Below are 72,089 nucleotides of genomic sequence, written 5' to 3' on the forward strand. Positions count from 1 at the left end.
GCTGTGACCAGCCCAACACTGCCAAGGAATATTAGCATGTTTGTTTTATGTTGTGTTGGTTAAAAGATGTTGAATTTCAAGGGAAACACTTAGGGTCTATCTATGTGACAGTAGTTGAGGTTTTTGGCTGAAGCACTATGTTTGACCTCAAGGAAAATATGCGCTATTTCAATACAGATTCATTAATAAGTTCTCATTTTAAGGCTGGATAACAGCCCATCACTATGTCCCACAGCACACTTTGGTCCAACGGGCGTGCCAGCAATTTATACAGACAAAGGACGACTATTATGTTTGAACTGAGGAAAACTGCTAAACACAAAACATGCTAACACCAGTTCCAGCTTCATAAACACAATTCTGATCAATAAAATGGCATTACTTCATCGCACAACACTTTCACACATGTGCTGTTAATCCAAAGTCCTGATACTGCGCTTAAATTCATTTGCATGATATGAAAGCGTTTCTTTCTGCCATTATAACCCCTGCGACCACAACTACTGTGCTACTGTGCAGTCTTACCTGCATATCTGCTACCACTCTTTAGCTTCCACCACACTAGCCACCAAACATCTCTCTCTCCATTTATTACCTTAATTTAATGAGGGCTTTCCCTTCAAAACATTTCCATATGGAGCTGATTTATAGCTCGCCAAGCTGAGATCAGAGAACCGGGCACTATAGGGCACTCTAGGACACCCCATTGCCCCTTCCTGAATTCAAGTGCTAGGCTGATTTTGGCTGCGTGATTGCTAAATGTGGTGTAACTCACAGCTGGGCCCAACATGGTGAGAGGTGTGAACACTCGGCTCTTAATGAGGCAAGAGGACAAGTGGTTTAGATCACTGGTCAGAGGTTGTGGGAGTGGGGCCAGAGAGGCTAGCTCTAATACAGGGGAAGTGGATTAATGGAAAAAAGGAGATTAGGACTATGTGCCGTAACTCTTGAGAGAGACACATTGTAGGTGTGGAACAGGACGTTTAATGGTGATGTGGGCCAAAACTGCAAACCAATTTATTTTTCATTTCCAGCAGCTGGAAAGCGAGCAAAGCTATACTCTTAAAAATACATGTTCTAGAAAGATCTTTTAAGCACTAGGCCATAAGAGAACCCTTTTTATATTCCTATGAAAACACTGAAGAACTTCTTAGTTTAACATCTATATACTGATGCTTGAAAGAACATGTTAATCTTAATGAATAGCCAGCTTTCATAGTTTTGACAATCAAATAAATTCTATAAAACCCTAGTTTGTGAGGAACCACCAGCTCAGACAGGAAAGGCGTGAAAGGTGCGATCGATTTGAGAAGCTGCCACCAACTGAGAAACTGCTTTTGAGATAAATGGGAATGCTTCTCCTTGGTAACATCGTATATAGCCATCTCGAAATCTTATATTTATATATATATATATATTTTTTTTTTGTAAGCTTTCTTACACCATTCTAAACTGTCTCTGCAGAACTTGACCAGATCTAAAGCCATGGTCAAGCTGTCCTAAATATGTTTCTCATCAGTTCCCTAAAGGTTAAGTGTGTGATCAGGTTCATTTCTGCTTATTTATGGTCTCATTTCTAGAGGATGGGGCATGTGAGAACTCTGAAGCTTTTATGGTAGAGGTCTTGATGATCAGCAGGGTTGCCAAGAAAAACGTGTTTGGACAGTTGTGCCCCCCAAAACCAAAACTGAGCCACTGGAATCAATTTTACACTTGGGGAACGTTTGGGGCGCCTCCATCATGTTTACACTGGGACTGTGGTGACTATAGTCAAAGCATGATACTTGGAAGAGTTATCAATGTCTGCTAGAGATTCTGGGCCCATTACATTCATGTTTAGTGGGGTGGGGGCAATTTCAATCGGGCCCCCCAAAGGACATTTTGTAGGCCTCTCTCAACCACTGGGCCCTATGCACTCTGTCCCCCTTTCCCCCCAGGCTGCGACGCCCCTGATCACAATCTAAACTAACAGCAAAATGAGGTTGCAACTTGTGCTGTTTTTGTAATCAGCAATGGTTTGACACAGTAAAAATCTAAAGAGAAAACAGGGATGAGACGGGACTACGTCAAAGAGGCCATGATTTTCTGATTTGTGGGTGCCTGTTACCCTTTTCACCCAGAATGCTTAGCATCTCGCCCTGGATCGTCTCAATAACTCCCTTCCTCTGACTGCTCCCAGCAGCACCATCAATCTGTCCCATTCCTGGATAAGAGACTGTCCTGTCTCCTGCCTTACCTCATCTCTATTTCACCCGATTCGTGCTGGGGAGTCAAATTTCCAATGTGAAAGTCAAAACAACAACCTTGAAACTGCAAAACAGCAGCAAAACCGGATGCCTTATCGCAGTTTCTTGCAGAAAAAGATGCATCAGCCACGTGGGTTTCATGAACGATAGTTATTGAGAATTATGATGTGAGAAGAGTAAAAGCTTCAAATTTAATGTTTTACTCAACTAACAATTTCGGCACTGGGTTGGGTAACCACTTGTCCAATGTAAAGTCCTGAAACAACACTAGTTGAGAACCAGGATACTGGCAAATAATGATAACCATTGCAGGAATACATAATTAGTGGAACTGCTAACTACTATTGACTCACTCACCAGCTAATTTTATTAGAAATGTAACTATGGTATTAAGACCTTAATATGATATACAAAGAAACAATTTTGGTTGTGCCAATCAGCTGAAAGACTTTCTTTGGTTGTAACTCCATTTCCCTGAGTATAGGGCTGGTTGCCAAACAAAGTTGTGTTTAACCAGTTACCTGACCTGACTCGGCTGCAGTTTTACAGAGACATCAGGACAGCACTGTTTTTGAGAGGAGCAAGGTTACAGCAATATTCACGCTGGGTGGGCTATGAAATACTGTGAATGAAAGCAAAGGCACGAGAGAGCGAAAATGAGACTGGGGTACTGAAGGCCATGAAATACGTGCCTCAGTTGAAAGTGCTCTTTATTTACTTTTAACAGGCCTGTAAACTTACTTTCAATGCCCCAATCAGGACACTATAAGCCTCGGCTACTCAAGCCTGTGATTCCAGCAGTTGACAGAAAAGTCTGGTCAGGGTTTAGTCTGTTCTTGTAATATCTCTCATATGCAGAGATATTAGTAAGGGCTATCAGGGGCTTTTTGAGTTGTTTTTCTTGGTGACCTTTTGTCCTGCAAAACTAATTTGAAACAGAAGCTTCTTCAGACAGTTTCATCTCTTTTTTTTCTACGGCCGGCTGTCTCTCTATCCACCCCCAGGGAGCTGCAATTCATGCCCAGGGAACAGGCAGAGAAAATGGGGCCGAAACAGGCCTGGGAGGCTGGAACTGATTGTCCACGGGTTGAGAGGGTCTCTCTGGTGGTGAGTGTGAGTGAGAGAGAGAGAAAGGATGGATGAGACCATTACAGAGAGACAGTGAGAGAGAGTAAATGGAGATTATTATGAAGACATCAGTCCGGGTCTCCGGTTTCACATCTGCCTAGGATTCCTGTCTTACATCCTGTTGAAGGGAATCTTTCGACGCCATAGTGTTCTGACATCTCGCCTTACACTTCCTAACACTTAAACCCCTGACAAAAGTACCATGATAATACCTTGCTTTTATTTGTGTGCACAATGTTTGAATGCCATGATTTATGAATATAGTTATCATACAGTACTATGGTATATATCAAAGTTCTATGGTGCTATCACAATACTTGTTAAAGGGGTCAAATGATGCGATTTCAGTTTTTCCTTTCTCTTTGGAGTGTTACAAGCTCTTGGTGCATAAAGAAGATCTGTAAAATTGCAAAGACTGAAGTCTCAAATACAAAGAGATATTCTTTATCAAAGTTATGACTTGTCTTTTTTCAGAATGATGAGCTTTGTAAAAATCGATGTGTTTCAGAAAGGTGGACCATAAAGGAGAAACAATAATGTACAGTATGTGGAAAATTATGTGTTTTTTGAACCTTAAACCACATTAACACATTGTATTAAACCAAATACACAAAATAATGTTCTTTTTAGCAACATCATAGGACCCCTTTAAACACATCTGTGACAACGATCATGTGGTTCCTTTTTTATAAATGCTCAGATGTCGTTGCTTCCAATGCTGCTGTCCTTTAGTGAAAAGAGAAAAACGAAGAGAAAATTTTTGAAAGATATGTTATATAATATATATATATATATATATATATATATATATATATATATATATATATATATATATATATATATATATATATATGCTATTTTCTCTCACAATGTGTTGTAATAGCTTTGAATTTGTGCTTGTTTATGCATGTAATCATATCTATATTCTCAGTCACTGCAACACTTGCATGTTTGTATATGTTATTGCTTCTCTATCCCATCGGCCGTACCACATCCCTGTCCAACCAAAACTCTGAGCAACAGGCCTGCATCATAACTCTCAGTAAACACGCATGACATTCACTCAGCAGCTGGGAATACTGCTACCAATGGCACGGACCGAGGCAAGAACCATATTTAATTGGCAAAGAAAACATTTGGTCTTATTCCCTGGCAAGCTGGCTGTGTAATACATGAGTAGATGTCTATTTGTTATGAATATATTTCCGTGCAGAGATGCAGAACACAGATTTATGAGAAATGTCAAAGTAAATTTTAAGATGCATATTACATTTACTTAGAATCTCTATGAATGCATGGCATCAAGGAGGTACCATGGTGTTCTTTGAAGAGCCTTTTATTATTATTATTATTATTATTATTTATAATTAATACAAAGAAAGACAAACACAAACACAAAAACACGGTCTTCTATTTTATGTTTAGAATGACATACGGGTAAATAAATGATCTTCATTTTAGGCGAACTATCCCTCGGCTATAGTTTCCACTTCCAAAGTGTCTTATCAATGGATATTAAAGGTATACAAGCTCTGCTAATATACAGTGTATATTTTTTATGGACAAGCACACAGTGCTGGGTAGTAATGTAATCTGGATTATGTTATCAGATTGCAAAAATTAAGTACTTGTAATTAGACTGTTACATTTAAAAATACTCGTAATCAGTTACATTTTTATTGATTACATGATTACATATTATTCAGACAATTGCAATTAATTATTCATAATTTATTGATTCTCCTTAATTCTTCTTTTTCGTCTTAAAATATCTTACCACTTATAATTATTCAGAAAGTTTTCCATTTTCGTACAAAGACCAGTCACTAGTCAGGTGGCTATAACTACACAGAAAATTAAGAAGACAAAGCATTTGACAACTGGATTTAAAAAAAACGTATTTAAATTTAAAGAAGTGTTTTCTCAACATTTCAATACTGAATCAACTACTGAACACATACCATTTTATTTGAATTATCACTTAGTGGGTTATTTAAATCAATGTAATAGATGAGTTATAGGTCAAAAGTAACCTAAAAGTAGTCCTCTGTAATATCATGGATTATATTACTAACAACCAATTTATTATAATAATTTTATTTTTTTTGTCATGTAACTAGTAACAGACTACAAATTTGTAAGTAATTTACCCTGAAAGGATAAACGCTATCTCACAGCCAATTCATATGTATTTTATGAGGTGGCTCACTAATATGATTTTTTATTTACAAGAAATTTAGGGGCGGGGTTATGTGTGGTCTTTCATAGGAATTCCTATGAAATTGCCCAGCCCAAAGGTTGTACGAATTAACTACATTTATAAAAAAAAAATTATAAATTGGCATGAGATTGGGTTGCACAGGTGCATGATGAAAACACTCACACACAGCTCAGCACAGCAGATGAACGTTCCTGGACTGAAATCTCTTGCCCAAGTCTTGCATGGAGCTACAACAAGGTTGAGGCCCAATGGGAAGGCCATTGTTTGTTTAACTACTGTTATATGGAATACCTAGTGACAGGAAGTTCTTAAAACAGCAGCAGTTACTATTTAAATAGTGTCCCTTTGGAGTAAATACACTAAAACCACCTCCTCCCCCTCAACCGCACACAGACCCCACGGGATACCCCAGCACTGAGGAATGCACCCATTCACAAGCTGGTAGCCATCTTGAAGGCTTGCCTCTCACTTCCTGTTACCATGACAACACCCAGCCACCTCCGTCGGGTGTGAATGAGAGCCGATAACACTCTCTCTGAGTGTGTAAGCAGTAATCCCACTCAGCCAGCTCATTTTCTAAATCAGCTCAGGTCATTCAGAGTCACAACCATGACGGAATTTAGCCATGTCTGCCTCCTTTATTAGTTTGCAGTTCATCGGCTGCCTGGCGGCTAGTAACCAATGTCATCTAATTACGTGGCCCTCTCTGTGCTCCCTTCGAATGCACCCTCAGGTTAGGTTCATACAGAGATCATGAGCAGGTATGTGTATTGGGAGTGTTATGGAGTATCATCAGCTGACGGATGTGGTGAAAAGAAGGCAGGACTTCATTCCGAGGGATTAGCGGTTCAATTAGAAGCGGGATTGTTCGAAACCGAGCATTAGCATATGTGTGTGTGAGCGTTTGCCTATGTAATGTGTGCTCTAACCAGCCAATTACTTGTCTTTTGCAAAGGGATTTCAGAGGTTTTAAGAAGAGTTTATTAGCATCAGCACTGGTGTGAATGAGAGTTTGAATGAGATTCTGTGTTTGTGTGTGTGTGATCTAAGTCTAATTTGAAGTAAAAATGCAATAGGGTCAGGCAATTGAATGCATTTATATACTGTTCTAAGTTTGGGGGTTGGTATGACTTTTAAAGAAATGTGTTTTTGAAATAAGTCTCACCAAGGCTGCACTTATTTGATCCAAAATACATAAAAAACTGAGATATTCCTATTATTTAAGTTTTCTGTTTTAACATATTTTGAAATGTTATTTATTCATGTGCTGGCAAAGCCAAATTTTCAGCTGCATGTCACATGGTCCCGAAATAATTCTAAAAGCTGATTTACTACTCAAGAAAAATTTATTATTATTATTATTATTTAAATACTAAAACATGCGGGCTAATATATATATATTTTTAAACAGTGATTTCCCCCCTTTTTTCTTTGATGAATAGAAAGTTCAGAAGAACAGCATCTACCTGAAATAGAATTGATCTGTAATAAGGAATGTGTGTGAATTTGTGACAAACTTTAAAAACCATTTCTTTAAAAAACAATAATAAATTTTTGACTTCTCCAGGAAAGCTGGAGAATGTAAATGTATGAAAAGAGGCTATACTGTTAAACTCATCTTTTTGTTCAAGCACTATTATTTGCAAAATGTTTGTCAGCTGATTTACTGAAGTTTCTTAATTCAGTGGATTAGGATGAATTTATTGTTACAAATGTAACTTTCATTGGTGGTGTATGCAACATGTAAACAATATTTTAATGTGGATAGTTTATAGTTAAGTCACATCCAGTTTGACTTTGGGCATACAGGTAAGTATACAAGGGCAATACGCTGGCTCTTAGCTTGAGGCGTACAGATGGGCTTACAGGGGCAACTGGAGCTTTGCTCTGGGCATGCAGGTGGGTATACAATGACAATACTGCATGGATACAACTCACAGACCCTCGAAGAGGTGGACGTCAGGCTTTAGCCCTTTTCAGCTCGGGAGTCTAGAGAAGGTGTATATGTCACGGCAACTGTGGTCTTCTTCACCGGGGCAGACTTCCCAGACCAACACTCAACACGGTCACCTCCAACCGTGGAAACTCTCCCACGACGACTCAGAGCCTCAAGCTCAGACCTGTAGGACTGGTAACAGACAGACAGGGTTCCTTCACAAATTTACTTAGCTTCAGTGAATATATGGAGAAAGACACACCACCTCTCGAATTTGACCAAGAGTGGATAGAAGTACAGATTGAAGTTGCTGCACGTTGGGCCTTCCACTGCCTCAGCTGGTGCCACCACGCTGGGTGACTTCAGGTAGGTTTGTGCCACCGGGTATGTACCTCAAGAATGACTCGAACGCTTCCCTCTCCTCTCTTCCAGACAACGGACCAGAGATCTAGACAGGGGCGAACCTCTGTAAGCACTCCACAAACAGGTACTCATACACAAGGGCTACACAGCTGGATGTTCATATAGCAGCCAACACTTCTCTCAGTCGTTGTCCCCCACAATATGCACACTGTTCCTTACTTGCTATTGTTGACAACGTCACCACTCAGCGGAGTAGGGGTCCAAAGCCACGAGCGGGCATGTATATAAAAGACGGTCGTCTCACAACACCGGTGCACGTTCTTCTTCACAGGGTTTTCTCTCCCAGCCTAGAGGGTGATTACTGACGACATGACACAGCACGACACTGCAGACTTCAAGTGTACACACAGCAAAGAAAAGGACTCACCCACTGCACTCCACACACTCACATTGAATTAGGGTCAAAACCACATAGGACCGGGGATTAGTTCCTGGACGTTGGGGGCACCGATGCAGCAGACGGCCAGAGGAAACGTCACAGCCACGACAAGGCACCAGACTCCTTTTTCGCTGGTTCCGGCTCACCCACCAATCCTATTACGGTTGGGCCGCTCACACTGGTCACAACTCAAAAGAGGTATATGGATATTCCACACTTGCAAAATAACTGTTGACTCGATGAATATTTCAGTGTACTCACACTTTCATCAACACTGGATCTTTCCACTTCTCTTCCAGATAACCGACATCCGACACAACTGGCAGCACGATCTCCTACCAGCAATCCTAGCAGATCTTCAATGTGTGTTAACTTCACATCACACAATGCATCTGAACACAATGCTCCAATAAAGATATTCGTATACTCAGCCCTGTGTGTGTATCTCTCTTTGCCCAAGCTCCACAGTACACCATACGCTCTCTCTCCAACTCTCTCCTCCACTCCGTTGCACCCACAATAACTACTGGGAATCACCAACCACTTCCTGTGTTTCTGATGCCCTATTTATGTGTCTCCTCTTCACCAAATTGCCCAATCAGTGATCGCCACGCTCAACAAGACACCTGTTCCCAATAACACGCCGATTTGGGTTTGCCGGCGTTCCCGGAAGCGGCGGTGTTTGCGATATATGGTCCGGGCTGAACTAATCTTCCTCATTTTTGGTTTCGCCCCGTCACAGTCACTCCGTCACATCAGGATAGACAAGAAAAGGTAAGTGCTAGTATTAGTTGTTCAAGTGCTGATGAAAAAGATGAGTCTTTAGATGTTTTTTTGAAAATGAGTAAAGACTCAGCTGTTCGAATTGAGATTGGGAGGACATTCCACCAGCTGGGCACAGTCCAGGAAAAGGTCCGTGAGAGTGATTTTGAACATCTTTGGGATGGCACCACAAGGCGTCATTCACTTGCAAAATGCAAGCTTCTGGAGGGAGCATAAGATTGAACTATAGAGTTTAGGTATATTGGTGCCGTGCCAGTGGTCGTCTTGTAGGCAAGGAAGGGTCTAATCTTCCTAATGTTGTATAAGGCAAATCTACAGGACTGGGTCGTTGTAGCAATGTGGTCTGTGAAGCTTAGCTGATGATCCATCACAACTCCTATGTTTCTGGCTGTCCTGGAAGGAGTTATGGTTGATGAACCCAGCTGTATAGAGAAGTTGTGATGAAACAATGGGTTAGCTGGAACCACCAGCAGTTCTGTCTTAGTAAGGTTGAGCTGAAGGTGATGGTCATTCATCCAGCTAGAAATTTCACTCAGAAAGGCTGCAATGCGAGCAGCTACCGTCGGGTCATCTGGTTGGAATGAGAAGTAGAGTTGAGTGTCATCAGCATAGCAGTGATAGGAAAAGCCATGCTTCTGAATGACAGATCCTAATGACGTCATGTAGATAGAGAAGAGAAGTGGTCCATGTACTGAGCCTTGAGGAACCCCAGTAGCAAGTTGTTGTGACTTTGAAACTTCACCCCTCCAAGACACCCTGAAGGATCTATCTGAGAGGTAGGACTTAAACCACAGGAGTGTGGTTTCAGAGATGCCCATCTTTCTGAGGGTGGACAGTAGTGGGCTTACCCGAGCCTACATAAAGGCTGAGGGAAATGTACCAGAGTGAAGAGAGGTGTTGATAATGTGAGTAAGTGAAGGTATGACTGAAGAAGAAATCGCTTGAAGGAGGTGAGTGGGGATAGGATCAAGTGGACAAGTAGTAGGATGATTGGACAGGATAAGTTTGGAAACATCCGTCTCTGAGAGTGGAGAGAAGGAGGAGAGAGAGTGTGCATTAGTTGTTATGAAGGTATCTTCAGTCTGTGGTGTGGAGAATTGGTCACTGATGGTTCTTGTCTTATTTGTGAAGAAAACTGCAATTAAATGAGGATTATGTGTTAATCTTCATTTTGACACATACAAGTGTGTATTTATAGAAAAAAACTCAACGTTCAATACTCCCACACTCTGTGAGCACCATCTGCATGTGCATATCTCATAAAAAGTGCACACATATAATGAAATAAGTTCTCTTTCGCTGCTGATTGCATTTCAATGACTTAAAATCACATGCTCACTTTTTGTATTTTTGTCCACTTAGCACAGAAAAGTCACAAGAGCATGTAACCGCTATATAGATTATGGTCCAAAATCTCTAATAATTGACACATTATACGGTATACCACCCACCCCTACATATTTGTAATTAAAGGTGCCTGAACACTGATCCAGTTTGATTTGGTCCAGGTTTAGAACAGTAGAATAGTAGAATAAAAAAAGAAACTGCATATTTCCCAGTATGCAAAACCTTTTGAATCTCAGATAAGAAGAAATGCAGTTTTCATGAAACTTCATAAAAGCCCATATCAGACCAATAGAATTATCCCAAATGTTGTCTCAACTAGTCAAACACAATTGTTAGAGCAAATAATTTAATATTACTGAAATATAAAGGCTTTGTAAGTTCCCAGCATGCATTGCAGGATGAATTAATTATGCAGTTACTGTTATGTGATTATTGTTTTTCTGTTTGTTGGCTTCAAAAAAAAAAACAACAGCAAAAAAACATGCTTGTTAGGTGTTTTACATCGCCACAGTTCATGAGGTTTGTGTGTCAATTATTGAGGCCTAGATTGTGTTCAAACACTCTACAAACTGGATTTCTTGGTTTTGTAGGATGATTATTCATGATTATTCATGAACAAACACATTTATGACTAATACATTTTAATAAATGTATTTTTGGCTAAACAAAGGGTCTGTCCTGAGAAGAAAAAAAAAAATCTATTGTTGAGAAACTCAAAAGCCGTACTGCATCAACTTGCCTTCTGAACTATTTATTTTTTGCAGTGTGTGTATGTGTATATATACTCCTTCCTGTCCCCCACAGCACACATGCATACTTCCATGTGTGTATCTCTGCATGTTCTCTCACACATGTATCCGTGTGAGTGAGAGTGTTGGGATGTTCTCAGCCGCCCGGTGCTATAAATCAGCAGAGGCCAACACTGCAGGACTGAAGGAGACTTTACTGCACCCTGTGACTGATGACTCTCTTTACCTGTTTCCTTCCCTTCTTTTTCCCTTGTTTCACATTCACTCACTCTATCATGGATGAGCCCTGTTGTGTCATCACTTTCCAGCTTATCTTTAACGATACTCCATCTACAATATCCATATAATGTTCTCCAGAGAGGAAAAGACAGCAAAAAATGTGCCTCATGGTTGCATGTATATGTTACACAGTTGCATTCTGGGAACTTCCTGACCAGGCAAGAATATGTCTGTCGTTAAAGTTCACATATGCATTACATGTGTCCTTCACACAGAAGGCAATACAAGAATGCATTGCAACAAGCTCGTACCTGTATATAAATAAATAAATCCAACACACTTTCATGGCAATTCGTAACTATTTTGCGTTTTGGCAAATTCATATGAACTTGTACAATCTCATATATACATTTTCCACTAACGTTTAAGTTTGGGGTAGTCTTGCCTAGCTGAAGGCCTGGAATTCATTGGAGCTTTCATTGGCCAAGGCCCTCCTATGAGGCCCACCTATGAGGCCGTTTGACCAATATGTCAAACAACCAATCACAGTTCATTTCGTTCATTGTCACGTTTCAAGGCGTGGAAATGTGCCCACAATAAAAGACCGGTCTGTAAAACTCCTGTACATATTTTAAAGATTCTATGCCGCAAACTTTAAATTTTTCACATAAGCCGCTTTCACACTTCGATTACGGAAAATACACGAGAGCTTATAATACATTTATTATAAGCTAATTTAAACCTGGCTGTCTGGATAAAATATAGGTCTGTGTAGTTATAATATATAATATAAAATATTTAATTTTTACCCTATATTTATGTGTATTACATATTGCATTGTTGAAGATGTTCCGTTAGCTTAGCAACATGCTAACACCACACTCGATTTAAATAAGTTATGACTGTAGTCTCCTGTTCAGAGAACTATTTGTAAACCCGAATTAGTTTCTATAAAATGTAGGTCTTCGTACCCAAACAATGTATTATTTCACCCACAATGTTTATGTATATTGTCATTAGAGGATGTGCTATTAGCTTAGTAACATGCTAATGAAAATTAATTTAAATAATGACTTTAGTCTCTTGTTAAGAGAATTATTTGTGCAGAGCAAAAGTTGCTGCTCTTGAGTGTTTAGATTCACTGAGCTTATTTCAGTGCATTCTGGGATTGCCTTGTCCCTGAAGGGTACTTGTGATATTTTGGTCAAAACGAGGTATCTTACAAAGTAGCGTAACTTAGAACAGCTTTTGAATCAGAAGTGCACCCATGATGCCTTAATGATTTCTAGATTTTTTAAACAGAATTATCGTCATTTTTACAAAGGAGAGTTGTTTTGCTCTGAACATAAAGATAGGATGAGGGGAGTAAATAACTCGAGCACTCTGCAAACTCTCCAAGGAAACAGTGATTGTGAGTGTGTGTATGTGTATGAATGACTTATGTTTGAGGCCGAAAGAATGTATGTGAGTATGTGTGTGAGAAAGAACAGAGTGCAGAGAGATGACTGAATAAGTGAGATGTAACATACTGATGAAATTCCCAGAGAGGCCAGAATGGATAATACAATTTGGGCACAGTGATGCACAAACCAGATGGGTGGGGGGTGTTGGGGTCATGGTGTTCAAATCTCTCTCACTCTCTCTCTCACACACACACCTGTCTGTGAGTTAAGAGATATATAGCCTTTCCGAGGGATATTGGTTACTTGTGTTGTACAACTGTAAAATAAAGGGAGTTTCTTTACATACTGCAAAATGGATTTAATGATCAAGAACTGAGCTTCATAATTGAGCATTATATTATATTATATTATATTATATGGCAAATATTAAACCGGGTTTAGACCCAACATTTGTAATTAATTGGAGCAATTAAAATACCAATAAAATAGTAAACATAGTTTGTATTTATTATTTTGTACTTTTTATTAACTATAATTATATTAACTATGTAGTATTTCAGTTTTTTAAAATATATATTTAGCATTTTGTAAATTGTACATTTTAAAGGGGTCATATGATGCGATTTCAATTTTTCCTTTCTCTTTAGAGTGTTACAAGCTCTTCGTGCATAAAGAAGATCTGTAAAGTTGCAAAGACTAAAGTCTCAAATCCAAAGAGATATTCTTTTTCAGGGTTAAGACCCTAAAACTGCTCATTCAAACACGCCCCCACATGTCTACATCACTATGTGGAAATTGTGTAATGGCGCCCAAATATTTACACAAAGAAAGAAGGCGTGGTTTCAGTGGCCACATGCAGTTCGTGTTGAAACAGTCATGTCAGGGAGATGCTGTGTGTTTCTAGACGGAAGCAAAAGCTCTTTATTTGGCCTTCCAAAAGTAGATGCATTTAGGAATCTTTAAGATTACTTAAAACAGACCAGCAACACATTTTATTGACAACCGTTTCGTGAACCTAGGAGAGGAAGTACTTCTGACTATGCTGCGACAGTCTGTGCTTCTGAATTATACTGGAAGTATGTTTTGTTATTAGTTTGAGTATTTGCTGTTGAATGTCCAAATGCTGAGTTTTGCCCGCCGTGTGTGTGTTTGTGTGTATGTGTGTGTGTGTGTGTGTGAGAGAGAGAGAGAGATAGAGAGAGAGAGACACATCGCAGTGGTGTTAGTTGTTTTAACAGAGGCTTGTGTACTGCAAACACATAGGAGCTTCATCACTGTGTTTCCATCACTGGGCTTGAATTGATGGTAAAACTAAGGACATTACTAACAGATGAAGCTCGCGATTATGGAAAGGGACATTACATTTCTGATGAGTGTTTGTGGTGTTCAGCCAATCACAATGCACTAGGTCAATAGGCCAATCAGAGCAGACTGTTCTTGACTCAAGGAGGGACTTTGTAGAAAACGACGTGTTTGAGAGAGGCAGGGCATAGAGGACCTACAATAGTGTACAGTATTTTAAAAAGAATGTGTTTTTTGAATATTAAAGCATGTCAACATTTTCCGGTAGACCAAATTATTATCTTAAAAAATGTAAAATGGACTTTAATACACTTTCTGGTTTGATGTTTCTATTTGTATTTTTTTTTTTTTCAAAAGTAACAACTTTCTTTGCCTCTTCAATGACTTTCTTTCTATTGTTGGATTTCATTGTATCTTCTCTCACACCCTAGTGATCAAATGTAATGATCCAATCAATTTCCCATGATAAAATAACAAATACCCTGTTTCACAACACAAAACACATAACATTGGTTAGCAACTTTACTGCTGCTGCAACACTGCACTTTCTTTCTCTTGGGATTTATAAAGTTTATTTTAATCTACAATGTATATTCAAAGTAACTGTCTTTATATAACTGTAAGAAATTCATAAAAATTGAATTACAAACCCATACAGTAGGATGAGTTCTTCCAAGCAGGATTTAATATGCTAACCTTTGACATAAGAACGCACATTCCTGTGCAAGGCTGAGGATTCTCCCAGGTTTGATTTAGCTGTGTACTCTGACCTCTGACCCCTGACTCTAACCCAAAGCCCTGATGGCACTCCTGCTATCTCTAATGACCTTTTGATAGTGGGAGAGGAGGAGGGACAGCGGAGCATCACGGCCCCCACTGGAAAAGTCAACACCACCCTGTGTTGCTTTGCAGCTCGTAAACACTCTGTTGACAGTGATCAGATCCTGATTATCTCGGGACACACACACACACACAAACACAAAGCAAACAATAAACAGGACTATGGGTTGAGAACCTTACAGAAAGGGCATGTGGGGGATTTCTGATACAGTGGCTAATTTTAAGGTGCTTAAGATTTAGAGTTGGAATGCAAAGGATCTTTTTTAAGATTTTATTTCTGGGGCCACAAAAGAAATGTCTAGGTTATATTTCACTCTTAAATTGTTATATTTTATTGTATATACTTAAAACCAAACATTAAAATAAGCCAAAACAACAACAACAACAATAATAAAGTGATTTCTACATTTTTTATGTGATTTCTAGACTTCAATTTCCTGTTACAATTAAAATATTAATGCAGTAAACATTTTTTTTACGAGTTTAAAAAATTAAATAATTACAATTAAATCACATAAAATCAACATACAAAGATTTATATCAAAACATCATGCACTATATATTTAATTTAATCATGTCTAATTTTCATAATGACTTCATGATTTAAAATAAGACAAACCAATCATTAAAATAATATAGACCGAAACAGATTTAGATATAGATATGTGCAATATTTTTATGTAATATACAAATGATTTTAATAATGAAATAATCAAAATTAGCATAAAGTACCATACATGCTACCATGATGTATAAATATTTCACATTTGAAATAATACAATCATGTTGCAACATGGCAATGAAAATTGGAAGAAAAATAGGCTTAAATGTTATTAAAAGGAAGTCCATGTAGGCCACAATTTCATTTTAAGCTAAATAAAATTCCTTTATTTGTATTCTGATGTTCTTATTTGCATAGACTTTAAAAAGTCAAGTGGAATCATGAAATAAATGCTTTTCAGAAGCACACATGCATGGCCATCAGAATGGTTTCTCATTCTGAACTGACATGTTGGTATGAGAAACAGAGACTGCAGGGCCAGGGAGGAATCTATGTAGCCGCTTCACTTCCCAGCATGGCTCCGGCCGCTCTAACTCTCTCAGTGCTGTGTCTGACCCCCTCCCAACTCTTTTGTATGAAGACCCCTGCTCCCCGTGGGCTGCCCGCTTTCTGGCCTTTCACATGAGACTGTGTCAAATTATTCCCCTCGAACCCCCCCCCTCCACGCCTCTGAACCGGCCACGCAGTAGCTCTCTCCTTCTCATGTGCACACACACACACACACACACTCCCACCAGTGCAAAGCAAAAAGGTAAAACAGAGGTAATGAACTAGAGCGAGAAAGATCTCTGGGCTGAACAGAGAGATGTTACATACATGACCTGTGTGCGGAGAGGTCTACACCTCCTCTCCTGGAGTCTGGTTCATGTGAACACCGTTGATTTCATTCCAGGACCTGTTGAATTCATGCAGCCCAATACAGAGGCCTTTATATCCAGCGCCGGGCACACAGACAGCCTGCTGCTCTTAGCTTGGACTGAGCTTTTCTCCATGACAAAATCCCATTCAAGAAGGCGAAAGCTCTGTGCTGAGGTGCAGAGAGATGAGAGGAATGGGACTGTTGGGGCAAAGGCCAGTAATATGGTCTGGGGAAAAGTTCAAAAATGGGTGTAGGACCACATTGTGTGATATTTGAGATATTTTAAACCAAGTTTTTGGTGTAAGTGTTGCTTTGGGATCCCTGTGGCGTTCTATAGCTTTTAGCATTATTGCTTACTGTACCAAGACCTGTGTAAAATGGAACATTTTAGCGATTTATGGAGATAAAATGGGTATTATGCCCATTTTGTTTCCATTTATAATGATCAATCATAGAACATGACCATCAAATGTAGAACTACCCATTACATTTGTGGAATAATTAACCTTTTGAATGGTTTTAAAAGAAGTTTCTTATGCTCACTAAACATTTTTAATGTCTTTACTATCACTTTTGATCAATTTAATGCTGAATAAAAGTATTAACTTCTTTCTTTCTTTCTGTCCCCAAACTTCTGTACAGTCATGGATCATGGTTTCCACAAAAATATGAAGCAGAATAACTGTTTTCAATATTGACAATAATAAGAAATGCTTTTAGAGCACCATATCATCATGATTACTGAAGGATCATGAAACTGAAAACTAGAGTATTGATGCTAGAAATATGGCTTTACATAAATTACATTTTAAAATATACTTCAATAAAAGTTATTTTTAAAAATGTAATAAATGTTTCTCAATATTACTGTCTTTACTGTATTATCAATAAAATAAATACAGTCTTGCTAAGCATAAAAGACTTCTACTTTAAAAAAAGAAAAGAAAATACTATGTATATTTTTACATTTGAATTATTCTAAACTTTTTACTTTTCTCCACATTTCTTCTTGAGTTTATTTAACATAGTTTTTTTCCTGAATGCAGCATTCTGCATACAAAGTTCTTTTTAAATTTCAAAAAGTTTAAAAAGTGCAATAACATTTATGTTAATGGAAAAAATAAATCTCTAGTATAATAATAATAATAAAAAACTTTTGAAATGATACTTCCTATGTGAGGATTGATCTGGCCGTCCCTACAGATAACACTCAACACTCACAGCATGGGACGAGTTACATGCCAAGTATAATACATGTTCAATAACTAACCATAGATATGAGCATTAACAACAGTGATGCAACTGCCATTAAAGGTTTTAAAAAATACGCTTATTTCACAATATTTCAGTATTGATAACAGCTGTAAATCTGTTTCACATAAAAATCAAAAGGGAGAAAAGCGGGGCAGTGAGGGCATGTTGGCATGTCCAGATCCGCTCAAGCAGAATAGAAAGCAGCAGTTGTCAGATAAGAGGGCCTCTACGCTCCAACAGCTCTCTCTCTCTGGTGTCAGGAATCTATAGGCTCTTCGGCTTGGCTGAGACCAAAAACAGCATGATTCTCTGCAGACTTTGGAGAAGTTGAATCACACCTTCCACCGGAATGGGCTGTCAGAAACACCTGCTGTCCACCGGTCCGGGTGGGCCGTCCCGTCACTGGTCTTGTCCAATGATCACATGTGCAAAGATGATTATGTTATTTACACATGCCTATACACAGAACAGATGACTGCTTCACACACAAACTCAAGAACCCAGTACACACACACACACACACACATTAACCAGCCAGCCATTCCTCCCACACCTGAACCTCTCCTCACACACTCCCCATCACACAAAGTGCTGAGGAAATAGTCCCAGCCAAAAAACACAAGCAACATCCAACCAACAGTCCAGAGCCCAAAAATGACCCACAGAATGCAGCTACTCAAACAAGGCACAAACAATCTCGTTTTAACAGGCGCTACAAAAGCAAATGCAAAAGTTTTTTCTAACTGTCCTTGTCTGTGAATGACTGAGGAATGTGCTCTCCACAAATATATCACATTCTTCCTGAAAACTCCTGCATTGCTGAGGATCACGGAGGCATGCAAACAAGGACACCACCTGCCACTGCACCAACATCTGTCTCAGTGATGCTTGGTTAAAGTGGACTTTTCACAGGTTTAGAGCAATGAGAAAAAAAAAAAAAAAAAAATTAGATTTTTTAAAAATTTTGATGTGTGACGAGATAAACAGGCCTATTTGCGAGCAGTGTTTCATGTTTTAATTTGGATACTTGTGCAAATGTTTCTTGCTGTTCATGTCTGTAAGGTCTATTCTAATCTAAAATTTAAATTTGTTTTAAACTTCCATACAAGGCCAAACACACTTTTCTAGTTAAAAGTTATACTTATTGCAGTTTATTATTTATCACAATTATGTGAAAAACTGTATCACAATTTAAATTCCAAAATTCTCAGTTCAATTAAAAATTGCAGATGGGTAGGCTGAAAAGTAAATAAGTAATAATAAAAAATAGATAGATAGATAGATAGATAGATAGATAGATAGATAGATAGATAGATAGATAGATTTTAAAAATGCATAGGTAGGCTAAATAAAATAAAATAAAATTACATTAAATTAAAAATTTTAATTAAATAAAAAAAATTAAAATATTATATATTATATTATATTTCCATATTATATTTATATTAAATATATATTATTAAATATTGTATTAACATTAATAAATGTTAATAAATGCTCTTAAAATAACTCGTTGATAGTTCATGTTAACTCAAGTAGTTAAATAATATAAATAAATGAAACACTACTTCCATTAAATCTTTAAATTATACTTTTTTTGTATATTATATTAAAATAAAATAACCAAATATTACTGAACTAAATGTAAAAAATTTTTTTTTTATTATTATTATTTTTTATTCCAGTTAGAAACTAATTCAGGCTGTGGATGATTGGGGTTGTAGGGGTGCAGGCTGGTATGTTGGTAATATTCATTAAGCACACACACACACACACACACACACACACACACACACACACACACAGCGGCAGAAGGGCAACCCCCTGCACACTGAAGCTCTGCCCTGCTGCTGCTGTAGGGCTGGAACATTCCTGCTCTGACGAGCTGCTGAGCAATATGATCCCCTCTCTCTCTCCGTGTGTGTAGAAAAGACACTAGTAGTAGAGAGAGTGAACGTGTGCAGGGAAAAGAGAGGACTGAAGGTAAACAGTTAGACGAGTAGGGTTCACTTACTACGAACTTCCCCGGGATCTGAAGGTTTGAGTACGTACTTTCACTCCGCGGCGTGCACGCGCCTGTACGTCTGGGACAGAAAGCGAGTGAAACGGCGTATCTTTTCTATTTTTCCCCCCTGTTGTTTTGCTCTTTGCGCCCGCGTCTAATGGAGGGCCCCGTGCGGATCTGCCATCAAGAGAATGTGTTTCACTGCTAGTGTGTCCTCCTGGAAAAGGTAAGAAGCTTCACCCACCGCCGCGGACGAGCCTCTTCCGCTGAAAAGTGTTAACAGTGTGAAAAGTTCATGTGTATTCCTTTTTTCCTTCTTTCCTTGACGAGAGGCAGCTGTCTGCACTGCAGACATCATACATGAGGAGAAATTTTAAATTGCCAAGTGTTAAAATGTACTTTTGTTTTGTTCGGGAATGCGCGACTTCTGACTAAAGCGTGCAGAAGGTTTTACTAGAAGCTCGACTGGAAACTGTCTAGATGTCAAAACCTAATGTATAGATGTAATGTGCCAAGTGAAAAAGGTTTGTTTGTGCAAACATATACAGTTCTTTCCCCCAAATGTAAAGAGTCTAGAAATAAAGTTTAAATCATAGAAATCAAATTTCAAGACTTAAAACAAACTATTTGATTGTAAAAGGGCGTATATACAAAAGTGTGAGGAGTGTAGAAACAAATTTTAAAGACTGGAAACAAAATATCCAAGTAGAAGTAAATGCAGAATTGTAAAGGATGTAGAAACAACCTATGTAAACAAAACAACAAATAATTATTTTGAATGAGGGTTAAAAGTTTTAAACATGATGTGATTATGATGTGATTATGAAACAAAGTGCAAATACAAGTTTACAAAATCTAAGCGTAAAAGATTTTGTGTCGGAATGCACGAACACTCCTTTTCCCTGAGTGTGAAGTGTGTTGAAACAAACTATCTAGAGTCAGACTGTTCAAACTGTTCCAGTGTAAAAGTGGCAAGCATAAAAAACATTCCCATGAATGAAACCATTTCAGTTTTCCTTGAGTTTAAGGTGACTTGAGTTTTTTTCTTAGTTTTTTTTTCTGACAGTGATTTTAATCATAACTGTAACTGTATAAACACAACACGATGTTCCTGTTGACCTTGGGGCGCTTATAGAGTTATCTCAGTAAATATGAAAACATTAAACAATTGGACGAGTTTTTTCTCTGTGACGCGTGTTGTGTTAGGATTGTTAGTCTGGTCGTGAGCTCTGGAGTCTCTCATAGGAAAGTTTTGGCTGTTAAATATATGTTTTTGTATGTAAATGCATGCAACAATGGTCATTTCTTTACTAATGTTGCAGTTTGATGATAGCTATTGATGAAAACAAACCCCACAGTATGTATTAGTCAGACCCCAAACTCTTTGAAATGAGATACCTGTGAGACAGAATCCATTGGGTTTTTTTTTTTGTTCTGGAAAATAAAAAAGCACTAGATTGAAGATCAATGAAATAAAAACTTTTCACAGAATAGATAATCCACAGATTGGGTTATTTAAGAGTTGCATATTAAAGAACATAACATATGTACGGTAGTTGATCTGATGACCAGTTCAGTTTCAGTGTTTACAGATAAAATGTTTAAAAGCGTTTGGAAACATTTTTATTTGTTGTGGATTAAAATATAGGTTCGACTTGTGAAGATGCAACAGGCTGTGCCAGAATTAGTCATATTTTAAGGGAAAGTATATGTGTGAACCGATTCAAATATGGTTTTGAAAGCCCTTTGAGAAGATTCTCATCATTTGATTCAAATTAAAGGAAACATGTCTTTGTATAAAAACCTCTTAGCTGAAAGGTAAAACTCTCTGTAGAGTTTAAACCAACCCAAATTCATATTAAATATCTCATTATAGTCACGGTGTACTTCAGAATAGATTATACGTTTTGTATTTGAAAGGTTGATCTTGCATCTATATAAATGCATATGCCTTTGTATGTGATAAAAAATTTTTTTTTATTTGCATATTGATGTTTATGATTCCGGCAGTAGATAGAGATTTGCTTCTATGTATTGTTTCTCCTGTGGGCGTAAGGACTCTTTTGAGGTTCTGCTTCTAAAGAGGCGTAAATGGATGCCTACATGTGGCATGTGAGTGTCTTTTGTGTGATCAGAGAGGTTAGGAAAACATGACTGCTGGGTAACAAAGCCCTCATGCACTCTGCTCGGGAGAGAAAGAGACCGAGAGATCTCCAGATACCAGCACAATAAAAGTTTTAAGAAGTGCTTTCCAGGAAAAGCAAGTGGAATGAATGAATGAATGTAAGACTGACTTCTTTTCATTTTCATTTTTGCTACATTCACAGCTTTTTACAACCCCGTGCATTTAGCTGAAAATTGCTATGCAGTTACGCTGCGGTATTTTATGGGACGTGTGAAAGGCGTAGACAGAGGATAAGAGACTGTAGGACAGCGGAGTGAACTTTTATCATCAAGCCTTTAGTTTTGTCCGGGCAGGAATGTCGAGCTCGGTCGCGTATAATCCGACTGGTTCTCTTTCACCTGTTGGCTTTCCCTGTCTCTCATTCTTCAGACGATCTTGTCAGAATAAAATATGGGGAGAAAGACAACTGTGCTGATGGATTGAACATACGCGTGTCATCTCATCATAATCACTACACAACAAAATCTCACTTTGCACAGTTGGAGCTGTCGAAATCGTTTCCTGTCCCTCTGGTTAGAGATAAAACAATGTTTAGATTTCATAACCACAAATCTAAACTGCAAATATATGGTGTGTATGTATACAGATTGCTTTGGGTTTTCTAATATATCGCAGTGGTGAAGGTTTCAGTTTTGTTGTTCTGGCTGTATTTTTGGTTTGTTACTGTGCAGTTCAGGATGTTTCTCACAGCTTTTCCAAAGAGTAGTGTTGTAGAGTGACAAAAAAATGCTGCAAGAATGTTTTGATTTTATTTTGAATTGCACACATAGCTTTAAAATCGAGTGATAATTAACAATAATTAAACCTCATATATATAGCAGCAGAAATTGATTTATTCTGGGGAATCAGTTTGTTCAGATGGTAATGGAATTGTACCTTTTCAATTTGAATTCCTGCATTTTAAACCTTTTTTTAAATATCTTTGGTCCATTAGTGTAAATGTGTCTGTTAATTTAAATGCTGTTACTCTAAATACAAATCTATTGTAGTTTTGTTACCAGAAAAATACAGCTGTGAAAAAAATCAGTGTAATTACCTACTTTTCTTTAGTAACTTCTACCATAGCTAGTGTTACAGTGTTTAACCACTTTAAATTTAGTAGTTTGAACTTTCGGAAGCTACATTTTGTGTAGCTTGTAGGAAATTTATACGATTATACTTTATACTTTAATGTTGATGTTTCCCCATCCCTATATATAAAGCTTAAAAAGAGAAGGATGAAAAAGAAAGTCCTTCCTCCACTAGCTTTGATCATTTACTTTATTAAGCTTCCACATCTTGGATGGGATCTCCATTTTCTGTCTGCTACTAGTAATGATGCCCGTATGCTTCCACTGTTTCAAACAGACTTTTCTTACATAGGGGCTGCACTTAGAATCTGCTGGAGTTGACGTTCCAGAAAACATCACCCTGAATATTTTTTATTGAGGCTTTGGGCCACAGGTGGGCACCGTCAGAGAACCCACGCTCAGTTTTGATAAGTGTTGGAGGGGGACAAGCCAGCATTTCCCGTTCATTCCTATCCTTCAGTCAAATGATTGCAATGGTTTCTGAGATCACTCTTTTTTGCGCAACTTAGCATTTATCTTTCTAGATAAGTTGGACCAAGAAGTACTTTTCTTCAATTGCTTCCCCATTTTGTTTCTTTGCACGTTTGTGATCAAGCCCTCTTGGTTTCCTAATTAAATGACTTGATGACATTTTGTGTTTGTAAAGTCATGACCCATCGGTGTCCCTTCGCTAATTACGAGCATTTATAAATCATTAGCAGGGCATCGGTTATCCAGTACAGACTGTTGCTAAACGCTGCAGTTCTATTTACAGCGCTAGAATAATGTTTGGCCGTTTAGAGGGTTCTGGGTAATGATAAACACATGGGGCTGTTGAAAAGGTATGCTAAGTGGCCAATTTGAATGTAAGCATGTGTAATGGTTCGGACCCAGTGATGGCCTTTCCAGTCATTCTGGTGGTCTGTCGTAGTTTGTCGCACTTGGTGGGTTTGAAACACTGCTTTAGATCAATACACGGGCGAGCAAAAGCCCTGTATTAGTAGTTAGGACTGTGCTAATTGAGAGGGATCAGTCTGGGGCAAAAAAGACGGGCAAAGTTTCATAAAAGTGGATTGAGCAATTCAGACAAAGTTTTATGTTTTTTTTTTAATTCCATCTGTTTATATTTGGGCTGCGGGCAGGATAGAATGTAAATGCACATTAAAAGTGGGTGATGAATGTGTTTGAGTAGCTTTGAGCGGCAGTCCAGGCGTTTTAGCGTGGGAGACTTAAACGAAAGAGAGAAAGTTGGTGTATTTAGGGAGTCATCCTCTGCCCTGCCTCTGTTGCCCAACAGATGTTAGGCAGCTTTCTTTTTACCCCCGCCCTAGGCAGGGAGGGATGAAAGTGATTTTGTAGGGCTGTGTGGTTTGAAGGTTTATTTAGCTCGGGGCTATGATCTTTGCTCTCTGCACCATTCCAAGATTAACCAATGGCCGTAAATAGCGAGATGAAGAAATTAAGTTTCATATAGGGCTGGAAAATATTTTCTAAATAAATGTATATATTTTAAATATATTTTAATATTTGCAGCCAAAATACATTGTGAAATATATGGTGGATATTCAATAAATTGCCTTACTTTCATTCCATGCAGACCGGACAGATATGGTCATGCGGTGTGGCAAGCATACCGTCACACTGCATACATAATCGGTCCCATTCTGATTAGAGCGACCACCGAACAAATTTGAGGTTATTTTTAATTGGGACCATGATGTCTGATTTCGACCAGTATAAAGGATTTCATGGAGGTGGAAGATTTGATGATGGTACATTACATATACCATAACTACTGTGATACTGAGTTGGTCCACCACCCGGAATAATTGCCTTTAATCCCTGAAGCCCAGGTCTCATTAGTTTGGGTTAGCTGACAGCCGTCATCCTTCTGGAGGGCCGTAGGAATCGGAGATGGATCACTGCTGGCAGCCAAAGCTTTGCTGTGATTTAGGGCCCTGGTATTGGTGATGGATACCGTCCAGCATTTATGTACATCGCGTGAATGGTATATCGCACAGGTTTTGTTTCTAGCTCAACAGATTGTAGCAAATTTGGCTGTAAAAAGATGATCCTATCACAATGGAATTCACTAGACGCCAAGGTCGTCTCCCACTGATCTGAGGCAACAATAAGAATTAATATTTAATGATTCATTGCCCATCATACTTTTAATATCCTTAGAGTTAAACAGAAAATGTAGACACATCCTTAAAATCTACTCCCTGGTTTTTGTGCAAAATTAATTGGCATACTGCACAGAAAAGCTATGCTTTTGGATCACCTAAGAGCCCGATATCAAAATATTTTCATCTCCAGCTTTGTCATTATCCTTTTGTGGGACTGCAAGGACAGAACTAAAAGAATTACAGATTTTATCAGGAGCATGGAAAGTTAACGCTGGGTGCCATCAATTCCATTAGTCTAGCTTTTAGTGCATTAAAGATGTATTTTGACTCCTGTATGTAAATTAAAAAAGCACAATAGTACATGAAGTTTACTTTTGTGATGGGTGTTGTCATATAAAAGGAATAATTTACCCAAAAAATTTAAATTCTGTAATCATATACTCACCCTCAAGTTGCTGGTCCCCACTGAATTCCATTGTATTTAACTAAATAAAACTATGGACATTAATGGGGACCAGCATCCGTTTAGTTATCAACATCCTTCAAAATTCTGCTTTCGTGTTTAGAAGAAAAAAATCATACAGGTTTATAACAACTTTATGGACTTATGCACACTTAGCTGTTGTTGGTCAAATAAACCCAATAGACTGTAATGTCTGGGGTGAACTTCTGAACTGTATTACACATTACTGATTGTTCCCGCATTTATAAAAAGACTGGGGAGCCCTGACCCTGTGCAGAATTTAGGAAGGGTTTTCTCCATCCTCAGCACCTTCCTGTTTTCAAGATTCATTTCTCTGAGACTTCCTGAACTGCCCCTTCTTCACCAGATCCAGCCTTGAGAGCAGCCAGAACGCTTCCTTCTATCCTTTTTCTTTCTTTTTTTTTTACTTTAGCACAAGCCCAGCTATACCACAGCGTTCTATTTCAAACACTGCTGCCCATAAGCGACATCTGACATGGTTTTTCTCTGTAGCCCAGTGCCCAAGCCAGGCAACAGATCAGCAGGACTATATTAAGGAAAAAGCAACCACGGCTGGCTCTCCCCATGCTCCTGACAAACAGACTGTTTGTTTGGAAGGGCTGCATAACTGGTGGATCAGAGCCTGAGGCACTGTGGGTACTACTGTGAGGCCTGTGGTAATAAGTGCCATTTTGAGCCTCGCAACGCGGGAAGAGGCAGCCCCTCTGGGGAACAAAGTTAAAAGGTCATTTATAGAGTCTTTTTCAACTGCTTGAGGAAACAGGAATTAATTACAGGGGTAAGCCCAAAGAAAGCCATGCATTGTTACACCTCTGACCCATTCCTTTAGAACAACCCAGATTAGATTGAGATACAGGATGGGAGATGCATAATATTTATGATTCTCGGACAAACAGGCTTCCTGGTCCGTGTCTGTAAAACCTCATCCATTGGTGCTCTGAATGAGGCCTTTTATAAGCTTCCCAAATGGTGGGAAAGTATACTGCAAATGTAGTGAGTTCAAGCTGTATTATCATTATTATTATGTTGACATTTTGTAAAGGTAATGTTGGTTTTCGCACCGTCTGATGCCACTGCCTGAAATCTGCTCACCATCAGGATAAGAGAACAGCTGAAGCCTGAATATGATCGATAGTTCAAGTATCTGACAGCCAGCGATAGCAATTCAAGACAAGCACGTTTGTTGAACTCACACCACACAATTTGTTTTGTTATTTTGGAAGCACTGGAAAACATGACCTCTTGGCTTGCAGAGGGCTACAAGACAAGACAGATAAACATTTAGACAACCTAAATAGATTCAGTCAGAGGCAATGTTTGGAGTGGATATTTATTTCAGAGCCCTCAAGCTTGTACATACAAGGCAGAGAGTTGGCCTTATGTTTTGGGGGGTTTTCAACACACTCAGAAAGTATAATTCAGCCTTCACAGCCTCTTACATCTTGTTTGTTTTTGTTCTATGAGGTTAATTTGTCATTTTTGAAAAGGCACAGCATTATACCCTTAAACTAGTCAAATTCAATTCACAATGAATGTTGATAATTTTTATCTTTACATTTCTTTTCTTGGTTGAGTTTGTAGTCATATCTAGTTAGTCTTTGGCCAGCATGAATGTTAGAGTGATGTCCCTGGTCTTCAATATTTGCTAGTGAGGAAGGATTTCAACTCCTGCTGTCATCTTGTTTTTGTTTGGTACATGCTTTGAATCACAACTTCAAATATATGTCCCTGCCCTGTGAGTGCTTTTGGTCGGAGGCCAAAGACCTATCGGTGGGGCATTGAGCAGGACCTGTTGTGTAGCTGTATGTCCAGCTTAGCTGCCATGGTGATGGAGAGGTGATGGAATCCAGGAGAGCGAGGGAGGACTGAATCTGAGCTGAAGCAGAGATAGGAAAACCACTAGCTGCCTCCAACTTTTCTGCAGCGGTCATCCTTTCAAAAACTGGACTCTTGTCTTTAAATTTGCAAGAGCATCTAGACGGAAAGCGGCACAGTCAAGATTAAAACCAGCATTTCTTACATGAGCACCACAGCTTGATGAGTCTGGAACATGTTCATATAACTAGGCCACGGCTCTGACATGTTACTGTTTTGTCAAGTCAAAGCTTTTGGAATTTGAGTGCTTGGCATCTACCGGAGAAGTCATCCAATGCTCTGCTGACTCTAACAACCTCACATACACACTCATTCTCATCCTCCCGTTTGGCTGATGAATCAGACACTCTTGGCATAGCCTACCTATCAACTTTGTCTCTCAGCACACCCTCTGGGCAGACAGACCGCTGTCTCTCCTATCTGTAACATTCCTCCTCTCCATTAGAAGTACCCTTCCTGTGTGCAAACGTCCCCTCGAGGGTTCTGATTAGCTGTGAACTCAGCTGGAAGAATATTCTGTGGCTCCTACAATACCGTGGGTGTTGTTAGTTATGCATGTTGCTTTTATGCAGTTTTGGCTTCGGCCTTGTGCGGCGGGATACCCTGAGATCCATTTCCAGTGTCCGAGACAACCCTATTGAGTTTCAGTTCTCTGCCTAATCCCTGTTGTTGAAAACCTTGGGAAACGGCCCTCTTACCTCTGCACCCCTCCTATGTCACCACGTCCCCTTCCACGCCACCTCCTCCTATTCCCAGGCAAACAACAAACTCCAATTAAGAGGGTTCTTCTGTACTGTACAGGGGCTAAGGGTCTCCCTCCCACCCCGTCTCACCGGGCGATCTGTGTGTGGAGTGTTTGTGACTAAGGCCAAATTGCCTGGGGCAGGAATTAGCACTGTCTCCCTGGTCTGAGGCCTGGCACTCATGGTAAGGAGGCGGAGGTAGACCGGGTTGTTTCTGCTGAGAATCCCCCCAGGAGGAGAGAGGTGGTAAAGAGATGTGTGTGTTCTTGGTAAACAGTGCTTTGTAAGAGGTGACTGTCTGATCCCTGGGGCCTCTGTTCTCATTCCTGTCTTCTCTCCTCCCCTCCCATCTTTCCTTTCACTGTTAACCACTCCATGGTTGTCCAGGCTGTGCCCCGTTTCCCAACAAGCATCTCAAATCAGTGCTGCCTGCGCTGTGTAGACTCTGATACAATTTCCTGTCAACAGAGACTGGGGGAGGCTGGTCCGGGGAAGTAGCATCAAACTCCTAATGTAATGCCTCTTCACACACATACATACTCTCACCCACTCTTTCACTAAAGAGAGCATTTGAAGGTTATCCTCTGTTTGCCCTTTCTTTTGAGCCTTCTGGATGCTGATGAGTGCTGCCTAATTGTAGTTTGATTTCCATCTCTGCTCATAGATTAAAAAAAGAGCAAATGCTCCCTTTTTAATGCTTACTAACTTACAAATGTCTCTGACTCTCTCTCTCTCTCTCTCTCTCTCCTGTTTGTCTTCCCCTCTCTCTCTTTTTAATAATGTCTGCTCCCTTTAATCACTGTTCAGTTCAGAGGCCCAGTATTTCCATTCATTAGTCCCATCTGCATGGCCCGGAGCTGCCCTCATTCCTGCCACTTGGACCAGTAGTAGCCTGTTATAGCCGAACTTGGGTCTTCCATACTAGGCCTTGGTTCCCACCCCCTTTTGAAGTCTCTTAGACTTTCTCCCTTTCCTGACCTGTTTTGCTTGCCAGGTCTCTCTGATTGCACCAAGTCAAGACATTGTACTGTCAGTTGACTGGGAGGATTACAAGCAAGGTTCACACAGTACAAGTTTGTCTGTCGGGCATTATCTTGGGAAATGAGCTGAAGTTTGGCAAGTATTCACCTCCCGATGAATCCCTTTTTTTCCTTACTGTCACTCCCTTCCTCTCACTCTCCTATCTCCTGTTCTTCCTGCATCAGTTTTTTTGTTTTATCTCACTTACTTACGCCACCTCTCTTATTTTGTCATATTTTTCTTTTTCTTTTCTTTTTGTAACCTCCTGTATTTTTTTTTTGTTCTCCTTCATCTCTTTCTCTTTATGTGGAATGTGTGGAGAGCGGCTCCTCTGTCAGGGTTTGTGGGGGGCGAGTGTGGACAGGTTCAGAATACAGCAGGAAGATCAACCTTACCACATAGGGTCAGATCAGACTATCAGAAAAGATATTCACTCACTCTTCTTCTCCTCTTACAAACCGTTAACCCACTGTCTTCTGTAGTATGTTTTTCAGTCTCCTCCTTCTGGTGCCCCTCATGTTTCTGCTTCTTAGTGTGTCCTTATTTTATGCATTGCCTAATAACCATAGCCATATGACTCATTTGTTTGTTTAATAAGATCCATTTTGTGGATATTTTACTGCTAAGTTTATTTGTTTCTTATCCATTTAAGTTCAGGCCTCTACTTTTGTACCAGTTGTGACCTGTTCTTCTAGAGCTCTGTGGGGTCTTTTGTTCATGTTTACTCAATTTGACAGGTATCTGGGCAGGGGGCAGATGAAACTTCAAGCACTACTTGCAGAGAAAGACTCATTCTTGTTCACACTTTTTTTTATATGACTGCAGGTGCCACTTCCCGCCCCCTTTGCACACACACCTAGGGGCTTGCCAGACTGTTTATTTTCCTTGCTGTCATCCTGTGTTCTTTTCTGCTTACACTGCATCCATCTTTCTGCAAGATTGTCCCAGCATTCCAGCAGAATGTTATTGCAAAAGCTATGTGTCATATAAAGATATGAGGGTATCAGAGACACTTTTATTTTCAGTGTGGATACTCTGTTCTGCACATTAATTAATGCCTGGAAGAGTCTTGCAGAATTATTTTGCAGAATATAGAATTTTTTGAGGATGGATGTTCTTAGACTTCCTGAGGAGTCTTGTCTTCCTTCCCCGCACTTTGGCAGGATCTCAGGTATGACCCTGGTCTTGCTCCCTCATTCCAGAGAGAAAACAGAAAGGAAAAACAGTTTTTACTCTTGACAACTGATAAGGTTAGATTTATGATCATCAACTGCCTGTGGGTTTGTTGGACTGCTGTTTGATCAGGCTCTTTGGAAGCCTCTCAGAAAAACACTCAGTGTGTGTGTGTATCTTCTCTTCTGGCTTGAGAAAATCCTTAATCAAGCTTGTAAATGTAATAACAGAATAGAGAGAGGCTTGCAGGTGAAGTCTTCTGAAACTTTTGGACACTCTGGAGTAGCATGCTAGCCAAAGATCCATCCCTGTAAACAAAATACCTCTGATGACCAGAGTATGTTTTGTTTTGGGATGCTGCAGTGCAACTAGCTCCCCCACCAGGCTTTACAACTAGCTTAAGCTAATACTTTGGTCTAGAGTTTGCTGGAGAACAGCATGCTCTTTCCCACAGGAATAGGCCAGAAGCCTACCAGCCACAACCAACATGGAAATTCAGGCTAGTCTAAGCTAGGCTTGCCACGATAGACGGTGCTGACAGTGATACCGTTGTTAAGCCGCAACACCGGTTTACATCACTTGCCCACCGTGGCACCAACCCCCACCGTAATTTAGAATTTTTATAGTAATAAAAATCATTCTAGTTGAGTAAAAGAACAGACACTACAATTAAAAACTGAACGCGGCTGCTCAGTGCAGTGTGCCGAACGACAGTCGCATCACAGATCAGATTTAATTTATCACGTGAGGACAGCTGACTGACAAAAAGAGTGAGTTGAGACAGATAAGATGGCGGATTATTTCGTTTTGAAATGAAATACAAAAGCACCTGTTTGGCAGTATTTTGGATTTTGAAAAGCCTGTTGACTTTTGCCATTTATCTAAGGTGATTTTGGAAGTTTTTTTAAACATTTTTTTAAACATTTGTTTCTTATTTAATTGGTTTATTTGACATCAATGTTTATGCCATGTCTCCAAGCTTTCTTACTCGTTTTGCTAATAAACATTCTATGTTTCTTTTATTTATTTGTTTATATACTATACATGTTTACTTAGCTTATTTGTATACCTAAACTTTATGTATGTTATTTGTTATTTTATATTAGGCATAGCCTTCCCTATAGCATGGTGTATTTTTATTTGTTTTGTTAATAAAAGTTATATGTTTTATATACAAGTGAGTTTGATGTTGTATTTTGTTGTTGCATTCAAGCAATTGACGCCGAACTGCCGCTAATTCAGAAGTGAAAGTAAAATGCACACTGTGTTTTTAAGCGAATTAAAGCGAGGAAAAGAGGGAAAATTCTAACGAACTATATGAAAAGTAAAAGCGAGGAAAAGAGTGAACGCCCCGCCCCCACGGTGATATCGGTATTACCGGTGTTGTAACGCGTTGATTAACTGGTGGGAAAATTTCCTCACCATGGGAAAATTTCCTCACCATCACAACCCTAGTCTAGGCTGATCTTTTTATAAGGAAAACTTTGGACATCAGCTGTGCAACATGACCAATACCCTTAATTTTAATTAAAGTGTGTAATCGAGCTAAACATGAAGCTAACAATAAAATTTCATGTCCGTTAATGTTTTTGTTAATTGATTTCCTAGGAAATTCAGCCAAATGTATCTCTTGATTGTAGATTGATCATGATTCTTGTTGGTCAAAGCTGTTTCATACTTTTAAGCAGGTTCTTCTACCAAGGATTGGATAGCCGATAGTTCCATAGCTTTATTAGCAAGCATTCTTGTTTGAGTCATTAGTAGTACAGTGATGTTACATAAATAGAGGTGCTGTCAAATTAATGTTTGTAATTCTCACTGTTTGTTAAACCCTTTGCTTCCTTCTGCACTGTTTTCTCTTTGTCCTTAATCTTCTCTTTTGATGTGGCCTATATGATGGAGATCTTCAGTAGGTATAGGGGACTTCCCTTCCCTTCTACTATCAGACATGTCTCAGCACTCCGCTACCCGCTCTGTTCCTCTCTCTCTATACTTATATCTCTGTTATTGAAGGCTCTAGACTGCTCCAATTCCCTGCTGTCTCTCTTGCCTGCATGTAGTAGTAGCTGCCTGTCTCTCTCTCTCTCTCTCTGATGGAGGACAGCAGATATCCTACAAAGTGTCTGTCTGCCCTGAGCCTAGTACATACAGGCGGATGTCAAAAGAAAGGCAAAGAGATAAAACACAGGAATGATGCTTGTGTTTCCTCGTCATGCCAGATCTGTTGCAGAGATAGGAAGAGGCGCAGCGTCACTCCTCACACCAGATATTCAGGGTTATACCCACCCCTCCAAGGGTACAAACATCGCCATCTATGTACACATGGGGCGATGTTGCCAATCTTTGCCAGTTTTTCATTCAAGGCTGTTGTTATTGTTGTAATTATATATTATTATTCTGGGAGTGAGAAGATTGTTTCCACTGATGGCATGGGGCACTGCAGAGGGCTTGTTGGGACTCGTGGACAAGACACGTTACCCTTAGAATCCATGGACTGATGAACCATGCACACACACTTGTTTATAGCCAGATCTGCTGAGTTTGACTAATCTTGGTAAAGTTTCTATGAAAAGTGTGCAGGTCAAGGTTATTTTCGTAAATGAAAACAAAAAAATAAGACAAACAATCAGTTAGAAATTTTTTTTTAACTGAAATAAAATGTAAAATCCATAATAAATAAAAAACTAAAATTAAATTAAACTAGCAACAGTTATTGAAAAACGAACTGAAATAAAATAATAATTATCAAAAATAAAGTATTCGCTTTCGTAATTAATAAGCTCTCATCCTGTGGCTGAAAATCTGACGTAGTTTAGTTTAAAACCAAACAGGCTGTATAATCTGTCTATGGCGCTTTATGCATGTGAGGTTAGCTGAGGCTGACAGCAACACCAGTTAACTGATGAATACGACAGACATGAATGATGGCAGGGGGTAGGAAACGACAGAGCCCTGTTTGGAACTATTTCTCATTTTATTCCGAAACAGGAAAAAGCAAATGCATTGTCACGCTGAATAAAACATTCAACACATACACAGAAACTCAAAAAGATTTATTCTTTAATATGTATGTTTGTTCTTATGCATGTTCATCATGTATTATGTAAATTTAAGGTGCATTTGTTTGGTTCTTTTTTGCATCTCAAACCCTTGTTATTTTTATCAAGAGTTAACTGTAATCTCTGCAAACATTACATTTTGCTGAAAATAAATGTCTTGCTTTGCTTTCTTTGGTCTACACTGGAAGTGTTCTGTTAGCTGCTAAACTATAATTACTGAAACTATAACTGAAAGTAAATAAAATAAAAACTGAATAGAAATGTGTTTGCAAAATAAAAACTAAGCTAAAACTAACAAAACCATTCATAAAAATAACTAAAACTAAACTTAAATTTAAAGCAAAATTGAAAACGATATTAAAATAAAAACTAATTAAAAAAAGCAAAACTATAATAACCTTTGTTCAGATTTATTAAACGCCCATCTGCTTTGCTTTATTTTGTGCTTGCCAAGTGCAGATCCTTTAATCACCTTGTTTTTTTTGGGGTGACCCCAAGGGGCGGGGCCACAACTGCCAGACACCCGCTGACTTTCTGCTCTCCGGTGACCCTTGACATTTGGTTTAGAGGGGGCGTTAGCAGGAGACTGGGAGAGTTTATTATTTCCTGTGTTTCCTACTTCGTCTTCCTCTTACTGGTCCCGCAGGGGGCGGGGGAGATGCTTTGTATGTATGTGCATGTTTGATTCTTGCGAAGAGTGTTTGAAGGTTTCACTGCAGCTAAAATGAATAATGGGATAATATATTCTTTCAGAATGCAACTATGGCTGTTGCGATATGGACTAAAAAAACCTATCGCGATTTCTTTTTTGTTCACATCTTTCGCATTTGTTACCGTGTGCAGTGTGTACTCTCTGATCCGTTAACATGGGCTCTGAAAAAATATGCACCACAGATGTAGTGTGTGAACCTGGCTTTACGTAGGACGATTAATTGCACAGCCTTACTATTAACTTGATTTTTAAGTCCAGCATTCGTCCAAAGGTGTTGTGGAAAGTTGCAGCATAGTTGTTAATATGCTTTTGTTTCAGCACAATGTTATGAGGGCCTTTCGCACCGCTTTAGTTCCAGAACTAAATGTACAGTACTAAAGTACTGGGATGATTTTGCGCAAACTATTTCCCAGTACCATTTAAAGGGTTGCATTCGCACCGGCAGTGTGTACTAGGAAGTGCCGGTTGACAGTGACGTCGTTTTTGTGGCGTTCAACAATGGAAACAAAGAGGAACAAAGTTAACAATAGGAGGATGGAAGATGCTGTGAATCGGAGCTGTGTTTTTGTTGTGTCTCGCAGGTTTCTCAATATTGAACATGGAATGTCGACATAAACGTAAAGAGATTGAAAGAAAGTAGAGGAGGACTTAGAATCACCAACGACAACTGGCAGTGCTACATTTGCTACAAGTGCCACCACTTCAGCGTCAGTCTATCTGTCGCTGTTCTCCATACTCCATACGTTCTCCATACGAAATAAGTTGACACAATGTTTACAGTATGTTTACACTGCGTTTTAAATCATGGTGGGTGAGGGCGTTTTGGTATGCGTTTGGCCAATCAATGTCTAAGCGCGGCACGTTTAGTATCAGCTGTGCTGGTTAGACCCTGCTCTGGAGTAGGAGCTAATTTGGTTCTGTAAAAAGCCAGTCCGGTGCTAAAATTGCAACCAGTTCGGGCGGTGTGAAAATGCCAAAAAGTGGGTAGTTCCACAATTAGTTCTGTTACTATGAAAAGGTTCCCGTGGTGTGAAAGGGCCTATAGTTGCCAAGAGGGCATTATTTTGGTGGATACTAGGGTGTTTTGAATAGTTGTTAGGTGGTTGACCAAAAAGCCCTCTCCTGACTTTGGATCCAAGATACAGTATAACTCTAATTTGTGCTTCAGTGTAATGGGATTTTTCTTTTTGCTTATTTTATTGTCCATTAATTAAGTCAGCTGTCAGGTTTTTAATACGCTATAAGACATTTTATCTAATAATGCCGCTTATTAAAGCAAGCACTGCTCAAGAAAAACATTTAAAAGGAATAAGCGAAATAAGAGAAGTATTTAGTAAGCTTGAATGCGAGTAAATTTGAGCGTGTGTGTCCTGTCACAGACCTGTTCAGCTTTAGTGGTCTCACCCAGACATAACCTCTTTAATTTGACCCAATCGAGTGGCCTGTCCTTTGGGCTGATGTTGGGTGAATATCACAGCTGGGCGGCCATTGTCCGCCACCCCCTGGCCCAAACTAGACTCACAGACCAGGAGCCTGTGATCAAAGGCCCTCCGGATTAACGCAGCCCAGATACAGAGGACTGGCGCTAGGGGAGGGATGGGTTCAAAAGCAAAGAGGAATGCTCCTAATTACGATCCTTTCACTCTTTTCCGTGTCTCATCCTTTGGGCGCTCCCCTGGTCTTTCTTTTAGGGCGTTTGAGACTGTGTGTGAGTGTGTGAAAGCCATGTGGAGGCTCTTCAGGCTACAGTGAGTCTGTGAGAAAGCAATGCACTGTGACAGGATAGTGATATTAAGAGTAGACCACAAGCAGACTCTTCAAATGCAGTTTCGTGCATCGGAGATGGGTTGAAATGAAGAGGCAAAAGAGAGCAAGGGAGAAGGATTGTAGGTTGAGGGTGGGTGAGAGGGCGTAGAAGTTCAGGAATTTCTGTTTCACTGGAGAAGCGCTCTGTGGGAATGGGTCGTAGATCAGCAGAAGGAAATTTCTCTTTGGGGGAAGGCTGTACGAGATCAAGGCGTGTGTAAGGGAATGTGTCATAAAGGTTATTGAAAGTGTTGTTTAGGATTAACTGGGAAATGTTAAGTTTTGTAACTCCCACAAGCTGAACTCCTTGACCAGCTATAGATAGAAGATGAAAACAGTCCTATCTGCTTTTTGAGGGGAAGTGTGCTGTGACCTTTCAAAGTGGTTTGTATGTGTGTTTTATAATTAAACAATAATAATATGAGCTCAAAATTCCTACAAACTTGCATTAAAACTGCAGTCGGTAATTTTTTACGCTCTAGCGGTTAATAAACAGAACTGCTTGCGTCTTGCGGAAGGACATCATAGCCGGAACTACTTCTCTCTGTTTATGTCTTTGAAGAATCACAAAGGTACTGGGTTACTCCGCCGCGGTACCCCCGAAGCAATCTAAAATAGTCCGAATATAAACACTTATTATAGGTGCACCCTAGTGATTCAGGACAAGCTATAAACACGGTTTGGAAAATGGATTCATGGTGTACTCGCTTATTATATACATTTTTCTACATTTTGAACACAAATAAAGTTACGGACCGCAGCTCTGATTGGTTGTTTCTTATCGGGAGCGATGGATTTCTGCAAATGGCAATAGGAGCACTGGGAGGAACCAGAGGAGCTTGATTTTTTCACAGATTATCTGTCTCATATTCTACTGTCAGGACATAATGACAGGTTTAACAAATATGTAAAAAATATATTTTTACAAAAGTTACCTACTGCAGCTTTAAAGGAGTGAAATAAACCATATCTTTGGACCAAAGTGTTGGAGAGACGCACCATATCAACCAACTAGTGATCCACTAAATCTATTTTGATCATACTTTCTGTTCGTGCTTTGACAAATGCAACTGTATTTAAGTACACTTTACAGAATTATGAAGAATTGTGTATTTTTCATCTATAATCAACACAAAATATTTGGCAAAGTGTTCATATTTTATGTTTTGCTGGTAACACCCTTTGTTGTTATAACTGTTGCATAAACCATGTTAAACTGTCATTGATCATGTTCAGTCTTTTCAAATATTGTATTGCCCAATATTTCTTTTGTATGTGTTCCAGGTGTGCAGTGTGTGTGGAGGGGGTGTGTGTGAGGCCCCAGGTTAGTGCACAGAGGTGAAACAGCGTCATGGAGGACAGTGGCCTGAGATTATTGTCTGCTGTGCTGTGCATCTGCCAAACCCTGCTCCTCAACTGCCCTTGTTAGTAACACACTAGCATTTAAAACATTAGCACACACCTGTGTCAAGCCATTGCAACTGAAATGCTAATTGAGAAGTGACATTAAACATCATCTCAGCAAGCTGTTGGAGGAATATTTACATATTATGGCCTGTTGATCTATTTCTTTTCTTTTATCCCAATGTCTCTCTCCTTTAGCTGTCCTGTCTCTCTCTTTTCGTGTGGAGCCTCTCTCTGTGGTACAGAAGCAGGGTAGTGCGGTCCACCTGCATTGCACAGCGCATCCAGCCACTGCCAGAATCAGCTGGCTTTTTCAGGGTCAACCACTAGACCCTAGCCACCAGTCTGGAGTGGAACTTAGTCCAGGGTCCCTTTCTCTGTCATCTCTCCAATCAGCTCTCACAGGCTCCTACCAGTGCTTGGCACAGTCCGAGACAGGCTCCATCATCAGCCGGCATGCACGAGTTCGCATTGCAGGTAGGCACACTTGATCACAGGCATAGTATGCTGGCAAATACACTTTAAGAACAACACTCTTACAAGACTGCACTTCAAAGAGGTCGCTGGATAAGAAAGACAGGAAGTATCAGAAGGCGGATTTCTCGAGCCATTAACACTGTTAGAACGGCCAACCGTTGATGACTGTTGGAGGGGAAGGAAATGGTTCTTTCTTTTCAGTCTGGCACTTATCCAGACACCTCTTCAGCAGTATCCTTAATGAGCCTGGGGCCTTCCTGTGTCGTACTGAGAGCTGATGCCGGGAAGGGCGCCCTAGCGGACGCAAACCCCCCGGCGGCCGACCCAGGGCCTGATCAGGGTTGCAGATAAGGCTGCATTATTCAGTGGAAAGCACATGTTCTCTGCCACTCACGATCCAATATAAACACCTCTTTGACAGAAGGTCTTTGTGATGCAATGAGTATACCAGTTTATTGCACAGCTCTCACAAATGTTTGATTCTGATCAGTCAGATGCCACATTCATTGGTCAGATATTTTGTAGAATGATTGCTAAACTATATAATTGACTATTGTGTCAAAGGTAACCAGTTATGAAACTAGCTGTTCTAGTTCAGTTTCTCTCATATCACTACACAGCTTCTTTCTTCAACTGAAAATCATTACTTGGTCATGATAAAAGTTACTTTACATCTGTTGCTTGGATGCGTCTGAACGCTCTTTTGATTTCTTCATTCAGATATTGAGAGGTTTGCCGAGACCCATCGGAGGACATTTACTGTAAACAAGGGCGAAACTGCTTTTATCGAATGCCCACTTCCTCGCAGCAACCCACCTGCTCTCCCACGTTTCCGGATACGGGGGAAATGGCTGGAACAGTCAACAGGTACAGACTAGACAGCTTCAAATGCTAAACCCTCCAGAAACACATTAATATACAGTTGAACACTTTGAGATATTGTTTCTTTTGTCTGTTTTTCAGACGAGTATTTAATCCTGCCTTCCGGGACCCTTCAGATTGTCTCAGTGTCTTCAGAACATCAGGGCATGTATAAGTGTGGTGCTTATAACCCTTTAACCCGAGAGACTCAAGTAGAGGCTCATGGCACTAAACTCATAGTCAGAGGTGGGTTGAGCGAACTCTATTCGTTTTTCTAGGTACCACAAAGATTTGAGTTGCACTTCACATGAAGTTCATTCTGTATAAGTTTTGCTATAAAATCAGCTGCTGTATATTCTGAGATGTTTTTTCTGTTGTTAGATAATGGGTGTATACTGTTATTTAAAATATTTATATTTCTGAATGAAGGAATAATATGCTTGAACGCTTTCTCTTCATGTAGATTCAGAAGATCCTTCACCTGTAAGGATCATCTATCCCATCTCCTCTCGCAATCTTACAGTGGACCAATCAGGATCTCTGACGCTTGAGTGTGTCGTATCAGGAAGTCGTTCTTCAAAGGTCAAATGGATTAAAGATGGAGTGGAGCTTTCCTTGAGCTCCAAATGGATGTTGTTGCAAAGCAACCTGGTGTTGAATGATGTTCAGCTGAGTGATGGAGGACATTATTGCTGCTCTGTTCTGACTGATCATGGAGCTGTGGTCAGTGTCAACTACACTGTGAATGTGCTTGGTAAGGAATTTACATTAATATCCCTTTATGTTACCAAGGTTTGGGACTGCTTAATCAATGTAGTTCAGGTTCTCTTCAACCTCAACAGCTTTTGTATGGAAGCACTGGGTACTGTTCCTTGCATGAAGGGTCTGAATTATTCTGTCTCATTCAGCTGTGAAATTCCGAATTTCCAATCTTCATATGTAGGAAATATGCAGTAAAATGGCACAAGATGTCCAACTTGGAAACATTATAACCTCAACAGATGCTATCATTACCATTTTTGTTTTTTATGCATACTTCCTAACAAGGATGTTGGAAATATTCAGTAGGAATATCCCATAAAAAATGTAGAAAGGAACACATAATTAGTAGTTTATGAAGAATAGTTGTATAATTTCTTTTGTATATATTAACTCCAGCACCTCCACTCTTTACAGCACAAGTAAGCATCCTGCAAGGTTTGTCAGATCAGGCTGTGACAGAGGGCTCCTCCGTGAGATTTACCTGTGCTGCCAATGGTAGTCCAACCCCAAACATCACATGGTTCCTCAACTCCGCCCCTCTTGCTACTTCACCCCGCCTTCAAATTACTGGCCCCTCCCTTCAAATCTCTTCAGTAATGGTTCAAGATCAAGGAATCTACCAGTGCCTGTTTGACAACGGAATTAGCTCTGCACAATCAGTGGGAAAACTCAGTGTCCAATCAGGTAAGACGATGCTTCAGTGCACACTATCATCCAGATCACCTTAATAAAAGCCTGGCAACTACCAACAACACCCTGGATAATCTTTAAAAGGTAGTAGAATTAGCCGTAGATACAGGTTTTCCGTACAGTGTGTTGGGACGGTATATTCTTCCAGCAGGGCAGAGAGTTTAGCTGGAGTTTGGCTGGAAAAGGAGGAGCTGGGGTGGGTGTATTTGGCTGGTAATGAGAAGGCTGTGAGAGTGAGCTTTGTGTGTGCTGTTTGGGATAAGCTCTTGGACAGCGGAATGTAAGGAGTAACTGCACAAGGTTATGACGAGTACCAGACCACCCTGCTGTCAACATCACACACAACTAGCCCTATATTTATTACATTTATTACACATCTCTCTCACACACACAACCCTCCCCTGCCCTCCTCTGAGGCTATTCCTCAGCCTTGCACTGTGTCTCCAAACATGATTGATAAGCTTAGAGATATGCGGACTTTAGAATAGATAAAACATGACGGAGGTCTTTTCCAAATGTTGGCTCGTATCGCTTTTTTCCTGGCTCGGCTACAAGAGTGATTTACTTCGCACTGATAAAATGCAGGTCATTGTAAAAGTAGAGTTGTTTATGTTTAACGGCAAGAATTGAGATAGATGCGTGATCCGTAGGCTGCTGGAAAAAGAAGAAACGGCGTTAGACCTAATCAGCTCTGGGCGTGTGAAAACAAGTTGTAGATTTAATGCTTTAGATTTAGTTGAGGATACTGACCTAGACACCATAAAAAGTCTTGATGCAAAGTCTGAGTTTTTTTTTTTTTTTTTAGCCAGATGGTTTTAGTACCCGTAACCAATGAATGAGGCTCCAGTACTGTTTGTGCAATTGAAATGAATTATACATAAAATTGTCTTGTGGGTGACAGAACAGTTAAAGGGATAGTTAACCCAAAAATTCATTAATTCATTAATTTCTCATCTTTATGTTGTACCAAACCTGTCAGACTGACACGCTCAAGGCCCAGCAGTGTAGAAAGGATATCAAAATAAATCAAATTGTGAACGGGCATCGAAAACTGAAATGGAAGAGAAGGAATTGTTGAATTTTTTCTTTGCACAAAAAAAGGGATTCTCGTAGCTTCATAACATTAGGGTTGAACTACTGATATCACATGAACTATTTTAACGATGTCCTTACTACCTCTCAGGGCCTTGCACGTGATAGTTGCAAAGCTGTCTATGCAGGGACAAAGCTCTTGGATTTCATCAAAAATATCTTAATTTGTCTTGTGACGATGAACAAAGGTCTTAAGGTTTCGAATGACAAGTAGGATGAGTAATTAATGACAGAATTTTTCATTTTTGGGTGAACTATCCCTTAAAAACAACATTATGTCAGTCCCACTAGTAACCACACTTGCAGTCTGTGCCCTTGACCACTTGTCTACTTCTATAAACACGGAAATGTGCCAAGTAAGCATGAAGACAGTAACATTTGCAAACATTTTACAAAATACACATACCAATCTCTGCACCAAGAAAAGGTTACGTTTTGCTACCAAACTGTATGTAACTTGCACTGTATGTAGAGTGTTTCTGAAATTCTTATGGCAGGTGAGTTCCTTAACTTTAATGATAGATTACATTAAACTTAGCCTTAAATAATGTTCCTAAGTGGTTTTAGAGATGATGTGGACTTAATAGTGTGTGTTGAGGGCACTGAGGTCTGGCATTTTTCAGATCTGGGACAGTCTTGTGCAATTCCAGATGTGTGCACGCAAGTGTTGGTATTGGGACAGGCCCACAGGCTTTCTTTAAAGGTGGACCTGGAGTCACTTTTCAGTGTAGTCAAAAATATAAAAGATTAGTACACTTCATTCATTTCAGATACCAGGTGTAAGACCGTGGCTTTCCCATAAAGCATTCATGGTTTGCCCTATGGCTCAAACAGGACATGATTGGAAGGTGGGTTTGTGAGCTGGTGAAGGGCTCTGATTCGCTCTGGTATTTTAATGGCCAAAGGGTGGAATGTGTGGCGGCTGGCGTCGGGCCCAGTTTGAGCTCTAGAGTTACTGACTCTGGGGCTGTTTGTTTTGTAAGGTAAACCAGTGCCACACATCCAACAACTACGAATGAGAGACCTTAAGAACCAGCAACAAACCTCACCTCTCCTACAACTGCTCTTCAGCTGTTAAGCTAGGATTACTCAATTGCTATCTGACGCTTACTCTGAATGTATACAACAGTATACAACATGCACAGTGAACAGCTATTCGCACATAACAAGGAATCCAAATCTAAATGAGTTTGTTGCCTTTCACTAAATCCAAGTTCATAAACTTTCTGCTCAGATGATCCGCTGCCAAGCCAGTGTCATAAGCACAGATTCCCAAGTGGGCCATTCTGGTGGGGTTTAATAAAAATAAATCAATTAATAATAGAGCTTTATTTTATGTTCCCTTGGAGGTTTCCTGCTTTTTATTTTAATGCCAGTGGAAAACTTAAAGTTGGAGAAGTTGTTTCCAGCCTTGCATATCGCCAGTCAGAGAGCTATAGCTGTGTTTAATTAACTTAAAATGGTAACACTTTAATGTAACGTGTTACAAATGTTACGTTAGACAGGCTCAAACACTTCCTGTTTTTAAGTCTATCCTAAAGACTGGCGTTTGACGCTACATGGGAGCTGCTTCCTTTTATTGTCTTTGTGGTTTCTTATTGTCTTCTTTTGCGTTGTTGACTGCTTGCATCATTGATATTTTATTGGGGTTCAACATTTATGTACTATAGTAATGTTGTTAATTAATATTATTTAGTAGTTATTTATGTAATATTACACCATATTAACCTCACCTTTAAACATTGCATTGGTAAAATGAGTAACTTTTAAGAATAATTAGCTATTGTAACTGTTTTGTAAAATGTATGACCAAAATGGTTCAATTTTCCCTATAGAACCCCAGTCTAGTTCCATGTCTGGAGCTCCCATGAAGACTGAGCCTTCTGTCCACCCTATCCAGAGCGATGAGGGTGATGAACTGTTCCCCTCCATACGGGAGGGGGTGACTGGTGAAACTACAGGACTGGCCACTGAGAGAATCAGCGATCAACCTACGCCAGAAGCACCAATCATAATCAGCCCACCTCAAACGCACAAACCCAACATGTATGATCTAGAGTGGCGAGCAGGTCGGGACTGGGGCATCCCTATCAATGCATACTTTGTTAAATACCGCAAGGTAAGAAATCATGAAGTATGCTTGCAGATTTTCCATTATGAATGTTTCACTGATGTACTTTTTAAGTGGGGCACAAAATGTAGATAATTATTACCTCGTCAATAATGACTGAACCGTGCTCCACCCTCTTCTTTCCCCCTGGCGTTAGTTATCAGGTCAGATTTATAGTTATTAGATTTGAGAATGAGCACATAGTCATAACAACGCCCTGTGCCGTTTACTGTAAAAGTCAGCGCTAACACAATTGAGCAGTATCTGCCAGCCAACAGCGTTTTGGTAAGAAGTTGGTCATTTCCTCTTTAAAAGCCTGTGTTTTCTTCAATAATAAGCTCCCTCGGCTAATAAAACTGCTCTGGTTCTTTTCAAGATTGCATTGGCAGCTTTTGTCACATTGGCTCAGGAAAGTGTGACACAGCTTGTGTTCTCAGGAAAAGTTGAGTGGGTTGATCTTTTGTCATGATTCAGAGTAGGAGACTAAGAAAGACATTAGTGTTCTTTGTTGAACTTTATGTGCAGCATGTGCAGTCAGGGACAGAATATGAGGGCTGAAAGGTGCATGAGGTAAGACTGTCTCTTGACTGCGCATGTGCTGAATGTCCCTGTAGGTGGACGACATGGGTCATGTGGTGGGGAACTGGCACACGGTGCGGGTGCCAGGCAGCGAGAAGTCCCTGCCCCTGTCTGAGCTGGAGCCATCCAGCCTGTATGAGGTTCTGATGGTGGCCCGCAGCGCTGCAGGAGAGGGCCAGCCCGCCATGCTGACCTTCCGCACTGGAAAGGGTGAGAATACAGTTTGCTCAGCTGAAGCTCATTTTCACTTTTCCAAAGCTTTTTGGCTTTGATTACATCAGAACAAGATCATAATTCTGTGAATCTGAGCAGTGGAAAATAGGTCAGGAATTGTGTTTATGAAAGCATTATATTACATGTACACCACCATTCACAACTTTAGGGGTCAGTAAGTTTCAGCAAATTATGCATTCGATTGAAAAAAAGTGACAGTAAAGCAATTGATTTTTTAAATATACTTTTTTATACAATATAAATATTTTTACTGTAACAGTTTTTTTAAGCAAACAATTTCATACCTTGGTGAGCATGAGAGAGAAAAAAATACAACCTCAAACTTTTAAACGATTATTATATTATATGGTAAGTAATTAATTTTACAAAGTTATATGATACGGCTGTACAATGTGCATAATCATATCATTAGATATATCGCCCAGCCCTATTGCATTGGCAAATATTTTTTAGATTTTCTAGCTCATATATGTTCTAGATTTAAAGTAAGGATAGGAAATAATTTTTGCTTTGCCACTTGCTGCTCATAATGTACACTTTTTTTGTTTGGTAAAAAAAAATAAAAAGAAAGTCTTACCATGTTTTAATCATAATACAGCATGATCACCAACAGCAACATTATGAATCAGATTATAACTTTTCTTTATCTTCTTCTCAGAGAGGACGTCCTCTAATAAGAACCCCTCCAAGGCTCCGGTTGTGCCTCTTCCAGAGAAAACACTGGAAGATAAAACCACCAACACTTACTATGGAGTGGTCATACATGACAGAGGTAAGGGGATGTCCCACAATGCTATTACACCACAAAGGTCTGTCTTCTGCTTACTAATCATCAGTTATAGAGCCCTACATTTCAGTCTGGGCATGACTGGCCCTGAATTTTTTACACCCCTCGGGCTGAACTTCAGGCTAATTTTCACGTCGTGGTTCAGATGCGGTCCGGGTCTCAGGCCTATGTTAGGCTTCTCTTAATTTTTCTATTTTGGACATTCATCAATTAGTGATGGAAAAAAAATTAGCAGCGCTAATGGGAACAAAACAAGACCGTGCTACAGCGACTGTCAAGAGCGGCTCTGTTTAGTGTCCCACAGCAGCAGCATGAGTGCCGTCAGTGCAGCTGAAGAGTTCAGCATTCAGATGCACAGAATAGGCTTCAGCTTGCAGTTAATCCTCAGCATTAGAATTATTTACTTATAAACTAGTGCTTCCTGAGTCCATGTAGCAAAGATGAAGATGGTGATCCTGATTATGATTATAATGAAAGAGATTTTGTTTTAGATTTATTTTGTGAAGTGGTAATTTAAAGCTTTCTCTCTCTCTCTCTCTCTCTCTCTCTCTCTCTCTCTCTCTCTCTCTCTATATATATATATATATATATATATATATATATATATATATATATCATGTCTGTGAGGCATGTATTCGCTGAGTTTCGATTCATTTTTGTGAAGTGCTCCTGTTCAAGACCGAAATGGCAGAAAGCACATCATGTTTGTTGTCTTTATTTTATAAAAGCACAAATTTTTTTGATATTGTAAGTGCATACAAATACAAATCAGACCCTTTACAGTTCCGAATGATGTATTACTCTTATGAGCAAAAAATAATGGCTTAGGCTATTTTAAGTTGTTTCCACTGAAAAAAAAAATGCAAGTAGTTGCCCTGGTGCCTCCATGTCCTCCAAATCGCACTTTACCTTCCACTCTCCGCACGAACTTGGATATAGCACACATTTATTGTAACAATGGTTTAACATTTGAACATTGTTATATGCTTGAACTGTTTTAGTATATCTAGATTTTATTTTAGGCAAGTTGAAATGATTTTAGAAGGCTAAATTGATCAAACATATGCTATGATCAGCTAACTGTCTGCTGCTGATTGCTTGGTCGTTACTTTAAAATACAAAAAATTATATTTCAATTATAAAAATGTATTAAAAAATTCTCCAAACGTTTTTTCTAAATTTACTAAACTAAACTAAATATAATCACTTTGCCATTACATACAAAACTGAAGTATTTTAATAGTTGCAACCGTAGTATCAGCCTGACCATCTTGGGCCAGGGCAGGGCTAGGGCCTAAATTTGAGGAAAATAAGAAAAAATCTGCACAGAAGTTTACTCCACACAACTTGTTATATCATTCTTATATCATTCATCAAAATGTATGTATTATAATATACACAGGGACTCACAGGTGTGTGAGATGCATTTCTGTAATTAGAGTTTGAGTGTGTGCACATTTAGATTCTTATGGGTATGGACCCAGTTTTATTCGCCACATAAATTTGACTCTGTCTTTCTCTCTCTGCTTGCGTCTCTGTGTCTATGGCTCAGAGCCCATTCAGTAAGTACTCAATTGACTCTGGCATGCTGTCGGTCTGTTGTGTGTGTGTGTAGGTTTATTTTATCTCTGTCTGCTCTTTTGGTCTTTTCACTGATGGATGTTGAGGTTACATCTTGCACTTGACATGAAAACTGCTGTTTATTTTTGGAAAACACAATAATTAGATCTTATAGTTTGCGTATATTTTTTTCGAACTTCTAATTGGTTGGTTTCATCCCTAAGTTCCCGAGGCCCCAGACCGCCCAACTATCTCAATGGCGACAGAAAGCTCTGTTTATGTCACTTGGATCCCACGAGCCAATGGTGGCTCTCCAATCACAGCCTTCCGTGTGGAGTACAAGAAGCAGGGCAAAAGTGGGGACTGGATCATCGCGGCCGATAATATCTCACCACTTAAACTGTCTGTGGAAGTGCGCAACCTGGAACCAGGTAAGGTTACACCAGGATTTCTTAATGTGTTTTAAAGAAGTCAACAAGCCTTCATTTGTTTGATCCAAAGTACAGCAAAAACTTTAACATTTAGAAATATATTTTAAAATAAAATGAATTCCTTTGATTTCAAAGCTGAATTTTTTGCATCTTTACTTCAGTCACACAATCCCTCAGAATCATTCTAATATTCTGATTTGCTGCTCAAAAACATTTATTATTATTATTATTATGTTGAAAACCACTGAGTATAATTTTTTCAGGTTTCTTTAACGAATGGAAAGTTCAAAAGAACAGCATTTATCTGAAATAGAAATCTTTTGTAACCTTATAAATGCCATTATCATAATCATCTTTTGAGCAATATAATGCACCCTTTCTAAATAAAAGTAGATATAAAAAAAAAAAAAAAAAACATTATACTGATTCGAAGCTTCTGAATGTTATACTGTATAATGTTTTTATTTGTTTAATATGCATGCTGATCTTTGTTCTTTTCTATTCATTAAAGAAAATGTACTCCACTGTTTTAAATATTGATGATAATAATAATAATAATAAATGTTTCTTGAGCAGCAAATTGGAAAATCAGAATGATTCCTGAAGGATCATCTGACAATAAAGACTGAAGTAATGGCTGCTGAAAGTTTGGAATTACCGAAACAGGATTAAATTACATTTCACTAATTACTGCTTATAATCAGTAGTTAGTAAGGTGGTTATTAAGTTTAGGTATAGGGTAGGATAAATAGATGTAGATAATGATCATGCATTATATATGATTATATATGTGCATTATAAGTACTAATAAACAGCCAATATGCTAGTAATATGCATGCTAATAAGCAACTAGTTAAAAGTAAGAAGCCCCCAAACTAAAGTGTTACCATTGTTTATTTTAATAATCATGATTATGGTTAAATAAACTGTATTTGAATTAATAATCAAATAATTTTTTATTATTATTCAGTATTAAAAAGTGACTGAAATTCTGTTCTGTAATTAGCAAGTAATTAGTAGTCAAATACATAAATGTTATTAGGTCTAATAAATCTTTTCGTGACAGGTTCCACATACCGTTTCCGTGTCATTGCCATGAATACCTATGGTGAAAGCCCTGCTAGTGCCACCTCCAGGCCGTACCAGGTCTCCCTGTCCAATCCACCCGTCTCAAACCGTCCCATCACTGGCCCTCACATCTCTTCCACGGACGCTGTCAGCGATACTCAGATCATGTTACGCTGGACTGTGAGTACACAAATGCAGTACATTCACATTTACTTACTCTGCCCCAAAACCTGAGCTGCCCATTTTAAGGTGTACTGCTGACACAAAGGCTGTTGGTAACAGTAGGAAACAAAATCTACTATGGTTCAGGTTAAAGTAAAGGAAGCAGCGTATAGAGGCAGTAGACAGCGAGGCAGCTCTCTAGGTTTTGGAACAGATTCTGTCAGGCACTCAATAACTCGTCACTGGATAAACTGTGAGTTTTTCTATCATTCCGTGCTTCTGCACATGTATCATTAGCACATTAATCTTAAAAAGGGTCTCACCACTTGTACAAACAAATGTTGTTTCTGTTTCTGGTCTGTTGAAGGAATAACCCTGAACCTCATATTAGCAGCTCCGGGATTTAAACTAATGTGTGTGTGTGTGTGTGTGTGTGTGTGTTATTGTTTTAGACATATGCCTTTTATATCTATTGGCCAATTTAATTACACTCACATTTCTTTCTTAATTCGAAAACGAGAGTGTAAAAAGTGTCCAGAACTAACCACATAACAAGTTCACTCCCCGGTTCGTTCTTCTCTGCAGTGCATTCGTGTGCGCACTTTTCCAGGCACTGTGTAGTAGCTTGCCCATCAGCTCCTGAGAGCCACCCCAGAATGTCCAAACAGACCTGTGATTGGCAATGGATACTGGTGCAGTTTTGCAGGAAAAAGTGTATTCGATTTTAGGAACAGATTAGGAATCCTTATCCTGCCTTAACGAGTGGACTGACGGACTGACTGAGTTAAGCTATTTTTAGAAGACATGCATGAGAAGAAAAAGTTTGATGTGTCTTAAAGGAGAAGTCCATCTAGAAATGAAAATTTTTTGCCGTTTACTTCGCTTCATCTGTATTTGTTTTGTGGAATTGGAAATTATTTTGGAAAAATGTACTAGCGTTTCTTTTCCGCACAATTACAATGACTTGAAAATTTAATGTAAAAAAAAAAAAAAAAACAATTAAGTCCACACCTTCTGCAGTTCATTTCAGGTCATTAAAAAAAATCCAAATCTGTCATCACTGACTGATTATATTTTGCTGATTTTTGCGCAGCTTTGTCACTGAACAACGGCTCTGTGTATTAAATGCTGCTCCATGTGAAAGTGCGCAGGAGATGGAGATTTGCCCCCTGATTACAGAACCGGCTTTACTGACAAGATGCGCATTAAATATCACATGCGATTTATCATGCAGCCCTAGTCCTTATCTTTGATGGCGTAGTGTATATTGAAGAAACTATCTAATTTGCTTTTTTCCCCAATCTCTTTCATAGTACACTCCCTCCAGTAATAACAACACACCCATCCAGGGATTCTACATCTACTATCGGCCAACAGACAGCGACAATGACAGTGACTACAAGAGAGATGTGGTGGAAGGTGAGATCGTGGTGTATTTCTTCTGTTATTGCTCTTATTTCATGGCTTCTTACACAATACATAAACAGAAAACAAACATTTTAAGAAAAAGATGATAAGAGAGACATGATACACACAGGAAATCAGGTGCCTGGGACAGTGATCATTTATAGAGCTGATTAAACATTACCCAAAAGTATTTGACAGATAAGTGCTACAGTAGACCAATCAGAATAAGGTATTCCAGAGAGCCGTGTAGTCTGAGTGTGTAATGGTTATTGAGGGGGCGGGACAAAGACAGCGTAATCTGTTGATTGATGTGTAGTGAGTTCTGCGCTCAGAGTAATGAGTCTGTGTAAAATGTGTTTTTAATAAATGGCTGCCATACTAATGGGCCTGAACTGAAACCCAACACTGACCGTTCATAGAGGGATTCAAGTTTCTGAGAGGAATGTTAACTGCCGTCGCCTGTCCTCCGTCTCCTATTTTTACTTTCTCTCTGTTCACACTGGCCCCTCGAACCTCTCCTCGTCCATCCAAACAACAAGCTGTCAGAAGCACGCTGGGCAGATAAGATGGCTTCATACGTCTCAGCGTTTACAGAAATCTCAAGAATGTGTCTTACAAAATGTTGGTCTTAAAGTCAATGTGAAATGCTGTTTGCAACCCATTTTTCCATCAGTGGAAAGTGAACCTGGAAAAAATGTAGGAAGAAGCATTATTTTAATCATGAAAAAATTGATTGGATCTTGAATTTGGATTTGAATTATGGAAGTAAATTGTGATTTTTAACCATTTAAACCCTAATGTATGATATTAGGGTTTAAAAATTATACTGTTTACTTTCATAATTCAAATCCTAATACACAAACATATATAATTATTATATTTGTATTCTTTTGTTTTACTCTAACTTTTTATCTCATCACATTCAATTCCGACTGCAAACTCACAATTTATATATCATGTATTTTTCCGTGTCACAGTTGATTCTGCAGTCATGATGAACAACAGTGCAGGAAACACTAAGGTGTTGTGTGTGCAGAGAAAAAAAAGTGCACTAAAAAGCCTGTAAAGCATTTGTCATGTTTGTGCGAGTCTGTGTTTAGCGTTTTTCTCTCTCATTATGCAGTACAGCAGCTGGTCATTTAGTGTACACCATGCCTTCACTGTGTTAAAAAGAGAAGCGAGCTACACAAATAAAATATTGTGGCACAAAGCTGGCTCTCAGCATACACGAGTGACTGTGGCGATATGTGTGTGTGTGTGTGTGTGTGTACTCAGGGCCCTGAGTGTGTTCAGTGGGAATACTGGAGCCAGGCCAAAACAAACGTTAAGCTGCCTTATAAGGAGCCTGTCTGCAGCAAAGCAACTGTCTGAATCCTTCTGGGACACTGTGAGAATGAGAGAGCGAGAGTGTGTGTTCGCGAGAGAGAAAACTGAGATTGAGAAAATGAATTGTGGTTTGGAGAGAACAACACATGCTTTGAGAAAAGCCCTTCTCATTCAGTAGAGTCATTCTCAATGCCTTCCTTTTCCCGCCTCCTTCTCCTAGGCTTCAAATTCAGTCACTTGATTGGTCACCTCCAACCGGAGACGTCGTACGACATCAAGATGCAGTGCTTTAACGACGGCGGCGAGAGCGAATATAGTAACGTCATGATCTGCGAGACTAGAGGTGAGAAGCTGAAGTCCCGTCACATGAACGCTATATTTAACGTGTAGACAGGAACCCATAAAGCCCCTGCAGTAATGACAGAGAAAAGCAAGCTATCGTTTTATTAGTAGCTAGACAAAGAGAGACATTGTGCTGCATCTCCTTGACATCATTCACTGATAACTGCCCTAATGCAGCACTGTTGAAATCAAACCAGAGCGTCATTCACAGCCAGAGCAAATAAAAATCATGGAGTGCAAACAGACCTGCTGCTGCCGCAAGCTTTAGGACTGACAACAGTTGCATTGTTATGTGCCAGCATTTGCTAGTGGTGCTTCATTATTGCTTATACTTGGGTTAGAGATTTGAACAAACCCCTAATCCTAAATTTAAACGATGCATAATCTATCCTGCCCCATTAGTTCTACAGACATGATTGACTCATCAATTCATGCAGCTTATTGAGGAGAGCTGTGTGTTTCTTAGCAATTGAAACAATATATTTTTGCATGGAACAAAACAAGCGAGAGGAAAGATAATCCATAGAGTAGAAAATTATTTTGTAGGCTTGCTATAGGCTCTCTCGTGATCAAGAAAGAATCCATAACACCATAGTAAATGTGCTAAAATCATCCCAAACAGCTTAGCAGGTTAGCAACGGCCTAGCAAGAACACCCAGAACACCCTGCAGATATTGAGTGCAACACTGCTGCCTATGTTTTACTTTTTTATCTGTAAGTATTTTTACCATTACTTTTTCCAGTAGGGATTTGAAAAAAGTATTTCTAGAATCAGAACACTACAGAACTTTGATTTAAAGCAAAAAAGTATTTGAAAATCGGACAAAAGACAAAAGTACAAGACTGTGCTTAATGAGAGAAAGAACTACAAAACACTTATTCAATAAAAAAAACAATGGGGAAATATAAATATATTGATTTAAATGTGTTGGGTATGCAGAAACAAAATAATTAAGAGGGCCGTTGCTAAAGTTTTCTTAGAATGCAATTTGGTTATCACAAATATCTGATTGGTGGAGATTTCTCAGTAGAATTATGGGTAATGTAACCTTTCACCTGGAAGAGGTTCACAAATACGTTAAAGTAGCATGGGCTGATGGTTTAGACAAAAGCAATACCGTTGATTAACGACCAGTGTTAGGGGTAACGCATTACAAGTAATTATGTAATCAGATTACTTTTACCAAGTAACTAGTAAAGTAACACATTAGTTTTACATTTGCAAAGAAATATCTGGGTTACTTTTTCAAATAACTTTTGTTTTCCTATTTATTCACTGACACTAAAATCCACTCCGAACATTCTATCATCAGTATAGAATACCCTGCGAACACCTTACAGCTCAAATACTTGATTTGACGATACGTAATTACGAATTACAAATACGTGATGCCTTACGTATGTGTAAAAACCGAAGTATACTTTGGGTTTTAAATATTGTGTAATTGAAGTTTGCCTGGGCAAAATGTAAATGTAAAAAAAAAACAAAAAAATATTAAATGAAAAAGCTAATAAATGTAGAACTTGTGACATATTGTCTTGAAAGATATCCAGATGTTTCATCCCTTCACACTAACTTTCTTCTATTTCTTTCCCTTCAGCCCGTCAACCTCCAGGTGTGCCCAGCCAGCGCCCCATTACCCCTCCAGACTTTTCCCCCGCAGATACACCCATCCAGCCGGGCGGCCTGCTCTACCTGATCGTGGGCTGTGTTCTGGGCGTCATGGTGCTCATTCTGCTGGTCTTCATCGTCATGTGCTTGTGGAGGAACCGACAGCAGAGCAGTCTGCATAGTAAGCACCACTTCCTGTTTACTTCCTGGTCTAGGTTTTAGTTTGTGTCCATATGCTTGTTGGGGCTGCTGAGAACCAAAGTACTGAATGATTTCTAAGAAAACTATTGAATTTCCATCTCTGTAGTGTCCAAGAATGGTTACAATGTTGTTTTAAGGTGTATATTTTTGTTGCTTTTGTAAGTATCAATTTCTTTTGAAGCCACTGTTGTTATTATTATTATATTTAGATATGTAGTAAGGAGACCAGCAGTGCTTTATTGTTTTAGTTTATGTAGTATTTCTGTAAGGTTAAGAGAGGTTATGTTATGTCAATAAATTCTTTATGAAACTGAGTTTAAGTCCACCTCCTGATCCTGGCCTGGTTTTCATTGCCTCTCCTCGAAAGCCGACCCTTTGAAGTTTTCTTTCTTTCTGCCTTTTTTTTCTCTCTTTCACTCTCAATGAGATTGAGTAACAGAATAAACAGTGCTGGCCACAGCAGTGTGTATAAGTAGTAACACAGACACACCTCCCCCTGAAATAGGCCACAAATGGCCCTGCTAATTTTAATCACACACACTCCGGTTTGCTACTAGTTGGTTTTTCACGTGTGATTGACGTAAGCATTATAATTACATATTTGTGCTTTCATCTTCAGCATTTTAATACAATATTGACATCTTGACTATAATTTATTAGTGTAGTTATGTTTTGTGTGTGTGTGTGTGTGTGTGTGTGTGTGTGTGTGTATATATATATATATATATATATGAATTAATAATAATATATGAATAAAGAATTTTACCATTTACAGTACTGTTCAGAAGTTTGGAGTCATTAATATTTGTTTAAGTTTTGAAAGTCTCCTATGCTCATCAAGGCTAGTAATATTTTGAAATATTATAACCCTTTAAAATAACAGTTTTTATTAGTATATTTAAAAATGTTATTTAATCCTGTTTTGGTCATTCCAAACTTTAAGCAGCCATTACTCTTCAGTGTCACACAATCCTCCAGAAATCATCCTAATATGCTGATTTGCTGCTCAAGAAACATTTATTATTGCTATCGGTGTTGAAATGCTGCACAGATATTTTTCGTGGAAACTGATATGCTTTTTCAGAAAGTTTTTATTTGAAATATTTTGTAACATACTGTCCTAGAAGAATAAAAGTATTAATTTCTTGGGGAAAACCCCAGAACTAACCCAAGAGTTTGAATAGTATAAAAAATGAACTTTGGAATAGCACTGTATAATAATGACACAGCAATTAACAAATAGTTTTAGATTCAGTTTAGCGTGTCACACAACAGGATGTCAGCTACCCATGACAAAACATACTAACGTAAAAAAAATCTTGTCTGTAGAATACGACCCTCCAAGTTACCTGTACCAGTCTGCAGAGATGAACGGCCATGTTCTGGAATATTCCACGCTGCCCGGCTCCAGTCATGTGAATGGAAGCGTGCACTCGGGCTGTGGACACACCGCTCCCATGATGCCCCAGGCCTGCCATCACCTCCACCACAAGCTGCCGAACGGTCTGGCTTTGCTGAACGGATCAGGAGGCCTCTACCCTCCTGGGCATCCGCACACACATGACGCCTCTCTGCCCCACAACACCATGGAGTACGATCACTCACACCCTCATCACCTTCATAACGTGAGTAAATGTGTGCGCATGTGTGATTGGATTTCAGTTCTGGTAACTGGACAGAGATAAAGTGCCTGACACTGTTGGCCTGTTTGATCCCCATGCAGTTTTTGTTGTTATAGCGGTTACTGTATTGTGGAATGCTGTATTAACCAATCAGCATCCAGAACCATAAAATTTAAATCCATTTTATACTGTATAGAGCAGTATATTGTAGCATAGTATAATGTTTTATTCTTTAAACTAGTACTGTCAAAGGATTAATGTTTGTGTACTGTGTATATTTATTATGTAGATATAAAAGCATATGCATACAGTAAATATATATATATATATATATATATATATATATATATATATATATATATATATATATATATATATATATATAAACATCAATAGTCCATCTGCTCCCTGGTATAATTTTTCTTATAGTGTGGTTTAGTGATACTGAGAGTAAGAAACAGTGCTAGCCTGTAAAACACTCATATGTGACTGGAAGTGAAATATGGCTAGTTAAGTTATATCTGTTGTGTGTTTGCTTTGGCAGGGTGGAGGGATATACACGGCTCTGCCCCAAAACAACTCGTCGGACTGCATGAGCTGTCAAAACTTCTGCAACAACAACAGGTAAGAAAGAGCGAAATGTAATACTGGAGAAGTCAAGCCCAGTAGCTTGTTAATGTTTGGTGTTTACATGCCTGCAGAATTATGTTTTGCTCAGCACGCCTCCAGTCAGCAAACCAATCATCTGTTCCATCTGGTTCTCATTTCACCCCTGACCTGAGCTTATTCTGTTTTGGGCTTAACACACACACACACACATACACACATGGCGACTCCCCTCGACGAGGCTTGTTTGTGTACTCTAGTGTGTCCGGCAGTAACAGTTTACACTGAACGCACCCTTGCTACAGTCTTAATGAGCGGAGTGTTTATTTAGCCGTGGCCAGCGGGAGAGCTGAGGGAACTCCTTCTGAATGGAGCTGATATCAGCGCACCAGATAACCGTGTGCATCTGTGTACGCTTTATATCCCCGATTACTTCTTGAGTGAGCATACAGTTATCTGCATGTGTATTTATGCTCTCAGGTATTGTTTGTTTATGTGTGTGTGTGTGTGTGTTGAAGTCTCTGTCTTATCAGCATGTGCAAACACACAGAGACACAGGCTGTTGAGTCTGGTCAGGCAGCGTAGAGACTCGCGGAAATAAATCTGTGATCTCAGATGCGATCAGAGTTTGACATTGCCGAGATGCTTGTTTCAGCTGGTACACAGACTCGAGCTGTACTATAATGGTTTTATTCACAAAAAAATAAATATTATTCTATTATCATTTACACACCCTTATATCACTGTGAACCTGTGTGACTTTCTTTGGTAAAACGCAAAAGTAGAAACTTTGAAGAATGTTCATGCTGCACAGTACACTAGAAGTATATTGTTACAATGGATGTAAAGGTCACCCTTTATTTTAAGGTTCAATTCTCGCTATTAACAAAACTGTTAATAAAAAATTATAATAATATCTTTATGATACTACTGAAATAGGTAGTTCTGTGCACAAAAAAATTAGAAGACTAAAACTAAAGTTCATATAGTGAAATAATAGTATATTCATATGCACCACTTTTATGATGCTTTTTTTTTTTTGCCAAAACATCTCCTGTTGGCAAAAGAATATACGTTTATATCTGTGTTTTCATGAGACTATCTAGAAAATGCTTAGTTTGAAGTTTGAAGTGAAAAAAGTTCAAGTTTCAGCCTCGGGACGTGCCGTGGCCATTATTCACATCTTTTGCGTTTGTGTTTTACCGATAGGTGTTACACAAAAACCAATGGCACTTTCTCGGGCGGTACTCTCCCTCTAATGCACCGCGTGGCAGCGCGCCAACCCGACGGGCTGGAAATGATGCCCCTTAACACCGTTTTGTCTCACTGCCATGGACGTGACAGCCCGCAGGAGAGAGATCCAGCCGAAGAGGCAGAGGAGGGCAATGCTCCACCCCTTTCCCAGAATTCCACTTGTCTGCCAGTGGAAACAAAATCCACCCTCGAGCAGCAGAGAGGTGAGAGAGTTTCAGTCCTATAAAGAGCCCTCTGATTCACTCCATACTCCCTCTGAATGAGGAAAGTCACTGTTTTTTCTTTCACTTCAGGAAATTACAGCATTGGCAAACTGTAAATTACCCATCATGCAATATTATTTTACCTGACTAGACTGCTGCATACTGGAGTTAGTGCATAAATCTGTTTGTGTGTGTGTGCAACAGGAGTTCAGCCCGTGCAGCATGAAGACTCGGAGGGTCCTGTGGTGTGTTGGGAACGGCTGGGACTGCCTGATCTGGACTGTAAGGAAAAAACAGCCTGGATCTCTACTGGAAGCCTGACTGGAGATCTCATCCAGCCTACCATGCAAGAGATCTGAACACGTTTAAAGCAGAAAACACTTATGCATCCAACACACTAAAAGAGAGAAATTGGGAATTGGAACATAAATGAATAATAAAAAAAATGAAACGGCCAGTGATGGATTGGTCAGAGACATTGTGTGACTTGAAATGGACACTTAACTGACTGCTTACAGAGCTGGAGAAGACTGACAAGAGTACGAAGGACAGAAGAGACTTTTAGGCAAAAATGATGGAAGACTCAAAGGCTGAAATGATCCCACTTGTGAGAGGACTTTTAAAAGTAAAAACTCTTTAGATGACTTATTTATTTTTTGTAGTAGTAAAATATTATTTCATATGAATGTATCTGTTGTAAGAAAAAAAGTTTCTTTTATATTATTTATGCCTTTTTTTTTTTTGAGAAGCTTTTTATTTTTTGTTGTTTGATTTCATTTGTAATTTTTTTTGTTTGCTCCACACAATGTGGAGCTTAGCCATTGTATGTGTAAAGTTTTGTAATAATATAAAGAGAAGATAAAGTATTACAGCTGTCCATTTACTCCTCTGAGGTTTTAACACTATACCATACTTTCAGCTCTGCCAAACTGCCAGATTTTGAGGAATATTAACATGGTTTCATATGGCCCCTCAACATGGTTTATTGCACCCCTAAAACACGTGTTATCCACAGCTAGGAAGCCAGGAAGCTTGCAAGCTCGCAACTAAAACATTTGGTTTTGTGGTCTTCACCTAAAATTAGTTTGCTCCCACAATAATCAATAAAGCAGTCTGCACTGTCGGTGTCTGGGGGATATCAGAAATATCTGCTCAAGTATCTGGTAATTGCAACAGCTTTTTGAAGTTTCCCACAGTCAGTCCCCACAGCCACACTTCCTCACTGCTCTCCACGTCTCTTTGTTAACCATAAACAAATATGCAAGTGCTTGATTGACCTTTGACCTTGCCAGACTGTGTTGAAAGGCGCTGGTCGTGGTGACATCACGTGAGTGTTTTTGTTTGGTTGCATAGTGGAGCTCATTACTGTGGTCTCCTTATTTCAGCTTCAGATGTGGTTTGTACTCAAGTTGACTGTCCACAGATCCCCAAAGTGTGGGTGGTGCATTTTAACAGCCGATTTCAGACTGGCTGGATTAATAAAGATGTGTTTTCATAGTTCTTCATAATTCCATCTCTCATGGGATCAGGATAAATTATTATTATAATAATAATTATTTTTATTTTTTATTTTTTTGAGATACGAGAGCTTGGTGTACTGTGGAAACACACCGTAACTTCCAGACCCCAAACATCCTCCACCATCATTCATAAAGAGCTTTTACTTATACTGGGCTTCAAAAATGTCTCCTGAACTTTTGTACTGATCACTGATTTTATCATTAATTTTATGTTCCCTTAATGTCATCTTGACCTCCCTGTTCACATAGAGACTCCTGGCTACACCCTTCCTGTAAAAGAAAGCTCTGATACTCCCCGTCTATAGCTCATCCAAAGACGACTCTTCCAGTATTATAGGAAAACAGATAAGCTCATATTGCTGATATAAAATATATCCTCTAGCTTTTTTTTGTTTATTAAAGAAATTTTTTTCATATAAACATTATGAGTGATTTATGTTTTTCGGAACTTCCACAAGGGGCAGTATAGCAGGAATTGGTGGAATTATTTAATTGTCAGTTTTCACTGTTGTCATGGTGGAGAAACAGTTTGGACATAACCTCCCAAAACAAATTGAAGTCAATGTTTAAAGCAACATTCCGAAATATTAATGCAGACATATGAATGCTTTTTTATTGCACCCTAGAGTACTGAGGTTTGTTGCTGCCAGGAGAATGCAAAAAATACAGAAAGTATTCTACAATGCACTAATTTGACCACTGATTGAAAATAACGATTGCACCTACATCTCACATTTTATTTCTAAATTGTTTAGAATTTCACTGCTAAATGTTGTTACTAAGTCATAAATGTTCCCATTTTGACTTGAAAATGAGCTTAATTGATAAAGAAAAATTGTGTCTACCTTAATATTCATGAGCTAAGCCTTTGTCATGTTGTGACATTATAAGTTGACTAACCATGACTGGGATGTTGAAACCTCTGTATATTTTGGCCTAAGTTCTAAGTAAAGTAAGCTTGTTGAAGTGGATATTGGCTAACAGAGCTGTCCGCTTTTAGTCTCATAGTTCCAAGTAAAACCAGTCAGTGTTCTCCAATTATAGTGCCAGCACTGCCACCAGACACTCAAGCCCACGTTATTCCCTACATACAATCTTTGACATCATGATGCTTCCATCTGTCATTCTTGGTTGGAAAGAAAAATAGAGATGAAGGAAAGACAGCAGGTCTTACTGTTGCCAGATTGTGGTGAACCATTTAGCGTACTATCCAGGCCACTTCAAGGTGGTTTCCTAAATTCTGGCTGGGCTTACGGTGTCTGGATTTGAAAATTTCCCTTCTGTTCCACTGGGCTTCAGCTGGAAAACCAAAGCCAGGATCTAAACAACAGGCAAAGGTAGGCTTAGAAACCTGAAGCATATCACATTACGCAATGATATCGAAGCTTATCCTCCTGGACCTGTGAATTTTTTTTTTAGTATTGTGAAGATGACTTTTAGAACGGTGACCAGTATAGCTTGAGCCACAAAGGCATTCCTTCAGCTCAAATAATAGAGCAGGACTCTAGTAACGCCAATGTCAAGGGTTCAATTCCCAGGGAATTCAAAACTGATCAAAGAGAATCAAAAATCAAAAGAGAATCAGAACCTTTTGGCAAGGTGCTAAAACCATACTCTGCTACTGGGATGGGCTACTTAGGTCCTGGATGGCCACTGTCCTGCAGAGTTTAGTGCCCTAATCAAACATACACGCCTGTAACTTTTAAGCAATTATGAAAGCATATGTTCACAGAAATAAGGTATAAAAGCAGTTACTGTTGCAGTACCTTTTCAAAAGTTACTTTTGTACCTTTTACGTACTAATACTGTATGTACCAATATGGACTCTTATGTACAAAGGTGTATCTTTTGAAAAGGTACTGCAGCAGTGACAGCTTTTGTACCTTTATTTCTGAGAATGTAGGAACGGTTGTTGATTAGGAATGGAAGTAAACTCAGTCAGTGATCAGTGGCCCTCCAGGACCAAAACTTCCCAACCCCTCTACTGAGAAAGACTCCAAAAAACAATAGATGGGAAAAGGATACTGAAGAAGAAAAAAGTGATGGTGGTACAGAGAGAAAGAAGAGAGATGTTGACAGAGGTCTCAGGTGATTTGATGAAATGAAGATAAGGTTCAGGACCTCCTGATAAAGACCTGCTTCTGTCTGAAGTCGCTCTCTACTTACCCAGCCTCAAGCCTGTCCTGTTTCCTCCTGCACAGCACTCAGACCCCTTATTAAGGGCACCATGGGAACAAATGTGCCCATTGTCCACTCCAAAAATTCCTCCCCCAGTCTCTGAGAGGACCTGTTAGCACCCTTTCCAACCCCCTCCTCCGCCCACCATTCTTCGCCTGTCTCTTTGGCACACCCTGAATGAATGTAACACATGAATTAGTCCGCGATTATTTCTCTTTTCTTGTCTCTTGTTCTGAGAGTTGCCTGATTTGACTCTGCTTCCAAGCCATTTATCCACAGGAGGTTACAAAACCGCATAAAAACTCTAGGACTCTGGCCCTGCACCAGACATCTATTATTTTAAGCACATTTCGGCCCCATAATCAGTGTTATACAAATAAACTACCATTTTCTTGACCAAGATCTCCACAGCCGACAGGAAATGTATGCAAGACTTAGCAGATCAGCTGATGATTGGGTTGTTATTTCATATGGGGTTTGAATTATGTATGGCTATCGCTATATTTCTGTTGTGTGGAGGGAATAAAAGTCTTGTAACGTTAATTTACAAGCTTTTGGTTATTCCTGAGGTCAGACCTGTGCTACGCTTCAGAGTTCCATGTGTCTGTGTTTCTGCTCATAATTAGACCAATGATGACAAGTCACTTACACACGCCGACAGCACCAGCCGTTACCTCAGTCAACCTTCACAACATTTTCCAATCCCAGTTGACGATGTGTGAAAGTCAATTCCTATTTTTCTTGTCTTGTGTGGTGGGAGACAGAGTGCAATGCTTGTCAATATGGTCACTTGGTGTATTTTTGCCAAGTGTGATATACTGTAATTGTTTATACTGGAACAATATTCCTATTAACCACTCATGCACTTCCAATCGTGATACTTCATTTCTTTTGTGGGGAAAAAAAAAAAGAAGACAACTGAATGAATATTTTGATTGGTGAAAGCCATACAGTGGCAGGACATTGTGGTGTACTTTAACACATAATAAAGTACCTAAAAGTGTCAGCAAATTGATCATTTTCAAGTCCTCCAACTGGTTTTGTTAAAAACAACCCAATATTTAAGGGAATTTAACAGTAAAACTGTGGCAGCTACTATTGCTTTCCTGAGTGCTATTTAGTGTCTCAGAGTACAGTGGTAAAAATGTGCTCTTCATTCCTCAATTTACTTTCTCTTTCATCAGGTTGTTTGGCACCAAAACTTAAAGGAGTAAAAAAAAAACTGAGTGCAAGTACCTTTTGCTGACAAACTTGGGTGCCTTTCTCTGTGTACTGCCACTGTCCCGAATTTAACCAACCACATAATTTTGGAAGAGTTTGGAATGACATGATGGTGAGTATATGATAACATAATTATCATTTCTGGGCAAACTATCTAAGGCATATCAACCTATCATTTCCTCCTGATTGTGGGTTAAGGGTTGCGGTTTGCAATAGGGTTAGAACTACGTCTACATCTCCCACAGTACCTGCCAAAATCTCAGTCATCAGTATACCGAGTCATATCTGAAGTAGCAAAAAGTCTGAACAATTCTCCCTAAATAAATTTGTTCGTAATTTGTAGGCATATCATTTTGGATGTGCTACAATTGTGGTGCACTCCCATTGCCTGAGCATAGCGATGGCCAAGGCTGAATTTCCCATCATAAAATAACTGAGCTATGTGACCAATATTTATATCGGTAGTTCTGGTTTTCTGACTGATCTATTGCAGCATAGAAGCCCAGACATGGTGGTTTATGGATTCATTACTCAAGGCCAAAAGCTGTTTATTTCCCACACTAAGGGGAAAGTTATGTTTCACGGTGGAAACCTACAAACAAAAATTTAACTACTAAGATATTCAGAGACAGATTGACTGTGTTAATGGTAACTCAGATGGAATGATGGAAACTTGGATGATGGCTGTTTAAGTGGATGAGTCAGCTGGATGTGAAAACCAGTTTAGTAGAAATTAAATCTATTTAGATCACAAAATCAATCTGACCACTGCAGTTTATTTGTATTCAAAACTCATTTATTTAAATGTGAATATGTTAAGGCTAATTGAATCTCAGTGAAATTACACTGATACTGTATACTGTCACATAAACTGTCCATGATTGATCACTCTTTAAATTCCTGTGATTAGTTGTATTATAGTTAATTAAACTGCTGCTTAATCACTGGATGGGGGTGAGGATCCTGACCCCCTGGATCGCTCTTCCTCATCCTGCAGATGCAGCTGGGTGTAGTAAAACCTAACCTTAGGCGGTTCTTCCATGTCGTATAAGGCCTGGCAGGTGTAGACCCCCTCGGCCTCATCCGAGACCCCCTCAATCACCAGAGAGGTTGTGTTAGTAAGCAGGGAAATCTCTCCCAGGGTGCTGGCTAAGGCCAGGAGTTTGGACCCCTGGCCGTGGTTGTAGGCCAGAGGCTCATTTCTCTCTGTCCCAGGCCTGGAGAAAACCCAGATGAACAGTGTTGGCACATCAGATCCACAATGAAGGTGCACAGTGCTGTTTACTGTAGCCTCCACATGTTGCCTGATATACTCGATTTCATCGGGGTCAGGGATATCTAGACCTAAGCACACACAATAGTAAATTTGTCAGAAATCATATACGAGTAACTTGTTTTGTGCTCACATGAGATAAATATTCCAATTAAAGAGTTGTTTTCTTCACACAGCGAATCAACCCTAAATTGGGTTCACCAACTTAAGATAAAATGACTAGCCATATGAGGTGTATTATCAGACACTTTCATCATCTAAATCAGTTAATCATAACAGTTGCCAAATGAAACTTTGAAAAGGATATTTGTCTACTGGCATTGTTGAACTAAAACATCCCATATTGTCACTATAGTCGTGTTGTATCGGTCAGCGAAACTAATTTAAAAATTAAACCTAAACCTTAAATTTTTATAGATGTAAGTGCCAAACAAAATATTAATTCATAGACATCCCTATTGAAAAAAACAACAACAACATATGCTGGTTAGGTATGTTTTGAAGAATGGCTGGTCCTTAGCTGGTCATGTGCTGGACCTAGGCAACTAACTCCAGTTCAGGACCATCACTTGACCAGCTTAAACCAGCTCAAACCAGCAGTCATGCTTCAAAACCTAACCATATACTGTTTTCTTTTTTTCCAACAAGGATAGGAGACATTATGATTTATTTTACAAGGTTTGCAAACTTTGCATTAACTTTATCCAGTTAAGATGATAAAAAGGCCTCAAAACTTTTGAAGTAAACTCTGTAGAGTTCTAATTGGCTTGGTTTTTCTTTCATCATAAAAAATATTCTCCCCAACCAAATATTACTGTTAATAACTCAAAAGTATAACAGACCTTCCTATTCAGCATATCGCTACTTACGCCTCCCCTTCAGACATGAACTCTCTGTCCTGTTGCTTAATATCAAGAACATTCCTGACACACTTCTGTCCTAAAACAGACATTATCCTTTATCGTTGCTCCTTACCTTCTACAAGAACCAAGAGGAAGCAACAGAGTAAAGGAAAGAAGCGCACGATCCCCATGGTGTCACAAACTTCAGGAAATGCTAAAAGCAGACCTACACACAACAGGACAGTTTCTCTTCTGTCCCATCTAAACCAGAACCTTCCAATGAAGAGACTACTGGGACTCAGGTAACAGACAGAGTACTCCATCTCAGTTACTTTAAATAATTTATTAGTGGCTTACAGTGCCCTGATGTGCCTCGTATGGTTTCTTTCATTCTCTGAGGGAGAGACAGGTATAGAGTATCTGGAGGTGACACTGCATCATTCATTATTGAGCAGGCCGAGGGACAGGATTTTCTGAAATCCCGTATGACTGTTACCTGCTCATATAAGAAGTTCAGAGGAATTCAATAAGAAAAACAAACATTGCTACATACTATTTACTTTGGTTACTAGGTAACAATCTCTTCTATGCACATAGGTTACTGGAAATGTGAGCATGTGAGCAAATCAAGGCCTACTGGTAATGAACAAGTAGTATTACAATTAATTCAAATTCAAGCTCATATGACTGTAAGTTCCCCAGAAGAAAGAAAATCTTGCAGGTCTGCAATAATGCAAGGGTGAGTACTTTTTAACTGGACCTATGCCTGAAATTTGAGTCGGGAGACGTTTATATCAATTTTTGCTGAGCTATGTTGAAGTCAGTTAATTCTCACATATTGCACTGAACAGAATGTTCGTTGGCAGGAACACGACAATTCTGCAAGTTCGCATATAAAACAAAAGACAAAAGCAACCCCTGCCATTTTATTGCCGCAGATGCTGCATCACACAACGACAATGATGAAAGGTAGATAAAAGACAGAGATTCCAAAGTGGAGTTGATTTGTGATGAGTAGGATGAGTGGGTCTGCTTTAGATGGGGCGGACTGGCCGACCAAATTCCTTACCGGTGAAACACATCCCTTATTAAAGCAGTCTGAGACTGCGGAGGCCAGACACATCTGCTCCGGCAGACCTACAGCCCTGGGAGGGGAGGAGAGAGAGAGGGAGGGAAGCTGGAAAATGTGAGCAGTAGAAAAACAAAATGTTTTGGGGGTGTTTTTTTTTAAGAGGGGGAAATGGCGATGAGAGGAGGTAGGAATGGAGAAATCAGAGTGGAAGGTATTACAAGTCTCTGAGTCTTATCTGGGGCCTGTTTGCTGGGTAAAAGCTTTCAGGTGTGGTGCCCTTTCAACACAGATCCGGCTGTGCATGGCGGGGGGTGCGGGGGGGATTTAGGGTTTGATTGCCATGAAGAGCACAGATCTGCTGGATACAGTAATGGTATCAGATGGTAATACCATTTTGAGGTATATATATATTTAAACTAAAACTAGAAAACGAAAGGTAACAACACCATTTACTACAATGGTAAATTTACTACATACATTTACATTGGTACCATTCAGTTTTTAAAATAGTGTTGCTAGTAATTTGATAGGAACAAACATTACATCATATTGTTTTTGTGTGCGGGAGTGTGTGAACATCTGTACAGCAGAAGCAATAATCACTTTAATATAAATATGAAATGTATTAAATGCTTTTCCATTTAATTTCTCATTTTGTTTCATATAAAAATCTGATTCATTTGATGGAATCAGTTTGATCAGATGGTGAATGTGTACGTAGCAGCTTGTAGCTAAACATTTTTTAATGGCAGCTTGACTGTATTATAATATTAGATCACACGGAAAAAAATTGTAAAAACAATTTTTAGTGAAAAACAGCTAGTGCATTTCGAAGAAATTTCTGTAAAACATTCTCCAGTAAATCCTCATTATATTACAGTTTTTTTTATTATAGTGTAGTACCCTGTAGTTATGGAAGCAATGGTACTGAATGATATTCATATACCATGGTATTTACTGTTTATTGTGATATAAAGGCATGTTTGAGGTAGATTTTAGTACTAAGGTACTATGGAATAAAAAACTTTTTTTTGTGTGTGTGTTTTTTAAGTGAAATTTACTTATTTGCATTTTCTTGATGGAATGTATCAAGATATAAAGACAGACATCTCTGCCAGAGATTTCCTTTTCAGTGATCATCACATGACTAAATAATGAATTCAACGTCTGACCTCAGCTAAAACGATTGCAGAAAATGATTGCATCAGGATCTGTGTTTACACTGACTGAAGAAAGCCATATCCAGATCAGATGCTGTTTGTGCTGTAACTGCTGAGTATGTGCAGATAGCCTTTGTGTCATTAATGTATCAGGCTAAGCTCTGTGTGTAGTTAAAGGGTTAGTTCACCCAAAAAGGAAAATTATGACATTAATAACTCACCCTCATGTCGTTCCAAACCCGTAAGACCTCCGTTTATCTTCAGAACACAGTTTAAGATATTTTAGATTTAGTCCAAGAGCTTTCTGTCCCTCCATTGAAAGTGTATATACGGTATATAGTCCATGTCCAGAAAGGTAAGAAAAACATCTTCAAAGTAGGCCATGTGACATCAGAGGGTCTTTAGAATTTGTTGAAGCATCAAAAATACATTTTGGTCCAAAAAAAAAACAAAAAAAAAACGTCTTCAGCATTGGCTTCTCTTCCGTGTCTGTTGTGAGCGCTTTCACTGCAGTGTAGTGATATGCGGTTCGCGAACGAATCATTCGAATGTAACCTTGGACCAGTTCACCAAATCGAACTGAATCGTTTTAAACGGTTCGCGTCTGCAATAAGCATTAATCCACAAATGACTTAAGCTATTAACTTTTTAAATGTGGCTGACACTCCCTCTGAGTTAAAACAAACCAATATCCCGGAGTAATTCATTTACTCTTACAGTACACTGACTGAACTGCTGTGAAGAGAGAACTGAAGATGAATACTGAGTCGAACCAGATAACGAATGAAAGATTGACTCGTTCTCGAGTCATGATCCGGTTGCATTGGTTTTCGGATCACCAGTAGTGATGGGAAGTTCGGTTCTTTTCCGCGAACCGGTTGTTTCGGACAGTTCGATTCAATAAACTGGTTGAAGAAAACGGTTCACCGGTTCTTTTGCTCTCGACGTAATGATGTCATTGGCGATGATTGCCCTTGATTCAAACCTTCGCTTTACCAGCGCTCATAATATTAGCACAGAATCAGTTCAGAATCAATCATCAGCTACTCGGTGACAGAAACGGTTCTTGACTCGAGAATGAGTCAGTCTTTTGTTCGTTATCTGGCTCGGCTCGGTGTTCATCTTCAGTTCTCTCTTCACAGCAGTTCAGTCAGTGTACTGTTTGAGTAAATGAATTACTCCGGGATATTGGTTTGTTGAACGCACTCACAACAGACCCGGAAGAGAAGACAATGCTGAATAAAGTCGTAGTTTTTGCTATTTCTGGACCCAAATGTATTTTCGATGCTTCAAAATTTCTAATGGACCCTCTGATGTCACATGTACTACTTTGAAGATGTTTTTCTTACCTTTCTGGACATGGACAATATACCGTACACACTTTCAACGGAGGGACAGAAAGCTCTTGGACTAAATCTAAAATATCTTAAACTGTGTTCCGAAGATGAACCGAGGTCTTTACGGGTTTGGAACGACATGAGAGTCATTAATGACATAATTTTAATATATGGGTGAACTAACCTTTTAATGTGCAGCGCTGCACAGTTTCCCTCTGTGTTGTTAAATATGTAACATGGCATTTCCTCCCCTAGCCGAGAGCTCTTCTACTTTTCTGTGTTGCCCCTTCTTTCTTGTGTCCCACATTACTTTCAGTTGGGATAGCAGTCTGCATGCACACACATTAAAACCTTTTTTTTTTTATTCTGGTGAAGAGGTCAGGTCTATTTTATTCAACATCACTGACATACAGGTGCATCTCAATAAATTACAATGTTGTGGAAAAGTTAACTTCAGTAATTCAACTCAAATTGTGAAACTCGTGTATTGAATCAATTCAATGCACACAGACTGAAGTAGTTTAAGTCTTTGGTTCTTTTAATTGCGATGATTTTGGCTCACATTTAACAAAAACCCACCAATTCTTTATATCAACAAATTAGAATATGGTGACATGCCAATCAGCTAATTAACTAAAAACACCTGCAAAGGTTTCCTCAGCTTTCAAAATGGTCTCTCAGTTTGGTTCACTATCTGAACCAATACAGAGAATAAATGAGGTGAAAAGAGGTAAGATGAGGACAAAAAAGATGAGGCAAAGGAGAAAAGACAAGATGCAAGAGAATTAATGACTAGACAAGACAATGGGAAAGAAGAGAAAAACGTTTTCCTCTCATCTATTCTTTTTTCCTTTCATTTTCTCTCTACTCGTCATATTTTCCCATCTCCTTCTTCTCTTCTCTCTTCGCCTCTCATCATATCTTTCGTTTTTTCTTCTCTGTTATCATTTAGCCTTATAATTTCTTCATCTATCCTCTCGATTCTTCTTTTCTCCTGTCATTTATTCTCCTCGTGTTCTATATAATCACATAAACTCACCTTGTCTCGCTCTTTCCTATTTACATTTTAATTTATCACAACTGGTCTTGTCTCCTTTTTTATATTGTCTCACCTTAAAATGTGTACTCTTATCTTGTATCCTCTCCCTTGTCTCTTTTTTCATCTCATCTCCTCTATTCTCATATTGTCACCTTCCTCTTATTTTCTTTCTTCTCAGTTTATCTCATCTGCATGGTTCCCATATTGTTTCTTCTGGTCTAATTTCTCATCATGTTTTCTCCTTTTGTCTCTTCTCATTTTGTTCTATAATCTATTCTACTATTCTCTCTTTTCTCTTCTATTCTCATGTAATCTCTTCTCATTTATTTTATTGTCCTTATCTAATCTCTGCTACTCTGTTCTTATATGGTCTAATCTCACCATGCCTCTTTCCTCTCTCCTCAGTTCTCAACTTATCTCATCTGGTCTCCTCTGGTCCTGTGTCCTTTCTCATCTTGTATTACCTTCTCGTTTGCATTCCTCCTTTGTTTCTTTTCTTACCTTCTTCTCCTTCTGTCCTCATCTCAACTCTCGTCTTCTCACATCTTATATTGTTTTACCTAGTCTCTTCTTGTGTAGTTGCAGTTGTCAGCTCTGCATTGGTTTGATCATCTTGGCCCCTGTGTTTGAGGTTAGAGACAGATGACAGAAATACAAGCATGATGATAAAGGAGAGAACGGCAAAGGACAGCAAAAGTGTACAGCACAGCAAAAGCAGCCCATGGTAGGCTGAAAAAAATAGCACAAATTTTCATAACTTTCCGCCACAGAAGAATTACAGTGGAGTCCGATGCCTGATGGGACATTCCAGCATCATCGAATTTATCCTGACTAGCTTCAAGGAGGGTGGCGGACAGACCCTGCTTATTCATTCCTAATTCTGTCATTACCATAACTGCTGACAGCTTTGTGTTTTGTTCGTACTGTACAGACAAACCGTATTTTCCCAGGCTCCATGCTCTGAGATACAGTATACTGTGTAATATCTTTGGCTGCCATACCAAGGGCAATACCATAATGGCTTCTAACAGGCCCACTCAAGACTCTTAATAGCAGTGTTTCCACTATCGAGCTAGCACTGGGCGTGCTAGTGTGTGCCAGGGCCAGTCACGTTTCCACTGTCACTTCCGGGGCTTGATCGTGCCTCGCCGGGGCTTCCTCGGGGCCAACGGCCAGGGTTTTTTGGCCCGACGAAAACCTTGGGCCAAAGCGGGCCAGCTGGGGCTAGAGGAGGGTTTATGAACAAAGGCGGAGTTTCTCAGCGTATGGAGAGCGTAAGCTATTTTCAAAAAGATAACAGCTTTAACACCAGCATTAAAGACTTTTTAAAATAAGTTGAGCTCAAAACTCACTCTTAGTCAGCAGCAAGTGTTTGAAATAACTTGATCCGATGTGGATTATAATCATTAAACAAGGCAGAAATATTTATAAGCGATGTAAAAGACTATGCATGCTAAACATTAATGTTACCATAGTAAACATGGTAAAAATGACCGCTTGGATAAATCAGACGTCAGCTTCTTATTCTCTATCACATTTTATTTAACATTTTATCTGTCGTCTCGTTTCGTGAGTTTAGCTCCACGTTGCATATCATCAAAATATAATAATGATTTTTGTTCGGGAGCTTTTATAAAAATAGAGAGTCTGCGCTGAGGATCATTTTAGAAAGATAACAGCTTTAACACCAGCATTAAACACTTTTAAATAAGTCGAGCTCAAAACTCACTTTCAGTTAGCAGCAAGTGTTTGAAATAACTTGATCTGATGTGGATTATAATCACTAAACAAGGCAGAAATATTTATAAGTGATGAAAAAGATATGCACGCTAAACATGTTACCATAGTAAACAGCTTATTCTCTATCACAATCGTGTATTTATTAAGTAACTTATATTATCTGTCACAAGCCTCGTCTCGAGAGTTTATCTCACGTTGCCTATCATAAAAGAATATAGCCTAATAATGTTTTTTGTTCGGGAGCTTACAAAAATAGAGGTATTATCATTCGTTCTAAATGTGACGGTTACTGTGGCTAATAAACAGAAACAGACTGGACTGAATAAGCAGGCTATTTTCATGAGCGTTAAAAATAAATAAATAAAATAGAAATAAGTGTATTTATGCGTGAATAATTTTGAGTCCTGATAAATTAAAACAATATGATCAATGTATCACTTATTCTATAGTTAAAACATCGATGGTTCTGAATTTGAATATATAACAAAGCATGCAAACAAACTGCCGCTTTTATCATCTTCGTTGAAATTTTGAGGTTGCATGACGTTGTTCTGAGAGGCGTGTAAAGGGCGTGTTTAAGTGACTAGCAGCGGAGCTTCAAGCTCCACTGTGGAAACCCTCCGCTACTCTGGCCTCGGTGCTACTGGCCCGAGGCTATGAGCCCCGCCGGCCCGCTTTAAGCCCTGGCTCGCCCTGGCCCGACAGTGGAAATGCGGCTAATGATGGAGAGGGGCTTGCAGCCTGTCAAAAAAGTGTGTCAGGCTCTGAATGGATGAGCTTAACTGCTTCTCAAAATCCCGTAGATATGTTTGTGGCTCTGCCAACCGGTGGACACACTAGAGTGAGTTTTACAGCTCAGCTGACCTGCCACCGATGGAGCAAGAGACCCATGACATTGCTAGACTGGCCTGTGTGTATATACGCGCAAACCAAAAAAACCCCGGAGAGGGTTTGCTTGCATTTCGGTGAAGCAGAACTCAGGTTCACGTCAGGGATCGTGCACGTCGGTGTGTGTATAAGAGTAGGAGGTGGTCCAGTCGACCTGGAAAGAGCCAGATGGGAAAAAGGCACCAAAGAGGCCTTCTGCAAACAACATGTGGAAAGGCTTTGGCCTCTAATGTAGCGTGGAGCGTTTATATACTGCATGTAGACTGCTCTACTGTCCATCAGAGAGAAGAAGCGTTGGCGCTCGCAACGACGCCCGCGGTCGAGTGGCCGCGACAACCTCATCTTCTGCTTCCTGCTTCCTCTTAATCTTACCGACCCCCAGTAGGAGAAAAAGACTCCCTCAGGGCCATTGCCTCAGTGGCTCCGCTTCAGCTGTTCAGTGTGCGGAAGTGCATACCCAGAATCCTCCCTGAGCAGGTGGCCCTTAACAGACCTCTTTGTTTTGCTGTGTCTTGCCAAAAGAAGCTGAAGGCAGAGGGAAGGAGAAGCTTGTGGAAATTAATTTCTTTTTTTTTTCTGTCCCTCTTTGGTTTCACATCTTGGCGCTCTGCTCTTGGCTCTAACCGGCCCAAACATATATAACGAAGCATTCACGGGCTACAAAATAGGATTTCCTGCACTTGTGTGATGTCATATTTCTCAGGGTCCAGGGAAAAATGAGAAGCTCAATTTGCGCATTGTGGTAAATGCAAAGCTGGTCCGTAGGGACGAGGGCATAAGCGTTTTGTGAGAGTGACTAGTTTACTTAATCTTTGCTACACTTTTCTCACATTATCGGTGACCCCTTGATGATCCCACAAGATGGGAAGACTTTTACAATTCCTCATTTGGTCAGTAGGAAAATATGGTATCTTTCTGTAAACGACTTCCTGAACTCGTATCTCGTATCTCCTCAGCTCACTGCAACCGGCTCTATTTTGCTCCCAGAGCTACTTGTTTCAGTCTCAAAGCCAGTGAGCAATTATGTGCAATTAGCCTTTACAATCCAGTGTTGCTTCTGATGATCTCATGGATAAATGCCATGGGGATAAAGAGAGGAGATTAGGCTTCACATTGAAATCTGAAGGATAGCGGGACA

General features: G+C 39.3%; 1 protein-coding gene across 1 annotated transcript; it reads left to right on the plus strand.

Annotated features, from left to right (window-relative positions):
• Positions 1-19,488: 19,488 nt before the first annotated feature.
• On the plus strand, positions 19,489-58,364 carry LOC113118688 (cell adhesion molecule-related/down-regulated by oncogenes-like). Its single transcript, XM_026288055.1, has 19 exons — positions 19,489-19,882; positions 37,176-37,315; positions 37,494-37,772; positions 38,493-38,639; positions 38,736-38,879; positions 39,097-39,387; positions 39,810-40,079; positions 43,013-43,296; positions 43,902-44,076; positions 44,759-44,872; positions 46,672-46,878; positions 47,945-48,126; positions 49,422-49,527; positions 51,062-51,184; positions 52,785-52,976; positions 54,326-54,621; positions 55,163-55,242; positions 56,434-56,681; positions 56,886-58,364. Exons 2-19 carry the CDS (start codon positions 37,243-37,245, stop codon positions 57,038-57,040), a joined length of 3,366 nt encoding a protein of 1,121 aa, XP_026143840.1. The 5' UTR covers positions 19,489-19,882; positions 37,176-37,242; the 3' UTR covers positions 57,041-58,364.
• The last annotated feature ends 13,725 nt before the right edge of the window (positions 58,365-72,089 follow it).

This window comes from Carassius auratus, chromosome 18, assembly GCF_003368295.1.
Source record: "Carassius auratus strain Wakin chromosome 18, ASM336829v1, whole genome shotgun sequence".
Lineage (NCBI taxonomy): Eukaryota > Metazoa > Chordata > Actinopteri > Cypriniformes > Cyprinidae > Carassius > Carassius auratus.

Excerpts from the sequence above, each read along its gene's own strand:
- LOC113118688 (XM_026288055.1), top strand. The coding sequence starts at position 37,243 with ATGGAGGACAGTGGCCTGAGATTATTGTCTGCTGTGCTGTGCATCTGC. Across the intron at positions 48,127-49,421 it reads AGATCATGTTACGCTGGACT|TACACTCCCTCCAGTAATAA; the intron begins GTGAGTACACAA and ends TCTCTTTCATAG. Across the intron at positions 54,622-55,162 it reads ACCCTCATCACCTTCATAAC|GGTGGAGGGATATACACGGC; the intron begins GTGAGTAAATGT and ends TTGCTTTGGCAG.